Here is a 72089-nt window from a genome sequence, read left to right as displayed (position 1 = left end):
AACTCAGAAAAGACTCTGATCTGTTGATACCCAATGGCTCTCTTGATGTCAGCCCTCAGCCCATTCTCAAACTTGATACACTTGGAGAACTCAGCCGTCTCCGCACTGTAATGAGGGTAGAATGTGGCAAGCTCCACAAACTTAGCAGCATACTCTGTGACAGACATGTCACCCTGTTTCAACTCCAGAAATTCAATCTCTTTCTTACCTCTGACATCCTCTGGAAAGTACCTGCCCAGAAACTCCTTCCTGAACATAGCCCAAGTTACTACATTACCATCCTGTTCCAGCACAGGCAACAGACTAATCCACCAATCATCAGCCTCTTCCGCTAACATGTGCGTCCCAAACCGCACCTTCTGAATCTCCGAACACTGCATGACCCTGAATATCCTTTCAATCTCCTTCAGCCACTTCTGAGCACCGTCAGGATCATACCTACCCTTGAAAGTTGGTGGATGATTCCTCAAGAAAGTCTCTAGCATCCTGGTTCCATCACCACCAGTCTCGACCTTAGGTTGCTGTTGAACAGCTTGAGCTACAGCCTCAAGCGCAGCAACTAAAGCAGCATCACTACTTCCAGTCATCTCGAGATTCTACACGACAAACAACAACTCAGAACAACAACAAAAAGCAACATTAAAGTTGACACTCTATCCTAGGTGGCTCAACAAGACTCTACTACTTGGCCGGACGGACCAACCTGCTTTGATACCAAATTGTAACACCCCGTTACCCAAAAGCAATTAAATAGCATATAAACATCAGAGTAATCCCACAACGGGCATGCTACGCGTCATTACAATTTTTTTTTTAAATAGAAAATAAAACTATTTAAATCAAATCAACTTATTATAACTGAAAACATAGCAGCGGAATAGTTTTCAGAATCCATCTCATCATGAATATCCAACAAAAGTCTATGGCATTAAAGGCCTTAACATAATCCAACATCATAGTTTAAAGACAATAAAAGGCTCCACACCACAAGTTCCAAAATTTGATACATGGAAGGGAAAAGCAACAACAACAAAGATAATCAATATTCCCATCCCACGTATCAGAGCCCTAGACACGACAATGAGCCACCACCTACTACTCAGGATCACCTGCAAGTTACCCATAGGAAGGGCAACATTTTCAAGCAGAAGGGGTGAGATTCACAACAATAAATATAGATATTAAAATCATCAATTGAATCTAACACCCTATAACTTCAAATGTAACATTTTGTAAACATTCATAACTATTCACAAGATACAACCACATCATCATAATCATCTATTTAATAGGTATGTATACAATGTACATAACTTCAACAACATCAACAATACACCAAATCCACAATGAATACATATTTATATGAATGTATATCCAACATCAACATCAACCAGGTAATAACCGAAATAACAACCGAGACTCATGCAAATGACATGACCACTGCTAAGACACCATCTTAGACTTCTTAATGAAATGCAATTATGCATGTGGTACCAATCAGGACCGAAGCCCTCACCGCTTTTGAATGGTTAAAGCATTCATCAGGACCGAAGCCCTCACCGCTGTTGAGCAACTAGTACTCCAGGACCGAAGCCCTCACCGCTGTTTTATGCATATGCAATGGACCTACTTGTGTATATCTACATACAACTGACCATGCAATGCAACTCCATGTGACTCCACTTAAACAACATGTATGATTCAATACTTTGCATACATTTCATTCATCATCAATACTCATCAATTCAGCGATCAAATCAACCACAATAATACATAATTACATGAAACTATGCTCAACACAACAACATTAAGGTACTACCATTCATGCACGAAAATCAACATTCAGGAACTGAGTAGCTCGCCTCGCGAGCACATCTGCTCGCCATGGCGAGTTCACAAAAACACTAGCTCGCCATGGCGAGTTCAAGGCGAACTCGAGGCGAGTGAAAATCAGGTACTCTCGGGAAAAAGTGACATTTTCTCACTCAAACTCCAATTCTAAGCTCCCTATTCATCTTTTTAACCTAAAACTTTCACCATTCATCTTTATTATCATCTAGGTACCTTAAACCATCCCCAAAACATCTTATAGATGCAAAATCCCATTTTTCTTCCAATCACTCCCCAAATCAGTTTACAGATGCAAATTAACTTTCTGTATACACTTAGAACCTATTTCTAACATCAAATTCATGCTTACAACATCAAAACTCACAATTTCAACATAAAACCCAAAATCCCCAATTTTTACCAAAACCTGTTAAACTCAAAATCAGACTTTAAATTCTACACTATTGAAGTAAACCCCACCCTTACCTTAGAAATTGACGAAGAATGCACAGCAAAATCAACTCTTGGTTCTTCCTTGGTTCTCTCTTGCTTTTCTCCCAAAACTGGTTCTACGTGAAACTGGTTTCTCACTTCTCTGTATTAACTTCCCACTAAAATGTAACTCCCTTCTATTTACACTTAACTCCCCATAAATTCTATTAACTACTATTATTTCCCAAACTCCAAAATAATTACCATTTCATACTTATTTTAATTATTATTAAATAAACCGTATAGTAAAATAATGTACCACATAGAACATCCAAAAATCACATATATATAAATACATGCATATACTCCACATAAAACACCAACATCATATATAATAATATATATATATACTCCTCATAGTTTCAAATTAATTAAATAAATAACTAGGGCGTTACATGTTCCACTTTGGGAATGAGATGGAAGATAGTTGTTATACCCTGTTTTTGGACCTAAAAATACTGGGCCCAATTTCATTTCAAACTTTGTCAATTATCAAATTTCAACTGCACAGTTCAAATTGTCTCTGCCTCGCAGTATTTTCAATCACAATTTTACCTATGTTTTTCTTGCATAAAACCTTTTGAAATGTCTTTACTTGTCTTGTAAGTCATTCAAAAGTGTCTCTGAATCATTACATTGCTTTTTCTACAGTTTATTTCAAAATTTGCAAAAAGTCATACAGAAGGGTATTTTGGTCATTTCCTGCAGTGGGACCCATTTTCATCCTTGTGACTGTCTCTGAGTCTTTTCAGATTGATTTTTAACATTTCATCAGTAAACCCTGCTAATTTCATTTCAAACTTGCGTCTGAGTCAGTGTCAAGTCAATTTGAGTCTGTTTAGGTCATTTTTTTAGCCCTAGGGGCATTTTGGTCATTTCACACAAAATTTTGGCATGGGGAGGTTACTTTGAAGTACCTCATTTAGGCCATTGGTTCGTTTTAGTCCGTTTTGTCAATTTTATTTTAGTTTCACTTTACGTTTTGTCAGATTGCCAATTTTATTCCAATTTTATTTTTATTTTACATTTTGGTCCCCAAGAGGTCCAAAATTGCGTGTCAGTCCAGAATTTTCTTTTTTTTACATTTCAGTCCTTTTTGTCAATTGCAGTTTAGTCCCTTTTTTTTTTAAAATTGCAAACAGGTCCCTCAAGTCAAAATTACAGGGCAGCGCCCCTTTCTCAGTCCAATGCCACATGTCAGCTTTCTAATGGTCCAATCACTCACACATGTCAGCTATAAAAACAACACAGTGTCAGATTCTCAGGATCAGATACACAATCATTGAAATCACCACAAACAGATTCTTTTTCTCTTTCCATTCAGTTACAGATCAAAACAGAAAAAGTCTCAAGAACAAAGAAAAACCCTAACTGTTTCCAGAACCAGATTCAGCAACAAATTCACCAATTCTCAGAGATTCACCGATGAATCTTCATCATTGAATTGATTCCCCTGCAATTCAAGGTACGAATTTCTCACCGGAGGCGAGAAACTCCAGCACCGATCACAGAGGAGAGGAAAAACGTGAGGAAACGCGAAGCCAGAACCAAATCGCAAAACACAGAGAAGAAAGAAGAAGAAGAACGCGAAGGACTGTGAAACCAGAACTGTGAAACCAGAGCCGTACAACCAGAAGCGCAAGGCCGGAACCACAAGCCAGAATCACAAGCACAAGCCAGAATCACAAGCACAAGCCAGAATCACAAGCACAAGCCAGAATCACAAGCCAGAACCGCAAAGCACAGTGGAAAGGTAACTTTCCGCGCTTTCCTTTTCCTTTTTCTTTGTTCTAAAAAAAAAAAAAGTTTTCCTCAAAGTTCAAGTTTAGATCTACTCCGATTCAAAGCTCTTTTGAAAAATCTAAGCTCGGATTCGAGTAGTACGTAAAAAAGGATGTTTGAAAACGTAAAATTTTTTTGAATCGGAGCAAGGAAAGTTTTCCGGCGGCGGCGCCGCCACCTTGAGGTGGCCGGCCACCGCGCCGGAGAAGCTAAGCGTGACCGGAGAAGACAACCGGATTCTAGAGAGAGGACAGACTCTCTCTCTCTAGAATCCAAAGTAGAGAGAAGTTTTTTTTGAGGATTTGGTGTTTTTTTTGTTGAAGTTCCTTTTATATACTCTTTTGTTCCCACGCGCGCGCGTACATGCTCTTGCTATGCTCCTTCATATTGTGAACCATCAGATCTGGATTGTTCCAAGATCTGATGGCTGTTGTGTATTTGATTTTGTTTCCTGTGTATGATCTTTTGTGTGGAGTATGTTGCATATTCTGTTTGAACCGTTAGATTGTTGATCTAACGGTCATTGTGCTTCCTGCAATTTTACACTATCTTTTATGCTTTTTTCTGGACCCTTTGATCTTTGATCAAATGGCTGTGATGTGATCTTGAGAGCTTGATCTGGACCTCTGGATTCATCCAACGGTCCAGATTAAATCCTGCTGAGTTTTTTTTTTAACTGCTTTTTAATTGCGTTTAAAATACCTTTTTTACACTTTCTTGGTGTTTTATGCTTCTAAAAAATTTTCTAAAAATATTTCCCTATCATTTTAATTTTTCCTCTAAGTATTAGAATTTATTTGCTTATTTTTTGCATTTATTTCCTTTACTTCGTTCTTTAATTTTTGCTCATTAAAATTCCATATATGTTCTTGATGCATTTTTACATATTGTGATTGATAAATTCTCATGTTTTTACCCCTTTTTATTGCATATTCATTTGGTGCATTTTTCATCATTTCCATTATATTTTTCCTTGTTTCACTAACATTTTGTTCCTTATGTGACTTCACTCATAGCATTTCACTATCTCCTCCACTTTCTTTAGCTTAGCATTTATTTTTGCAAATTTTAATTCATTTGGTGATGTAATTTGTTATCATTGGTTTGTAGCTTGGCAAAGGGGCCATAGAATGTATTTAGGCAATTTTTGTAATATGGACTATGGACACTATGGCGCACCGGCACGCACACACTCACCCTAGATGTATGCCTAGGATTGCATGTGTAGATGTATGGCTAGGATTGCATGGTTAGATGAATGCTTAGGTTTAAACACTTAGAGAAAATCCAATTTTTTCCAAAAAATATGCAAACAAGTTCGCTTCAAATATTTTTCATAAAAATGGAGTCAAAACTCCAACAATTTTTCACCTTTTATTTTCTTAATAAAATTCTCAAATAAATCTAATCATTTAGACTTTTTTGCAAAATCACTAAACAAACCCCCACTTTTTCATACTCTAATGCTCATGAAGCCTCTCAATCCTTTTCTTCAAAATCATTTTCAAAATTTAAAATCAAACAATTAAAACAAAAAAAACAATAAGTCTTTTTTAGCAAGAACTACGCCGGTTTTGATCCCGTAAAACGGTACGTAGGCAAGGGACTTTAACCCCTCCAAGCCGAAATAAAATCAAATTCTACTTCTTCTCACCCCCATTCTTAACTAATCACACCTTCTTTTTACAAATAAGCAATAAAACTAAAGCGTAGAAATCAACTTAGGAAAACGGCTCCTATAGAGGACTATAGTTACTCCGGGTGCCTAACACCTTCCCGTAGTAAAACCGACCCCCGAATTCGGAAACTCAAGGGTTTTTCTCCTTTTACCCTTCCCAAGAAAAAAGAGAGATATCAACGGTCGAAAGGTACAAGTCCAATTAATGGCTTGGCACCCAAAAACCATGATAACAGAAATGGCGACTTCACTGGGGACTCTTTTTAGCGGGTCGCGCCTAGTTTTCCTTAGTTTATATTTATGCTTTATTTTATTGCTTACATATGTGAATATTTGTTTACTTTCATTTGACGTGTGGGGTGAGAATATCAAAAGTCCTATACCCGGGCTGAGTGAACTTATGTTTAGGTAGAGATATAATCGACAATTCGATCCGGGGGTTGCCTCGTGTATTGGATTATGCGATCAATCTCACATAGCTGAGGCATTTTGAAGGTGATATTGTCGGCGTGTGTTGTCATGCTTAGGCACTTCACTTTCAATTGTTCGACGAAGCTATGAACCGTAGTTACCAAACCCATCCTAGCCTTTTTAAGACGTAGTGCGGTGGCTAAATTGAGTGTTGTCTCAAACTTTAGTCGTCACGCGATACTACACTCAAACTAGACCTTCTCACAAATAATCATGGAACGGGTGTCGTCCTGTACTACCATGATATATGTGAGAGAGGTTGCAGTTTGGGAACTGTGTTAGAACCTTGGTTACTACTATCCAAAGCCTTAGTTCACCGGACGCCGTGTCCAGCCGTAGCCTTGTTACTTTGAATCTCAACCCACCTTGTTCTTTAACAACACAATCATGCATACATACATTCATGCATAAACATTTTTCATGCATTCATCGAAGGGTTTAAACAAATGAGAATTTTTGTAAATAATCACAGGTATGAAGAAGACTAAGTGCTACAAGTTCAAGGAAGTGGATCTGGTTGGTTTGAGAGAGTTGGCACTCAAGGTCAAGAGTCAAACAGGGTTCCGACTCCGATATGGGGGATTGCTTACTTTGCTCCGAACCGATGTGGACGAGAAGCTAGTGCACACTCTAGTGCAATTTTATGATCCAAGCTTCCGTTGTTTCACTTTCCCGGACTTCCAGTTGGTTCCTACTCTCGAGGCTTACTCCAATCTAGTGGGTTTACCTATAGCCGAAAAGACGCCTTTCACCGGTCCCGGGACTTCTCTTACTCCTCTGGTTATTGCTAAGGATCTCTACCTCAAGACTTCCGACGTCTCCAACCATCTTATTACCAAGTCTCACATCCGGGGGTTCACTTCAAAGTATCTTCTTGATCAGGCTAATCTCGGTACTACTCGTCAGGATACACTCGAGGCTATCCTTGCTTTGCTTATCTACGGGCTCATCCTCTTTCCGAACCTCGACAACTTCGTGGACATGAATGCTATCGAGATCTTTCATTCCAAGAACCCGGTTCCTACTTTGCTAGCGGATACTTACCACGCCATCCATGACAGGACTCTCAAGGGCCGTGGGTATATTCTTTGCTGCACATCTCTTTTGTATAGGTGGTTTATTTCGCACCTTCCGGGTTCCTTCCATGACAACTCGGAGAACTGGTCCTACTCTCAGCGGATTATGGCCCTCACTCCTAATGAGGTCGTCTGGATCACTCCCGCCTCTCAAGTGAAGGAAATCATTATGGGTTGCGGAGACTTTCTCAATGTACCTCTTCTTGGTACCCGTGGAGGAATCAACTACAACCCCGAGCTTGCTATGAGACAGTTCGGTTTCCCTATGAAATCGAAGCCCATCAATCTTGCCACATCTCCAGAGTTCTTCTTCTACATGAATGCTCCCACCGGACAAAGGAAAGCTTTCATAGACGCTTGGTCCAAGGTTCGAAGGAAGAGTGTGAAGCATCTAGGTGTGAGATCCGGTGTCGCTCATGAGGCCTATACTCAGTGGGTGATAGATCGAGCTGAGGAGATTGGTATGCCTTATCCAGCTATGAGATATGTGTCTTCATCTACCCCATCTATGCCTCTACCTTTGCTCCCCGCGACTCAGGATATGTATCAGGAGCATCTAGCTATGGAGAGTCGTGAGAAGCAAGTGTGGAAAGCTCGGTACAATCAAGCTGAGAATCTAATCATGACTTTGGATGGTAGAGATGAGCAGAAGACTCATGAGAATCTGATGTTGAAGAAAGAACTAGCTAAAGCCCGGAGGGAGTTGGAAGAGAAAGACGAGCTGCTTATGAGGGATTCCAAGAGAGCTCGAGGACGACGAGATTTCTTTGACAGATACTGTGATTCAGATTCCGAGTCCGATGATCTTCCGACTACTTCCTATGCTTGAGAGCTCTATTTGTTTACCTTGTTGAAAATGTTGTGTAATTTTGTTTATTTGCAAGATTTCTAATTTGTTTTAAAATCCTTCGATGAAAAAAATAAGTCTTTTGCATTCGCATTTACATATCATGCATCATATGCATCATGCATTGGTCACAAAGGCTTCCAAGTGCTCACTATCTCCTGGTTCCTCTGCCGCAGTGTGAAAAGTGGCTCGTGCTCAGAGAGTTTACGAACCAGATAGAATTGATCGAACCAGAGAATACAGAAGAAAGAAAAGGGCTATGGAAGAAGAGAACGCTCAGCTTCGCACCGAGTTAGCCTCTCTAAAGGAGGAATTGGCTAAAGCTAATGACGTCATGACTGCTCTACTAGCTGCTCAAGAGCAATCAGCTACAGCTATCCCTACAACCACAGCTGCACCAGTAACTACAAGCGTGCTCCCTACCACTTCTGCAGACAACCGCTTTACTATGCCAGTGGGGTTTCCGTATGGGCTTCCACCGTTCTTCACTCCCGTTGCTACAGCAAGCACCTCGGGCACTGCTAACAATGTTCTGATCCCTGCAACAAATGCCGCCTCCATCATTGCTACTCTGCCACAAACAACAGTAGCTGTCACTGAGCCTCTGGTACATACTCTGCCTCAAGGTATTAACATCAACACACAGCACAGAAGCATCCCCGTAACCAAGACTATGGAAGAAATGATGGAGGAACTTGCTAAAGAACTCCGTCACGAGATCCAGGCCAATCGAGGGAATGCAGACTCTGTCAAAACTCAAGACCTTTGCTTAGTGTCAAAAGTGGATGTTCCTAAAATGTTCAAGATTCCGGACTTCGACCGGTACAACGGGCTAACTTGTCCTCAAAATCACATCATCAAATACGTCCGGAAGATGGGCAATTACAAAGACAATGATTCCCTTATGATCCACTGCTTTCAGGATAGTCTGATGGAGGATGCCGCAGAGTGGTATACTAGTTTGAGTAAGAATGACATCCATACCTTTGATGAGTTAGCCACCGCTTTTAAGAGCCATTATGGGTTTAACACTCGACTGAGGCCAAATAGGGAGTTTCTCAGGTCCCTATCTCAGAAGAAGGAGGAAAGTTTCCGTGAATATGCGCAAAGGTGGAGAGGGGCGGCTGCCCGTATCACTCCTGCTTTAGATGAGGAAGAAATGACCCAGACATTCTTAAAGACCTTGAAGAAAGATTATGTTGAGAGGATGATCATCGCTGCCCCGAACAACTTTTCGGAGATGGTCACTATGGGAACCCGTCTTGAGGAAGCAGTCAGGGATGGAATCATTGTGTTTGAGAAAGCTGAGTCTTCTACGAGTGCATCGAAAAGGTACGGTAATGGACACCACAAGAAGAAAGAAACGGAAGTGGGGATGGTGTCAGCTGGAGCCGGTCAATCAATGGCTACTGTTGCTCCTATCAATGCAGCTCAAATGCCTCCGTCATACCCATATATGCCGTATTCTCAGCATCCGTTCTTCCCACCGTTTTATCATCAGTACCCTTTGCCGCCGGGCCAGCCTCAAGTGCCCGTCAATGCGATTGCCCAACAGATGAAACAGCAGATGCCGGTTCAACAACAACAACAAAATCAGCAAGCTAGGCCTACTTTCCCTCCGATACCGATGTTATATGCTGAGTTGCTTCCAACTTTACTCCAGAGAGGGCATTGTACAACTAGACAGGGTAAGCCCCCACCTGATCCGTTGCCTCCAAGGTTCAGGTCTGATCTCAAATGCGACTTTCATCATGGTGCCCTAGGTCATGATGTCGAGGGGTGTTATGCTTTGAAGTATATCGTGAAGAAGCTCATCGATCAAGGGAAGCTGACTTTTGAGAATAATGTCCCACACGTCCTCGACAATCCTCTTCCAAATCATGCCGCTGTGAATATGATCGAAGTGTGTGAAGAAGCTCCGAGACTTGATGTCCGCAACGTCGCAACTCCTCTGGTACCTCTACACATCAAGCTGTGCAAAGCTTCTCTGTTTAATCATGATCATGCCAAGTGTCTGGGATGTCTCCGTGATCCTTTGGGTTGTTATACTGTTCAAGAAGACATCCAAAGCTTGATGAATGATAATCTTCTGACTGTCAGTGATGTTTGCGTGATTGTGCCGGTTTTTCACGATCCGCCTGTCAAGAGTACACCTTTGAAGAAGAATGCTGAGCCTTTGGTGATAAGGTTGCCAGGACCAATTCCTTATGTTTCGGATAAGGCTGTTCCATACAAATACAATGCTACTATGATAGAAAATGGAGTAGAGGTGCCTCTAGCCTCCTTTGCCACAGTAAGCAATATTGCCGAAGGGACTTCTGCAGCACTAAGAAGCGGGAAGGTTCGTCCGCCATTATTTCAGAAGAAGGTAGCTACGCCAATCACTCCACAAGTTGAAGAAGCGACTCCAACCGTTGTTTCACCCATTGCTACAGATATGAATCAGTCAGGCAAATCTATAGAAGATTCAAACTTAGATGAGATTCTGAGAATAATAAAGAGGAGCGACTACAAGATCGTTGATCAGTTGCTGCAGACTCCTTCGAAGATATCTGTCTTGTCATTACTCTTAAGCTCTGAGGCTCACAGGAATACTTTGTTGAAAGTGCTGGAACAGGCTTATGTTGACCACGAAGTCTCGGTAGATCGTTTCGGTGGCATAGTAGGAAATATTACTGCTTGTAACAACCTCTGGTTTAGTGAAGAAGAGTTGCCGGAAGTGGGAAAGGGTCACAATCTGGCTTTGCACATCTCGGTGAATTGTAAATCAGACATGATATCAAATGTGTTGGTGGATACCGGTTCCTCTCTCAATGTAATGCCCAAGACAACTCTAGATCAGTTGAGCTACCGTGGGACCCCTTTGAGAAGAAGTACTTTCTTGGTCAAAGCTTTTGACGGATCTCGAAAGAATGTGCTGGGAGAGATAGACTTGCCGATAACCATTGGCCCTGAGAATTTCTTGGTTACCTTCCAAGTGATGGACATTAATGCATCCTACAGTTGCCTGCTGGGAAGACCGTGGATACACGATGCAGGGTCTGCTGAAGGGACTGCTTTCCAAGGTTTGACCATTGAAGGTGCAGAGTCTAAGGAAGCTGGGGCTGCTATGGCTTCATTGAAGGATGCTCAGAGAGCCATCCAAGAAGGTCAGACTGCCGGCTGGGGCAAGATGATACAGCTCTGCGAGAACAAGCGTAAAGAAGGTCTCGGGTTCTCCCCGTCATCAAGGGTTTCCTCGGGAGTCTTCCACAGTGCAGGGTTTGTTAATGCTATCTCTGAAGAAGCCACTGGATCTGGTCTCAGGCCTGTATTTGTTACACCAGGAGGCATTGCGAGAGATTGGGATGCCATTGACATTCCTTCAATCATGCATGTTTCTGAGTAATGTGTCTTGTTGCTTTAATGCTTTGTTTTCAAAATAACAATCCTCTCGCTCTGCCCAAAGCGAGAGTGATATTTTCTGTAAGGGCATGTTTGTTTCGGCATTGCCGTTGATTAATAAAATTTTGTCGTTTCTTCCACGACTACTTTTTTTAGTGCTTTTTTTTTTTTTTTTTCTTGGAAACAATGGTAATGCCAGAAAAAAACCAAAACGTCTGTATTTTCTTATTAATTTCAAAAATCTGCATGAAAAAAAAAAAAAAAACTCTTTCTAAAATCATCCAATCATTATATGCAGGTTGAACCATAATAAACCCGTTGAACACAGTAATCCTACGGTTCCTCCAAGTTTTGGTTTCCCTGTGTATGAAGCCGAAGATGAGGAAGGTGATGATATACCATATGAGATTACTCGGTTACTTGAGCAAGAAAAGAAAGCCATTCAGCCTCACCAGGAAGAGATTGAGCTTATCAACATAGGTACCGAGGAAAACAAGCGAGAAATCAAGATTGGTGCTACTCTAGAGGAAGGGGTTAAACAGAAGATCATCCAACTCCTCCGGGAATATCCGGATATTTTTGCATGGTCCTATGAAGATATGCCAGGTCTAGACCCTATGATCGTGGAGCATCGGATCCCTACCAAGCTTGAATGTCCTCCCGTCAGGCAGAAATTGAGAAGGACTCATCCTGATATGGCTCTCAAAATCAAGAATGAAGTTCAAAAGCAGATTGATGCGGGTTTCCTCATGACAGTTGAGTATCCCGAATGGGTTGCCAATATTGTGCCTGTGCCAAAGAAGGATGGTAAAGTTCGGATGTGTGTTGACTTCAGAGACCTGAACAAAGCCAGCCCAAAAGACAACTTTCCATTACCTCATATTGATGTGCTTGTTGATAATACTGCTCAATCTAAGGTGTTCTCCTTCATGGACGGTTTTTCCGGTTATAATCAGATCAAGATGTCTCCTGAAGATAGAGAAAAGACATCTTTTATCACTCCATGGGGTACTTTCTGCTACAAAGTGATGCCATTCGGTCTAATTAATGCTGGTGCTACCTACCAAAGGGGAATGACTACTTTGTTTCATGACATGATTCACAAAGAAGTTGAGGTATATGTGGATGACATGATTGTGAAGTCAGCAGATGAGGAGCAGCATGTTGAATATTTAACAAAGATGTTTGAAAGGTTAAGAAAATACAAGCTGCGATTGAATCCCAATAAATGTACATTCGGTGTCAGGTCCGGAAAGTTATTAGGCTTCATTGTCAGCCAAAAGGGCATTGAAGTCGATCCTGATAAAGTCCGGGCCATCCGAGAAATGCCAGCTCCACAGACAGAGAAGCAAGTCAGAGGTTTCTTGGGACGTTTGAATTACATCTCCCGATTCATATCTCATATGACTGCAACCTGCGGGCCGATCTTCAAGCTACTTAGAAAGAACCAGCCTGTTGTATGGAATGATGAATGCCAAGAAGCTTTTGATAGCATCAAGAATTACCTGCTGGAACCACCTATCCTTGTCCCACCCGTGGAAGGAAGGCCTTTGATTATGTATTTGGCAGTGTTTGATGAATCCATGGGATGCGTGCTTGGTCAACAAGATGAAACTGGAAAGAAAGAGCATGCTATCTACTATCTAAGCAAGAAGTTCACCGATTGTGAAACTCGGTATACAATGCTCGAGAAGACTTGTTGTGCTTTAGCTTGGGCTGCCAAACGCCTGCGTCATTATTTGGTGAATCATACAACTTGGTTGATATCCAGAATGGATCCGATAAAGTATATCTTTGAGAAAGCTGCTGTCACTGGAAAGATTGCACGCTGGCAGATGCTTTTGTCAGAATATGATATTGTGTTCAAAACTCAAAAGGCAATCAAAGGTAGCATTCTTGCCGATCACCTTGCTTACCAACCTCTTGATGATTACCAACCAATTGAATTCGATTTCCCCGATGAAGAGATCATGTATTTGAAATCAAAAGACTGCGAAGAACCGTTGATTAATGAAGGTCCAGATCCCAATAGCAGGTGGGGTTTAGTCTTTGATGGTGCTGTCAATGCTTATGGTAAAGGAATTGGGGCAGTCATTGTATCCCCACAGGGGCATCACATTCCTTTTACCGCCAGAATCCTGTTCGAATGTACCAACAATATGGCTGAGTATGAAGCATGTATCTTTGGGATCGAGGAAGCAATTGACATGAGAATCAAACACCTCGACATCTATGGAGATTCTGCGCTCGTCATCAATCAGATAAAGGGTGAATGGGAGACCCACCATGCTAATTTGATTCCTTATCGTGATTATGCGAGACGTTTGCTGACGTATTTTACAAAGGTTGAGCTGCACCATATTCCTCGTGATGAGAACCAAATGGCTGATGCTCTTGCTACTCTATCCTCCATGTTTCGAGTAAACCATTGGAATGATGTGCCAATAATCAAAATGCAACGCCTTGAAAGACCTTCACATGTGTTTGCTATTGGGGATGTGATCGATCAGGCTGGTGAAAATGTGGTTGACTATAGACCCTGGTACTATGACATCAAGCAGTTCTTGCTAAGCCACGAATATCCGCCGGGTGCTTCCAAACAAGATAAGAAGACCCTGAGAAGATTGGCCAGTAGATTCCTGTTAGATGGAGATATTCTGTACAAGAGAAACTATGACATGGTATTGTTAAGATGTGTTGATGAACACGAAGCAGAGCAGTTAATGCATGATGTACATGACGGTACCTTCGGGACCCATGCTACAGGGCATACTATGTCAAGAAAGTTGCTACGGGCAGGTTACTACTGGATGGCCATGGAGCATGATTGCTACCAATACGCCAGAAAGTGCCACAAATGTCAAATCTATGCTGATAAGATTCATGTGCCTCCGCATGCTCTCAATGTTATTTCATCCCCATGGCCGTTCTCAATGTGGGGCATCGACATGATTGGAAGAATTGAACCGAAGGCTTCAAATGGTCATCGTTTCATCTTAGTGGCAATTGACTACTTCACCAAGTGGGTTGAAGCAGCATCTTATACCAATGTGACCAAGCAAGTGGTAGCTAAGTTCATCAAGAACAACATCATATGTCGATATGGTGTTCCCAGCAAGATTATTACCGACAATGGTACCAACCTGAACAACAATGTGGTGCAAGCTCTTTGTGAAGAATTCAAAATTGAGCACCATAACTCTTCTCCTTATAGACCTCAGATGAATGGTGCAGTTGAGGCCGCCAACAAGAATATCAAGAGAATTGTCCAGAAGATGGTAACCACTTACAAGGACTGGCATGAGATGTTACCCTATGCTCTGCATGGCTACCGTACTACTGTGCGCAGTTCAACAGGGGCAACCCCTTTCTCTCTTGTATATGGTATGGAAGCAGTTCTTCCTTTGGAAGTAGAGATCCCGTCTCTCCGTGTGATCATGGAAGCAAAGTTATCAGAGGCTGAATGGTGTCAAAGCCGATATGATCAGTTGAATTTGATTGAGGAAAAACGTATGGATGCCATGGCTCGCGGACAGTCATATCAAGCAAGAATGAAGACTGCTTTTGACAAGAAAGTCCATCCTCGAGAATTCAAGGTAGGGGAACTTGTATTGAAAAGGAGGGTAAGCCAGCAACCCGACCCAAGGGGCAAGTGGACGCCTAACTATGAAGGTCCTTATGTTGTCAAGAAGGCCTTCTCCGGTGGTGCTTTAATCCTTACACACATGGATGGTGTGGAACTTCCAAATCCAGTGAATGCCGATATAGTCAAGAAATACTTTGCCTAGAAATATGAAAAGAACAGCGTGGTAGGTCGAAAACCCGAAAGGGCGGCCTAGGCAAAAATGCGCTTCCCGGTGGATCGAAAACCCGAAAGGGCGGTCCAGGCAAAAATAAGGGACAAAAAAAAAACAAATATGAAAAGCTCGCTGAGATTGTACACAACTCAGGCAAGAATGAGCGTCTCGATGAGCCGAAAACCCGAAAGGGCGGTTCATGCAAAAATGAGATTGAAACAAAAGGCAAGTAACTATATCTGGCCAACCACCGTCCCCCTTGGGGCATTTGCAGCTGTTAATGACCATTTTCATCAGAAGTTTCTGTGCTTGTGAATTCAAAATTTCCAGGAAATGTAGTGATTACTGTGTTCAATGTACCACCAACCAATAAAATTACCATTTTCCAAGCTTTGTGAATCCGTGGAGTCATGCCTTTGGCTGACCACCACTCTTATACATCAATTTGAGCCTTTGCTTTTGTTTGAAAACTCTATTTTTTTTCTTCTACTTTCAAAGCTATATACAAAACATTTTCTTTCTATTTTGATAATGACAATGCTTGAAACAAACATTTTGAAAATTGAAAACTTTTTGTCTATTTTGAAAAGCAAACCTGAGCAACAGGGTACATTCAAATGAAACATGCATGAGTGAGAGTATGTTGATGTCTATTTCAATAGGTGTTACAAGAAGGTTCTCCTCCAGGATAGTCTGTGGTCAATGGCAAGAATGAAAAAACAGAATGAAAATGCATGAAAATGAAAAGGCTCGCTAAGTCGAAAACCCGAAAGGGCGGCTTAGGCAAAAATGAGCACCCCGCTGGATTGACAACCCGAAAGGGCAGTTCAGGCAAAAATGGGGCATTGAAAAGAACTTATTTCCCCGGTGGATCGAAAACTCGAAAGGGCGATCCAGGCAAAAATGGGATGCAAAAAATGAATGAATGAAATTGAGAATATAGCATGCAAAAAGCATTGACCACAGATGCAATGTCTACAACATACCCAGCACTGAAATGCCCAGCACAACGGCATTTTCCCCAGTCAGGTCTTCCAAGATTCTATCTCCAGCAAGTTGCATATCTACCTGCCCTCAGCTATGGTTCCGATACGTCTCCCAACGACGTCATCTCCATAGAGGATTTCCAAGAATGTGTAATATAGCACGAGCCACTACGTGCCCAATACTCTGATGTCTTGTCTTCCCCGTGAAGTCGTGCCTACAAACTGCCAACAATCATGCATTACAAGCATTCATACATGCATAATCATGCATATTGCGTACCAATGCATTTAATGAAACTGTTATATCATCCATGCATATCGCATTTCCAATGTCAACATCAGTCTCAATTTCTACCTCTCAAATCAAATCGACGTCAAGTCAATCTCAATCTATATTTTGTCAAACAAACTAATCCCCAGTGAATATGTTCCTGTTTGGTCAAGTGGCTAGTTCAAGTCCAAGAACAGCTTGTACCTATCAATTTGCTTATGTTATCGGTCGAGTGCCCAGCTCAATCCAAGAGCAGCTTGTACCTGTCAATATGTTTCCGTTTGGTCAAGTAGCTAGCTCAATCCAAGAGCAGCTTGTACCTGTCTATCTGTTTCTGTCCGGTGGAGTAACTAGTTCGCATCCAAGAACAAGCTCGCACCTGTTTATTTGCCTTGCTTTCAGTCGAGTAACCAGTTCGAATCCGTAAGAACAACTCGTACCTGCCAATTTTACATGTTTTCAGTCGAGTCACCAGTTCGAATCCGTAAGAACAACTCGTATTTGTCAATTTTCTCTTTTTTCCAGTCGGGTCACCAGTTCGAATCCATAAGAACAACTCGCACTTTCCAATATCCCCAAGTGAGTTACTAGTTCGAATCCATAAGAACAACTCATGTTTGTCCAGTAACCTCTATCCCCTGTGAAGTGACCAGTTCGAATCCATAAGAACAACTCGCAGTTGTCTGTTTGTTTCATCCCCGGTCAAGTGGCTAGTTTGAATCCAAGAACAGCTTGTACCTGTCCAACTTGTTTCTAGTTTCCCGTTACTCTGCTATTCACTATCTTTGTCAATGTCTACCAATCCCGCAATGGATACGACATATTTTGTTAATTCTAATCCCCATGGGGTCTTGCATCCATAATCCAAATGATGCATGGCATGCATATTATTTGAAAATGGGTAGGCGTATTTTTACGTCCAAACACAGTGCAAATGCTAATATTTAAGTATCTTCGTCCTGTCAAGCCAAAGACTCCGTCTCTTGACTCTCCAGACAAAGAAACTTAAATAGGGGCAGCTGTTATACCCTGTTTTTGGACCTAAAAATACTGGGCCCAATTTCATTTCAAACTTTGTCAATTATCAAATTTCAACTGCACAGTTCAAATTGTCTCTGCCTCGCAGTATTTTCAATCACAATTTTACCTATGTTTTTCTTGCATAAAACCTTTTGAAATGTCTTTACTTGTCTTGTAAGTCATTCAAAAGTGTCTCTGAATCATTACATTGCTTTTTCTACAGTTTATTTCAAAATTTGCAAAAAGTCATACAGAAGGGTATTTTGGTCATTTCCTGCAGTGGGACCCATTTTCATCCTTGTGACTGTCTCTGAGTCTTTTCAGATTGATTTTTAACATTTCATCAGTAAACCCTGCTAATTTCATTTCAAACTTGCGTCTGAGTCAGTGTCAAGTCAATTTGAGTCTGTTTAGGTCATTTTTTTAGCCCTAGGGGCATTTTGGTCATTTCACACAAAATTTTGGCATGGGGAGGTTACTTTGAAGTACCTCATTTAGGCCATTGGTTCGTTTTAGTCCGTTTTGTCAATTTTATTTTAGTTTCACTTTACGTTTTGTCAGATTGCCAATTTTATTCCAATTTTATTTTATTTTACATTTTGGTCCCCAAGAGGTCCAAAATTGCGTGTCAGTCCAGAATTTTCTTTTTTTACATTTCAGTCCTTTTTGTCAATTGCAGTTTAGTCCCTTTTTTTTTAAAAATTGCAAACAGGTCCCTCAAGTCAAAATTACAGGGCAGCGCCCCTTTCTCAGTCCAATGCCACATGTCAGCTTTCTAATGGTCCAATCACTCACACATGTCAGCTATAAAAACAACACAGTGTCAGATTCTCAGGATCAGATACACAATCATTGAAATCACCACAAACAGATTCTTTTTCTCTTTCCATTCAGTTACAGATCAAAACAGAAAAAGTCTCAAGAACAAAGAAAAACCTTAACTGTTTCCAGAACCAGATTCAGCAACAAATTCACCAATTCTCAGAGATTCACCGATGAATCTTCATCATTGAATTGATTCCCCTGCAATTCAAGGTACGAATTTCTCACCGGAGGCGAGAAACTCCAGCACCGATCACAGAGGAGAGGAAAAACGTGAGGAAACGCGAAGCCAGAACCAAATCGCAAAACACAGAGAAGAAAGAAGAAGAAGAACGCGAAGGACTGTGAAACCAGAACTGTGAAACCAGAGCCGTACAACCAGAAGCGCAAGGCCGGAACCACAAGCCAGAATCACAAGCACAAGCCAGAATCACAAGCACAAGCCAGAATCACAAGCACAAGCCAGAATCACAAGCCAGAACCGCAAAGCACAGTGGAAAGGTAACTTTCCGCGCTTTCCTTTTCCTTTTTCTTTGTTCTAAAAAAAAAAAAAGTTTTCCTCAAAGTTCAAGTTTAGATCTACTCCGATTCAAAGCTCTTTTGAAAAATCTAAGCTCGGATTCGAGTAGTACGTAAAAAAGGATGTTTGAAAACGTAAAAATTTTTTGAATCGGAGCAAGGAAAGTTTTCCGGCGGCGGCGCCGCCACCTTGAGGTGGCCGGCCACCGCGCCGGAGAAGCTAAGCGTGACCGGAGAAGACAACCGGATTCTAGAGAGAGGACAGACTCTCTCTCTCTAGAATCCAAAGTAGAGAGAAGTTTTTTTTGAGGATTTGGTGTTTTTTTTGTTGAAGTTCCTTTTATATACTCTTTTGTTCCCACGCGCGCGCGTACATGCTCTTGCTATGCTCCTTCATATTGTGAACCATCAGATCTGGATTGTTCCAAGATCTGATGGCTGTTGTGTATTTGATTTTGTTTCCTGTGTATGATCTTTTGTGTGGAGTATGTTGCATATTCTGTTTGAACCGTTAGATTGTTGATCTAACGGTCATTGTGCTTCCTGCAATTTTACACTATCTTTTATGCTTTTTTCTGGACCCTTTGATCTTTGATCAAATGGCTGTGATGTGATCTTGAGAGCTTGATCTGGACCTCTGGATTCATCCAACGGTCCAGATTAAATCCTGCTGAGTTTTTTTTTTAACTGCTTTTTAATTGCGTTTAAAATACCTTTTTTACACTTTCTTGGTGTTTTATGCTTCTAAAAAATTTTCTAAAAATATTTCCCTATCATTTTAATTTTTCCTCTAAGTATTAGAATTTATTTGCTTATTTTTTGCATTTATTTCCTTTACTTCGTTCTTTAATTTTTGCTCATTAAAATTCCATATATGTTCTTGATGCATTTTTACATATTGTGATTGATAAATTCTCATGTTTTTACCCCTTTTTATTGCATATTCATTTGGTGCATTTTTCATCATTTCCATTATATTTTTCCTTGTTTCACTAACATTTTGTTCCTTATGTGACTTCACTCATAGCATTTCACTATCTCCTCCACTTTCTTTAGCTTAGCATTTATTTTTGCAAATTTTAATTCATTTGGTGATGTAATTTGTTATCATTGGTTTGTAGCTTGGCAAAGGGGCCATAGAATGTATTTAGGCAATTTTTGTAATATGGACTATGGACACTATGGCGCACCGGCACGCACACACTCACCCTAGATGTATGCCTAGGATTGCATGTGTAGATGTATGGCTAGGATTGCATGGTTAGATGAATGCTTAGGTTTAAACACTTAGAGAAAATCCAATTTTTTCCAAAAAATATGCAAACAAGTTCGCTTCAAATATTTTTCATAAAAATGGAGTCAAAACTCCAACAATTTTTCACCTTTTATTTTCTTAATAAAATTCTCAAATAAATCTAATCATTTAGACTTTTTTGCAAAATCACTAAACAAACCCCCACTTTTTCATACTCTAATGCTCATGAAGCCTCTCAATCCTTTTCTTCAAAATCATTTTCAAAATTTAAAATCAAACAATTAAAACAAAAAAAACAATAAGTCTTTTTTAGCAAGAACTACGCCGGTTTTGATCCCGTAAAACGGTACGTAGGCAAGGGACTTTAACCCCTCCAAGCCGAAATAAAATCAAATTCTACTTCTTCTCACCCCCATTCTTAACTAATCACACCTTCTTTTTACAAATAAGCAATAAAACTAAAGCGTAGAAATCAACTTAGGAAAACGGCTCCTATAGAGGACTATAGTTACTCCGGGTGCCTAACACCTTCCCGTAGTAAAACCGACCCCCGAATTCGGAAACTCAAGGGTTTTTCTCCTTTTACCCTTCCCAAGAAAAAAGAGAGATATCAACGGTCGAAAGGTACAAGTCCAATTAATGGCTTGGCACCCAAAAACCATGATAACAATAGTTAGGGGTGGTTTGGCCATGAGAATGAGATGATGCAGGTGCATTATGTAAATATTGACATATGGTCTGTGTATGCCTTGTTTGGGAATGAAAATGAGATGGGAAAGAGATAGAGGTGTTTTGCAAAGGTTGAGATATTGTAGGTGCATGCCTAGTACGGGGAAGAGCGGATGGGGCAAATTGATTTGTTTTTTGTAATGATGGAGATATAAGTGGCGTAGTTTGGGGATGAGTAGATGTGATTGGTGTAGGTGTTTTTTTTAATGGTGGAGAAACGAGAGGTGTTAGGTTAGTTTGGGGATGAGCAGATGGGGTATGTGTTGGGTTAGTTTGGTGATGAGTAAATGTGGTTGATGTAGGGGTTTTTTCTAATTGTGGTGAAATGAGTGGTGTTGGGTTAGGTTCAAGATGAGCAGACGAGGTTGGTGTAGATGTCGGGTTAGTTTCGGAAGATGAGATATGTTGACGAGTTGCAATTAATCCATTACCTCTTCCCCTGCCTCTGCTTGTACCTGACATCTATAAACAATACATAGAAATTTGAGTTGATTAGTCCTAGTAGAGTATATGGGCAGCACTCAAATTCAAACTCAATTTTAGAAAACTAAAGAGTTTGTGTGAGAGATTATCACTGACCAATGAAGGTTTTGATTTTGGAGAAGTGCATTCGTGAAGATCCTGAGAGAGACGATGCATATTGAGAGCCTTTATCACTCTATGATTCTCTGCAACTCTTTTGAGTCGATTCTTCTCATATGGTGGTGTCGTCATCGCTTCAAGTCCTTCACAAAAAGTCAACGTGGTTATATCATATAAAGATAAAGACAAATGAGAGTATCTAAGAAGCTAAAATGACACAATACACATGAAACAGGGAGAAGCCTTGGTCCCATAACATCATTACACTGTAAAGCACCGACACGACACAACACTAACACGTTGACAACTGATAATAATTTGAGAAAACAGGTTGACATCCATAATAATTTGAGATAATGACACAATTGAATGTAATCGTTCTGATATTTTGGACATGCAGTATAATTTTGTACAGACAACTACTAAATATAAATATGAAATTGGTAAAGAAAATGTTGAAGAATCTCACCGTATCTATTGAACTCAACGCACTAACCTTTTCTAATGTAGACAAATTCAACGCACCAATACGACACTAATACATGTCATTAAGTTCAAATAATTCATTTTTAGTGTGGGTGCCATGTCCGTTTTCAATGTTTGTGTCAGTGCTTCAAAGCTTATATTGAGTAACCTGAGACACATTAAAACAGGCAAGCACATACCTTTACTAATGTAAACAGCCTCAACAGACATAAGCTACAATTTTTTATTCACCTACCATAACAATGACAAATATAGGCTACACTGATTTGTTCTACCTTGCATAATAGTCTCAAATGATACTTAAACACTAACTATTTTTGTTTTTGACCAGCAAAAATATATTAAAACCCTTGATCCAAAACACAACGTGTGTTTAGAAAACAAGCTCGGTGAGAAAAAGTTATATTTTTTTTTTCAAATACCCATTATTAGAAACACAAAAACCCTATCACAAATCAACAAAAAGAAGTCACTACATAAACTCAATGAAGACCCAAACAATCAAAACAAAAAAAAAACGTAATCTATGTTTAAAGTTATCTTCAAAGAATACCCAAAAAAAAGAATCAAAAGGGAATTCCTAAAAAATTGTATATGAAACTAATGAAGTTCATTCAAAGGTGAAACAACAACAAAAGATAAAAATCCTCAAAAGATAAAATTCAGAGAAGAAATTTACCCCAGTTATCAGTTTCAATCGACAAAACCCTAACTTCCAAGTGAGAAAATCCTCAATTTGTGAGCTGTTAAACTTTGACAGGGATTTGTGAGCTAAAATATTAGCGATTCGAGAGAGGGGTTTGCGATAATTTTGAAAGAATTCTGAGAGAGAGAGGGGGGTTAGCAAAGATACGACGGTGACTGAATGGGTTAGGTGAAGAAGCTTAAAGTTGGAAAATGGAGTGAGTGGGAAAATGAAAATGAAAATGAAAATCAAAAGAGGGAAATGAAAAGATCTCTTCACGGTATGGATTTCATTTTAGCTGAATGGTTTTTTGTCAATTTTAGTCTAATTTTTTTTTTCCTTTTTCTTTTTTCCTTTATTTACCAAAAAATGGTTGTTGTCTTTTTTGTCTTTCTAACTAAAAATTTTGTTCCTCAAAAAAGAAAATTAAATAATTTTTTCTTAAATATACTAGGTTTAAATGTGTGTTTAGTCCCTTCACTTTTACTCAATTTTGGCTTTGGTCCCTGCACTTTTTTTGTTTGACATTGGTCTCTGCCTGTGAAGCCCTGATACTTCAAAATGGATGATGTACCGTATCCCCTGTGTATCCTGCCATATACCTGCCCGATACTTCCCGATACGTATCGGGAGAGTATCCAAATATTAAATTTATTTTTGAAAAAAATAATTTTTCAATACATTTCGATACGTCCCGATACGCACGGATACTTGTGTTTTTTATATTATTTTGATTTCTGTGCTTTTTTTTTTTTTGTAAAAAATAAGAAAAAAAAACATAAGAATAAAAATATTATATATATATATATATATATATATATATATATATATATATTTCATTTATCTTTCTTTGGTGCCGGTACGACCCACATCATACCACAGAAACAATTTCATCTTCCCCTTTTTAAAAAATTAGGGTTTCAACCTTTTCTTCCAAAATGGTCGCCTTCCACTTTGGATATAGTGCTTCTTTTTTGGATCGATATAGTATAGCATTAACAATATTCCTTTTGGATATAGTATAGCATTGATATAACACTGGTGGTGCTCTTTTTGGTATATTTTACGTATGTAATTGACTAATCACCACTCTATTAATCGTCAATATTATTTATATTTATGTTAATCTGCTACAAGTCTAGTTTCTTGTGTTTGTTAATATATTTGCATATTAAAAAAAGGTTATATATAATTATATTATACATTTAATTATATAATTTTTTTTATTAACGTATCCCCGCCGTATCGTATCTTGATTTTTGAAATTTTCCCGTATCAACGTATCGGTGCAGTACGTATCCGTATCGTATCAAGGCACGCCACGTGGCACACTAAAAGTAAAAAAAAAAAAATCAACTTTTTAACTTAAAAATATCATTAATCCCTACACTTTCAACATTTTTTTATATTAGTCCCTGCATTTTGGTGTTGGTCCCTGATATTTTATTTTTTTTAGTTGGCCAGCAATTAAACTTCATTTTTGGTATAAAAATAAATCATTAGAATGATCTACATTGCAATTACTACACATTTTACCCTAACAAAAGTTTATTTATTATATAAAAAGTAGTAGCGATAAAACTTTTTTTTTTTTTTTTATAAAGTTTATTATTTATTATATTTCTAAAGGGATAATTTGTCGGGTTAAGTTATTCTGAAGATTGTGATCGTCAAAATTCGAGTTCTGATTCGTTCTTAATCTTATTAGGTTTTATCCAACGGTAAGATTGATTTTATTTGATAATGTTATTAGTCGGTTTAGTCTGTTTTAGTCCACAGAGAAGCATATTTTCATATTGTCTAGGTTTTTGAAAGGATAGATTGACTATATTTCTAAAAATGATTTATTTTTTTTTTTTATTATAAATTCTGCCTCAATATTTCAAATGTTTAGTGGTAAAATAATGTTTAAGATATTCATTATGTTTATCTAACTATCAAAAATGTCACAATTATATTTTGAGAAACATCAAATTTGCAAAAGTGACATGAAAGTACACTCGTACAACAAAACATCACCACATAATATTAAAATACAAAGTTTATCATCAATTCATCCTGTTAAACAAAAGTAACCAAACTAAAGTTCATCCATCTCGTTGTTACCATTATCACCCTCTCTTTTCTGTTGAATTGAAGAGTTTATAATAGGCATGAAATTCCCCAACATTCGCTCCAAGCGCTCCATAATAGCCTACAAGCAAAAAAATATCATGAAGTTGTGTATTTTGAAAAGGACAATCAACTTTCATCCTAAGTAACAATGAAGCTTCATGTTTCATATCATATGAAGAAAATAGTATATCCCCTAAATAACTATATCTCCCTATTTATGTAACTGCCACTATTTGTAACAATTGTTTCAACCATTTGCCATTTCAACTTTTCAACTTAAGTAACAACAATATTGAAGGTTCATATTTCATATCATATAAAGAAAATAGGTTCAGAGAGAAACAATTGCAACTGGACCATATTTTACATGTAAATAACTATATTTTGCCATAGAAGGTAGGCGGCCAAAAACAACATATTGGCCACAACACAACAAACAGCCATTAAACAAAGTCAAAAAGACAGCTCATAGAGATAAAACTGTCTAGCAACACAACTAAAACTGTCAATAAATTACCTAGTCAGAATATGTTTCATCATCGTCGTCATCATCGTCATCATCTTCTTTGGCACTGTCTTCTACTTCAATATCTTTATCCCATTCAAAGGTAACCTCATCTAAGAAAGGACCATATGCTTCCTCAACTTCTCCAACTAAATCAACAAGACTTCCTTCAAGATTGTCATTTTCAATTGTCACGTGTGATTGTGTGATTGATTCATCTTGGTATGGAACTTCTTTCTCCGGCTTACTATCTTCTAAAGTTTGAATTGTGCTTCTCACCTTGGTCTTAATCACAGCCAACCAATCTTTTTTTCCTTCAGGATACTGTGTGAAGTATACTTGTTTTGCTTGTTGTGCAAATATAAATGGGTCATAATGTTTATATTTCCTAGATGCTCTAACTTCAACATTTCCATAACTATCTACCTTTTTACCTTGATTCAAAGTGGGATCAAACCAATCACATTTGAACAGAACCAACGTCTTTATTGGCCATCCAGTATAGTAAACTTCAACAATGTCAGTTAAGACACCATAGTAATCATTGTCAATTTCCCCATCTTCACCACCTTGAACAGATACGCCACAATTTGTTGTACTCATCCCATTACCATGATCTATGGTATTAAACTTGTATCCATTTACATAATACACTGACCATTTGTTGACTTTTCTCTTGGGCCCCCATGCCAAACTCCTCAAAAAGTTATCTTCAACATGGTTCTTTGAGACCTATTTTGAAAAGTTAGATTAGTTTCAATTAACAAGCAAAGTAAGTAGCATTAATGACACTAGGGAGATTCAATTCACCATACATATTCGCTGAACCAATTAGGAAATGATGTGGAGATTACTTTGTCAACTTCTGAGTCGGCTACACCAAGATCTTGAAGCATATCCGTATACATGCTACATTAAAATCACATGTTTAGAGATATTATATTTTTTCAAAGATATTGGTAAATGAAAGAAGTGTACACTTACGACAAAAATGGCTCAACTTCTGGACAATTTAGAAGAACATAGAGATGTGCAGCTTTCATTTCTTTGTCTTGTAGGAAGTAGGTTGTACATTTCCCAGAAGGACGCCCAAGATAATTAAAGATAGACAAAGGTTGTCTGATTGAACAACTTTCGCCTCCATCATCATTCCGTGGCACTCTTGTCCTTCTACAAGTAACATCAGGTGGATAATAGTAAGACGCAAACGTAGAGGCCTCCTCCACTAAGTACGCTTCACAAATAGAGCCCTCGACAGAAGATGAGTTTGTGACCTTATCTTTTAAGGTACGAATAAACCTAATAAAATAACTTGAAGACATTAATACAATTATGAGTGCATAGTGATTACTAAAATAGGACAAGTTTAAGTGACTAACATGAATAGTAACCATATAATTGGTTGAATCACATTTAATCAAAACTAAACAGACAAGTTTAAGTGACTACCATGAATAGTAAGCATAATGATCAAATTGGTTGAATCAACACATTAATCGAAACTAAACAGACAAGTTTAAGTGACTACCATGAAGAGTAAGCATAATGATCAAATTGAGAATGCTTTGTCCATTTCGTGGGAAAACGGAAAAAAAAACCAAATAACACCCTGTTCACAATTATTAGTGCATAGTGATTACTTAAAAAAAAAGAAAAAGAAGATAGATGGCCAACCTTTCAAAAGGATACATCCATCGATATTGCACGGGACCACCAACCCTAGCTTCATACGGTAAATGTATTGGAAGATGCTCCATAGAGTCGAAGAAACTAGGGGGAAATATTTGTTCTAACTTACACAAAATGATTGGGATATTTTTCTCCATTACATGTAAATTCTCCTTTTTTAGTATAGGCGAAGTAAGCTCTCGGAAGAATTGACTAAACTCTGTTAGGGTGTTCCAAATAGGGTCGGGTAGAGATCTGAATGCAATAGGAAGCAAGCGTTGCATGAACACGTGGCAGTCATGACTTTTCATTCCAAATAACTTTGCTTCCCGCAAGTCAACACATCTACATAAGGTAGATGCATACCCATCTGGTAGCTTTAGTTTTCTGACCCATTCACACACAGATAATCTTTGTTGTTTTGTTAATGTGTACTTTGCTTTTGGCTTCTTAAGCTTTCCCCCTCCAACATCTTGTAGCTCCAAATCTTTCCTTCTACAAATATCTGCCAAGTCCAATCTAGCATTAAAAGTGTCCTTTGTTTTTCCCTTGGTGTCCATAACAGTATACAAGATATTAAGAAATACATTTCTTTCAATATGCATGACATCTAGATTATGTGGGAGAAGATTTGTCTTCCAATATGGCAACTGCCAAAAGATGGTTTGTTTGGTCCAATTGTGGAGAAGTCCATACCCTGGAAAATCATCATATGGAGGTCCAATTATGCTCGGTAAATCCTTGACCCTTTCCCACATTTCTTCACCGGTCAACCTTTTTGGGGGCGATGATGTCTCATCTTTACTCTTCCTAAAAGCAGTCTTATTCCTCCTATAGCAATGATCAGGTGATAAGAATTGGCGATGACAGTCAAAAAAAGTTGTCTTGTGACTATGTTGAAGGGTAAATGCTTTCGTAGACTCCATACAAATAGGACATGCAAGCCTTCCCATTGTCATCCAACCCGACAACATCCCATATGCAGGAAAGTCATTAATTGTCCACAATAAACAAGCTTTCATGACAAAATTCTGTTGTAATGAGACATCATATGTCATCACACCAGAATTCCACAAAAGTTTAAGGTCGTCTATTAGTGGCTGCATATACACATCAATTCTCCCTTTTGGATTAGAAGGGCCCGGAATTAAAACAGTTAAGAATAAGAACTCTCTTTTCATGCACATCCAAGGTGGAAGATTGTAAGGAGTAATAACCACTGGCCAACATGAATATGTTCTACCTGTTTTATCAAATGGTGCAAATCCATCAGCACACAACCCCAACCTCACATTTCGAGGGTCCTTTGCAAATTCAGGATAGCTTTCATCAAAATGCTTCCAAGCTTCTCCATCAGCTGGATGAGATAAATATCCATCGTCTCTTGTAACATCATGATGCCACCTCATTTGGCTTGCAGTTTGCATTGAGGAATATAGTCTTTGAAGCCTTGGGATAATAGGGAAATACCACATCTTTTTTAAAGGAACATCTCTAATCATGCCATTTCTAGTGACACTTTTGTAACGGTTTTCGCCGCATATTTTACAATTACGGAGATTCTTATCTTCTGGATAGTAGTAAATCATACAACCATTTGGGCAGCAATGAATCTTTATGCAACCCAATCCAAGCTTTTCCACCGATTTCTTTGCACGATAGTAGTTTTTAGGCATTCGATTGTCATTTGGCAATGCTTTCCCCATAAACTCTACCCATTTATTAAAGCAATTCTGTGAGTTATTGAAGTCAGACTTTATACTTAATGCTTGTATTGCAGCTGACAGTTCTGAATAACTTTCACAACCGTGATACAAGGGAGCTTGTGCAGCTTTCAACATCTTAAAAAAACTTTCTGCTTGTGGGTCAGGATCCTCCCTTATTTGTTCTGGACAAGCAAACTCTTCTTGCTCAAGATAATAACCAAGAGATGGTCCAGCTGCATCCATTACCATTTGCTCAAAGTTATTGAAGTCTTCCCGTATCCCAATGCTTCCATAATAGGAGTTGTTTGAAACCACTGGCATAACCGAAGGCCTTTGTTCACCGTGGCTACTCCAGTAATAGTAATCCTCCTTAAACCCCTTCATACAAAGATGTTTCATGACATCGTCAACTGACTGAGGCTTTCTACACTTGCATATTTTACATGGGCATCTCAACTTTCCTACTTTTTTGAAATCATCTTGTGCACAAGCAAACTCAACAAACTCACAAACCCCGGCCAAAAACTCATCTGTAACTCTACTATTATCAGGACGCATCCTATTATCCATCCACTTGCGATGTTCAGGAATCTCCATTCTATATTGAAAAATTGGTAGCATGTTAGTTATAATAGTTAATAGATTTATGTGTTTTTATTTCTCATATTGATAATAGCTAGGGGATACAATAAAATAAAATAGAAAAGCATTCACATTCAAAAGTTCAATACGAACTGAACAAAATATTTAGTGCTAATTAATAACAAAAATCAAAAACATAAAACTGTAAAAAAAAAAAAAAAAAAAAAAAAAAGGTAGTAAATAGGATCATAATACTTAGTAGATAATTTCCAGCTTTCATAAAACAATAGTTCTGTCTAAGATTATTAGCATTTGGTTTCATCTTAATTTTAAGGTGAAAATCAGGTAATCCACATCCAGTAAAACATGGAAGTTGCAATCTAATAACAAATAAAATCTCATTTAAGGTTCATTACCTGTCTGAAAAGAACGACAGGCTCCGATGGCTCAGATCTGACAAGCTCCTCTATAGATTTTGTGTAATTGGAAATCAAATCTCTGAAATAGAAGAAAACAACATGTATTTAGAATCTATGAACATAACCAAACAGAAATATCTAATACAATTTTTACAGACCTTCGTTGATTTTTACAGAATCTATGAAAACATGAAGTTGTAAAATTACCACAAAGTAAAGGAATTATGAATAAACTGAAATTCATATAGGAAAAACATTACAATTCTTTTTTTGAACAGAGTATCTAAGAAACTAAAATGACATAAAACACATGAAACGGGGAGAAGCCTTGATCCCATAACACCATTACCCTGTACAACACAGACACGATACAACACTAACACGTTGACGCCGATAATAATTTAAGAAAATACGTTGACATCAATAATAATTTGAGAAAATGAAACAATTGAATGCAATCATTCTGAGATTTTGTACATACAGTATACTTTCGTTCAAACAACTTTAAAGAAAATGTTGAAGAATCTTAAGGTATCATCTAATGAACTCAACAATATAAATCCAATTAATAAACCTTAAAAATAATCAAAATACACATGAAAAAAAATTAAGATTTTAGAAACTTTCTCACCAATTTTTTACTCACGTGTAAACCCAATTTTTTTTTAACCAAAAAAAAACCTCAATTATTTTCACAACACTAATTTAGCAATTGGGTTTCACAACTCCAATTTAGATACAGTATTTTCTAATTCACATAAGAAATTTAGCAACAAAAAACATGAAGAAAAAAAAATTTGAAATTGATAAACATTAAATTACCTAATATTTTTTACAAAGAATCTCCAATTAGTATTTGGTTTGTCTTTGTAACCCAAAATTGGAATTAGGGTTTGAAATTGGGAATAAGAGAAATTGATGGAAGTGAACTGTTGGTAATTGAGGAGAAGGATGAATTGGGGTTGTTGATAACAGGGTTTGAAATTAAGAATAAGAAGAATTGATGGAGGGTGAGCTGTTGGAAGGAAGAAACATGGAGGTGAGAACAATCAAAGAGAAAAGGGGAGAAGAGAGAAGAACGTGAAAGTGAAAGTAGGAAGTGAAGTTTTTTTTTTTGTGAATTATTATTATCTTATATTATTATTATATTATATTATTAAATATTAAATAAAAAATAAAAAAAAGCATACCAGAGTTATGCTGGGCGGGCTCCTTAAAAAAAGTGGGCGGCTATCGAAATAAATTGGTTGGAAAAATGAAAAATTCGTCAGAGACGGAAAATTTCCGTCTCTATTAAAAGTTCGACTATTTCAATGACTAGTTGACCATTTGGAGACTGACACAGAGACGGATTTAAAGACGGAAAACCGTTGAGACGGAAATTTCCGTCTCTAAAACCGTAACAAAAAAATAAATTATAATTTTCGTCTCCTGCTCCTTTTTACCGTCTCTAATTCCGTCTCTGATAGAGACAAATCTAATTCCGTCTCTAAATTCCGTCGGTATTTCAACTTTTTCTAGTAGAAAGACATCACTAAGCGTTAAGGGAATTTGCGACGATATATGTGACGGAATCATTAGAGATGGTATAAAACCGTCTCTATCTCCCTCACTAAACATGGTCCACTCGAATTTCTGAGACAATTTGTGACGGATACATAGCGACGACCGCAACCCTCAAAATATCCGTCGCTGTAGACTAACCCTCACAAAATCCATCACAATTTGCGACGAAATTTATGCCCTCTCAAATTTCCGCCGCAAAAAGCAAATTTTCTAGTTGTGAAAAGTATCAGCATATTAATAGTACTTGATCATATCAGTAAGATCAAACTTGTTTTTGTCAACTTTTTTTTTTTTGGGGGAATTGTTTTTGTCAACTGTCAACCAATAACTTCAATCATTAAATTGCCAATACTACATAATCTTATTTACATGCAACCCTAAGACACCTCCTCAACCCTAAGATACTACATATCTTTGCATTAGAGAACACCTAGCAATGAAGGCAGGACAAAGTTCCAAGAAAAGCATTATAGAGCCCTCAAGCCTTGGAACATCAAGCAGATATAAATATTGTGTCAGTTTTGTCGAGCTGTAGGATATTAACACAGGGTTTGAGAATATTCTTGACAAAAAAATTACAGAAGATCATCAACAAGACAACTCCTCAAGTCCCTCATGTGAGTGTATATTTGAATATAAAATATTTATTGTATAAATTATTACTTTCTCCGTCCTATTTTAATCGAGTCATTTGCAAACAAATATTGTCTAAAAAAAAATTGATTCATTTCACTTTTCAATACAATAATTTTTTTTTTCAATTATAAATCTAATTAATATTACTTTCATTAATTACTCTCAATTCAATATATTCTACTTTGCATTTATGATAAGAAGAAATGCATCAATACTTGACAAGACACTCAAAACTATTTTTCTCCCTCTTCCACTTAAACATTTTTTCTTAATATGTGTGAAATCAACGAACGACTCAATTAAAATGGGATGGAGGAAGTAGTATATTATATATTAGTTACAGATAATTGAGGCTCAAGTTAGACATAGTTGATGTCCACGATACTTGGTGCCCAAAACAACATCATTGTACAAATACACATTACAACATAATGAAAGAATTGTTTTCCCCCAACTGTATCATTATGTTCCAAGTCCAAATTTCTATATTTAATCACCAATTCAAGCAGAACTTTCTTCACTTCGGAAAATCACGTAATAAAGAATTTTGTAAAATCCTTTATGAAACATTATATTCTCTCAAAGAGAATATTGGCACCAAGTTTTTCACCACCAAGAAGAATAAATCGAAACTTTTTAAATTGGGCATCTCTAATAGAGAATTTGTTGGTTGGGATTACGGGAAAAAAAGTGAGAGTGTAGTACTTGACACTTATAGAGAGCTTTTGTTGCGAGGAACAACAAAGGTTTTGGTTTGGGATGTGTCTATATCTTCTCTAAACTTGTGTCACGTGGCCAACAAGCCATATTTGCATGAAAGCTTTAGGTTCAAAGATCTTTAATTGTCCAATTTCTAGGGTTCTTGAAGATTGGCTTTTGTATGATTTCTTAGTATTGAAGAAATCTTTGCAATCATACATTGTAATCTTTATCAACATAGTGGAAGTCCGTGATAGACGTTTTCTATCATAAAGAGTGGATGTATCCTTAGCGATGATGAAAAAGGGAAATCACTATAAATCACGGTGTCTCTGTCCCTTATCTCTTTTACATTCTTTAGGAATTTTGATATACGAATGAATTAATTGAGTAATTACCAAGTTATGTTGAGAGTGGATGTTGAAATATGTTGATGAAGTCATGTGAAAAACATAACTCAGCATGTTTTATCTTGTCTAAATGGCTAAAAAATTTAGCTTCATCATGTCTTAAAAAAATGTGAATGCTTTTAAAGAAATGGTAAGTTGCACATTTAAGTGTTAAAATGAAGATTTAAAAGACTATGTTTTCTACGGACGTCGCTACACAACTTTAGCTTGCCTAGAGGAATTTGGGAAAAACAAATTAAAGTTTCCCCTCTGAGTTATATTTGCAAAATCTTACAACCACCACATTTACTCACATTGGAACACACACACCACTTTTCTTCCATTGTCATAAACTTACTTTTCATACTAGTCTTTGATGTAAACCATTTACTCACATCCAAATACTAGTCTTTGATCAGCCTTTTGAGCCCAAATTGCAGAATCTGTATCACTTATGCACTGTCACATTTTTTAAGCATACATTATGTGCTTACCGAAATTTCCCTGATGTCCAAATACAATTACAAAACTGAACAATCAACCAGATTTTGATTTTTCTTGAAAATAAAACCCCGAACCATCGTGATATTGTGTCCATTGTCTTACGATAGAGGAGCAATCAATTAAGATATAGTTTTATTCAAGATGGGGAGAAATAAGGAGCATACTTTCATCTCAAGTAACAAGGTGAAATTTCAAATACTATCTTGACAACATTTGAAAATGAAAAGAAAAAGGAAAGAGAAAAATTGAAAAACAAATGAAAAATAAAATATATAATAAGTTGTCAAGAATAGTTTTTATTACATAATTCTCATAATTATGTAATCTCATGCATAAAATAATTATGTAATACTATTTAGACACACGATTTTAGCAAATGTCTCACATTCTTTATGACCCAATGATTAAATTAAAAAAAAAACAAATTGATCCTAGGTAAAAGTTTTTCTTTTCCCTTTATTATCACGAAAGGTTAAAACACTGATGAAATTTATTTTAAAGGAAAGAGTACACGGGAAAGGACACATTTTATGGATATACTCAAGAGACATTTATTAAGTATTCTATTTTCTTGAGAACGCAAGTTTTATACACTATAAATATATCAATTCATATCCTATTTTTTAGATGCAAATAGCAAAAAATATGGCTGAAACTATGAAGTTTGTTTATGTTTTGATTCTATTTATTTCCATATTTCTTGTCATAATATTGTGTGATTCAGCTTATTTCCCAAATTCTCGTCCTTGTAAAACAGATAAAAATTGTGCACAAGTGAAAAATTATATTTCTAAGTGTCTTAAAGGCCTCTGCGTACAGGAAGAGTAAGATGAATGAGTTCTAGTTCTAGCAAAATAATTGTAGATTATACTTTATGCTAGAATATTCGAGAAGCTGTCATTTCGTTTTTGTGCATGCACCAAATAACTGTATTTTCTTTTTTCTTTTCCAAATTTTATGAACCATGATGTTATGATTTTGAACTATTAGATGTTGGCATCAAAATGAAATAAGGCGGAAAATTGTTTTATTTAGAGTGTATCCGTATCTTGTAAATTTGACGGTATCACCATGGCCTGGATTTCAGCTATATATTGATAGCAGGGAATAAATAAGCAAGAAAGATAAGAAATCAATGTATATATTGCATAAAAGATTCTAAGAATACATAATTAATACAAGTAAAAAAATTGTCGATTAATATCACATAAAGGAACATGTGCCAAGCTAAATTGTGATAAAAAGTAAAAAATCCCAAGAGTTTCCTTTTCTCATCAGATCCAAGATGGCATTCAGATTCTGACCCATCTCTTCTTACTTAGTAGCTTGAGCATCCATCTTCTGCTTCATAGCAGTCCTCTGAGCAGATAATTCTGTTTTAATTTATGTTATGATCTCTTATTTCAAAGCTTATAGCTCGAAGCATGCACACCAGAAGATGAGGATGGTTGAAGAACGACTTTAATGATTATCAGATGCTCTGGGAAAGCAGGACACACTCAGTCTTCTTTAGTAAAAGGAGGTGGATAATACACTACTCGTATTGCATCAACAATAGTAGAAGTCTACCAGATCCATCTTCGTCAGATAGTTGATAGGATCTTCATGATCCATTCCAATGAACGGATTTGCATGTAGAAATTGGATAACTCATGTCTTGATCTCAATCTGCCTCTGGTTATTTCCAGGTCCAGCAGATCGGGCATATTGTCTTGGACTGTTGTTGTTCATTACTGCAACTGACTATTCTTCAATTTTGGCCATGGTTGTTGTTTATTGTAATGACTTTCGTTAATTTCTGGATTTGCGTCAGTTTTTCCTTTCGGTCTGTTCGATCTTAGGATCGTAAAACAGTTGAATTTTCGATACTTTGCCTTGCATCAACAAATCCCAAAACAATTATACTAACAATTAGTAGCCAAGTGCATTATGAATATAAAATCTAAAATTAAGAAAAGAAAATAAAACAAAATATTCACAAACTTTGAAGGGTTCGCTAAGCACACTATTTATGCGTAGCGAATCGATCAGAAAAAGAAACTATATATATATATATATATATATATATATATATATATATATATATATATATAGGTTCTGTCTAATTCGCTAAGCAAAAAACTCATGATTAGTAAAAATTACATAACATAACCAAAACTCTGTTTTTACAAACTCAAAGTAAAAGTAGAAGTTGCCTTTGAGGATTACGCGTGACGTCTACCAGATCCATATCTTCGTCAGGTGGTTGATAGGATCTTCATGATCCATTACGATGAACAGATTTGCGTGGAGAAGTTGCATAACTCATGTCATGATATATATATATATATATATATATATATATATATATATATATATATATATATATATAGAGAGATTCTTTCTAATTGAATCATTTTCCCAATAAACCAAATTAACGTTCATATATATACAACTCATCTTCCTCCCTAAAGGGGAGTGGAGGTGGTTAAATAATGTTTATTTTCTTATTTTTTTTCTACTAAGGCAAAGGAAATTATATTAAGGGGATGATATTTAAACACCCTTACTTTTTTTTTAACACTTATTCAACATTTTATTTTCTCTTTATCTATCTTCATTTTTACAGAAAAAGAGAGTAAAAATATAATATAAATATGAGAGATATAATTATCCCAAAAACCAACACTGAATGGTACTACAAATATCATTTTTTAATCAATGGTTATGTTGTCTAATATGTATCATTTTAGAAACCAGGCTTCTTAAAGTCCATTTATTTAATCAGGAGGAAATCTAATATGAATATTCTCAAAAATTGTTTTGACATATATGCTCAAGCACCATGACAAATTATTAATCTAAGCAAGTCCATTATTTACATAGGCTATATTTCTGTATGGTGGATGATTTGATTGCAAATTTGTTGGGTTTCTCTCTAGGTTCTATAGAAGCTTCTTAGCATATCATATTCCTTCTGTAATTAAGTCTCTTAATTATGTAATCCTACGTATAAAATAACTTATGTCATACATGCTATCCAGATACATGATTTTAGCAAATGTCTCACATTCTTTATTCTTTACGATCCAATGATTAAATAAAAAATAATTCGATCCTACATACATTTTACTTGTGCATAAATATGGTATCATACCAACGGTACATTATATCTGAAGATAATTTTATGGTTGTCAAAAATATTTTTTTCCCTTTAGTGGTTTAGGATTTAGGAAAAAGTAATAAAAATTATTTTAAAGGAAAAAGTATACTGAAAAGTTAGTTAAATAAAATACAATTCTTATATTATCAAGTTTATTATTTGAACTTTTTCTAAGAGAGAAAAGGACAAACACGTTGATATATTCAAGAGACATTTATTAAGTATTTTAATTTTATGAAGGTTGTCAAAATTTTAAAAATGCTTTAACTATTAATTGCTTTTATGAGAGCATAAAATTTATACACTATAAATATATCAAATCTTAACTTACTTTTTAGATTCAAAGAGCGAAAATATGGTTGAAACTATATGAAGTTTTATTTATGTTTTTATTCTATTTATTTTTATATTTCATGTTATAATAGTATGTGACACATTTCAAACATATGACACATTTTACAAACTCCACCACATAAGAGAATCATTTTAACAGTTAAGTTAAAAATTAATTTTTATCTTACTCTTTTATCAATGGATTTTGTTAGAAGCCACCTACGAAAGAGTCTTTTAGCCATACACACCTCAAGGTGTGATTTCTACTTTTTAGTTATAACTTTGCTAAAAGACACCTTCATAAAAATTAATTGGTGTCTTTTAGCAAATGCTCATAGAATAACTTGGTAAAAGACACCTTCATATACAGTGAGATTCGATGGTTTCAATTGACGAACAAGAAACAAAATATGGGAGTAGTTAGTTTTGGATGGTTTCAATTGACAGACAAGAAACAAAATATGGGAGTAGTTGGTTCAAAATTGTTTTGAAAACCGAACCGACCGCTTTAACCGTGATCCGGAGGTGTAACCGGTTCGGTTGACATATTAGATCGGTCATGTAATCAAACCTGTGAGAACCGGCATGAACCGGAAAAACTCGCTTATATCCGACGAACTAGAGGTTTACTGAGCCGACCGTGTTTCTAGAAAATCAACTATTTTACATATTAAAAAAACTAAATTTGCACCTGGCAAGGATTGAGCACAGGTTTGGCAGCCTAACATACATTTTAACGCTAGAAGCCACCACACCAGGGTACTTGTTTGTGTAATTCTTTTTTTTTGGTCAGATTGTTTGTGTAATTCTATTAGTTGTTAATGATTATACATATCTTTAAAATTATTAAATGAAAAACATTATTCACTTAAGTTCACATTTTATCGTGTATTTTTTTTTCTAGAAAAAAGAAACTTGTAAGTGTCTGTATTTTTTTTGTTAAAGTGTTTCTAATTTATTATTATACTCATAATGAATATATATAAGAATTAATTTATTTGTTTGACAGGATAATATTGTCATAGTAGGTAGACTTAAATTTGAAGATCATATTCGAGAAATCATCTTAATTTATTTGAAAATATTTTTTCTTATCATTTATTAGTGTTATATTTTTTTTATAGCCCGAGTCATCCTATTTAATACAAAGATAAAAACTTTATGAAGACCGGGTATATGTCCGAGTCATCCGATTCTTACATGTGGTTTGACCAATGACCCTATCATTCAACCAATGACCCACTGACCCATTACTTTTACCGGTTCGATGACCGGTCTAGTTTTTAAATCTACGAGTTCAATACAAATTTGCAATTTCAATTTTTAATTGATAGGGAATTTCAATTTCATAAAATACAAACGAATCAAAATTTAGGGTCCGAAAACAATAACTTTAATGGAGGGATTTTATCAAATCCGTCTTGAATTTGCCCTTAATTTAATTTAATAAAGATCTAGATCAAAAGAATAAACAGAGTGCAAGTTTGAGATAGGATGCGAGTAACATCATAGTAGGGGCATTCTTGAGATTCTTTTATTAGATGTTGTAGAGGTTCCTTAGTCCCATCTCATGCGATGTATGCATATGTTTTAATGATTTTCTTTAAAGTTACTCTTGCTAATATGAATATTCTCAAGAATTGTTTTGACATATATGCTCAAGCACTAAGACAAATTATTAATCTAAGCAAGTCTACTATTTACACAGGCTCTATTTCTAAAAGATGGGAGCATTTGATTACAAAATTGTTGGGTTTCTCTCTAGGGTTTATAGAATAGAAGCTTCTTGGCATATCATATGCCTTTTTTAATTAATTCTCTAATTTATGTTGTCCCATGTATAAAAGAACTTTTGTGGTACTATTGCGACACATGATTTTAGCAAATGTCTCATATTATTTATGATCCAATGATTATTATTTATAATACAATGATTAAATAAAATAAATAAATTGGTCCTAAGTGCATTTTACTAGTGCATAAATATGGTCTGAATCCAATGATGAATTATATCCGTAGATCATTTTATGATATTCAAAAATATATTTTTTTTCCCTTTATTATCATGAAAGGATAAAAAAATTATGAACTTTATTATTTATGATCCAATGATTAAATAAAAATAAATAAATTGATCCTAAATGCATTCTACTTGTGCATAAATATGGTCTCAATCCCAATTGTACATTATATCCGTAGATAATTTTATGATATTCAAAAATATATATTTTTTTCTTTATTATCACGAAAGGATAAAAAAGTTATGAACTTTTTTTGAAGGATTCCAAAAAGTTAGTTAAATAATATTGAATTCTTATGATTATCAAGTTTAATATTTGAACTTCTTTCTAGATGTGGAAAGGACAAACACAACACACTTATATACTCAAAAGACATTTATCATTATAATTTTATGAAGGGTTTTAAAATTTAAAAATGCCTAATCTATTTAATTATTTTTATGGGAGCATAATTTTTATACACTATAAGTATATCAAAAGTTATCGTATTTTTTAGATGCAAAGAACGTAAAATATGGCTGAAACTGTGAAGTTTGTTTATGTTCTGATTCTATTTATTTCAATATTTCTTATCATAATAGTATGTGATTCTTCTTTTTTACCAAATTCTCGAACTTGTATAACAGATAAAGATTGTCCAAATGGGAGAAATTATATTGGTAGGTGTCGTAAAGGTCAATGCCAACAGAGCCCACTGAGATGAATGAGTTCCTGCTCTAGCAAAATAATTGAAGATTATACTTTATGCTGCAATATTTGAGGAGCTGTCATTTGGTTTTTTGTGCATGAACCAAATAATTAAATTTTCTTTTTTCTTTTTCAAATTTTATGGACTTTGAAATTATGATTTTGTACGTTTAAATGTTGACAACGAAATGAAATAATATAGTATATCCTTATCTCATATATTTGACTGTATCAACATGGCATGAATTTCATATACACACATTTTAAGTAAGATATGTAAAAGATTGAGATTTTATCATTCTCTAATAAATTTATTATCACATAAATACATTTTTGCAATGAAAAACAAACAAGAAACTTAATAAGAGAAAAGTATGTCATTGTATAAAAGTTTCCATTATATGTTTCTATGAGTATTGATTTAGGTGACATAAATTTAGTTAATGTTTTTCTTATGTTGCTGTTTGGTTTGATTTGGTTCGGTTGGTAAAATAAAAACCGCAAACCCAACCAAACCATGCGGTTCAGTAATAAAATGATTTGAATACATCCCAACCAAATAAGGTTTTTGCATTTTCAGTTTGGATTGGTTCTGTTTTCGGTTTTTCAATTGGATTGCTTCTGTTTTGAACACCCCAAGAAGTAACTGATCCCCGTCATCAAACACAAATTGAACAAAAAAAAAGAGGCTAAAATATGGTTTTCGTCCATGCAAATATGTCTCGTTTTGGTTTTAGTCCCTATAAAAAAAAATTGTAGAAAAAAGTTCCTGCAAAATGGGACTATATTTTAAAAAACAATATTTTGCATAGACTTTTTTCTACAAAATAGGTACAATCGTCATGTGTCACGCACGTAAAAGTGTCATATACTGAAAGAAACAAAGGGAGTATAAATTCGATAATAATGGGGGAGTATATACTTGGTTGCATTATTGTCCTTGGATTCCTAAGAACACACACAACCTTCAAGTTGCAGACATCAATGCTTAGCTATTTTTAGGATACATGGAAATAAGTACTCACTAATGACCTCATTTTAAAATCCAAATCCATGCTAAATTATACTCCATTCTGATTAAAAATATAAGAAAAAAATGTTAAACAAAATAGATATATTTGATTAAATTTTTTAATGGAATACATTAACTTTGTTCAACTTTTATTTATTTATTTTATATTTGGGACCATAATAATATGTACATTGAATTTGCTTTATTGACCGTTTGTTACACGTTTGTCATGCGTTCATCCACCACTTGTTAGAAATTAATGAAGCTGCCTTTGTTTCTTCTTTAACTTGTGTTTGATTCCTTTGTTTTATCTTTATCTTTCTCCTCTGAGGGTATTTAAGTTCCTTCGGATGCCAACCATTATATCTAAAGACTTTATAATTCTCTATGCATATTCAACATCTTATTTTCTCTTTATCTTTCTCTTCCTGCCACATAACTTATCTATAAAATTGGAACGATATAGAGAAGATTATCATGGCCCCTGCGCAAGGATGACACGCACAAGGGTTATATCATATCATTCTCTCTTATCTTTTAATCTTAACTTAATTGCACTTTTGGATCCCTATCTTTCCAACAGTTGCGGTTATGGACCCCTAACTAATTTAAATACAAAACAGCCCCCTATGTTTTGATTCTTTGGCAGTTTTGAACCCCCAGTCCAATGTTGACTCGGTCAACGCTGACGTGGCACCCTAAGCGAGGTGCCGCGTGTCAATTTTTTATTTTTTTTTGCCTTGGGGGGCCAAAACTACCAAAAATCAAAACATAGGGGGCTGTTTTGTATTTAAATTAGTTAGGGGTTCATAACCACAACTTTTGGAAAGATAGGGGTCCAAAAGTGCAATTAAGCCTTTAATCTTTTTAGGTGTATATACACTCATATAGGGGTATATCAAACATCTTACTGTAATTATGATGCAGGAGGTAGCCGTATGAGAGGTCCCTTGTGAGCTGTATGATTTTGAAAGAGCAAATTTGCAAAGAAACAAAGATAAAGTGTTATGAGCTAGTTATATTCTAGAAATGGAAAACATAGAGATTCTTTCCACTTTTTAAAGTTGTCCCTTTGTGTTGAAACTTCTTTTTTAATCATTCAAGATCAAGTACTTCTTCTTTTTCAAACCTTTGTTTTTAATTATTGAATAGTTGTAGGCTCCATGCTCTGTGTTTTTCAAGTGTATTGTGTTGTTTATATTTTGTGGTCATGTCTGTCTTGATTCAATAACCTGCCGAACTCAATTTAATATGCCGAACTCAATTATGTAACACTTTTGATTCTTTCCTTCAATGATGGTCCACAATCGCATAAAAGGATGGTCTTTTTTAATTTGTGCCTACTTTGTCAATGTTATGCTTTATTGAAAATAAAAAAGAAGATAAAGTTTGTATACTAGTAGTAGTAGTAACCATAGGAGAAAGGACGACTTATATTCTTTCCTTCTTGATTGATTTATTTTAGTATAACTATCATTGCTATTTTATAGTTGTTATAGATCATAAGCATTTGCATTGCCTCATGTTGTTTTGTGATTTCAGTGAGATTGTGGCCGTTGGATCGGTATGATTGAGTGTGGAGATTTTACGCGGATATAATTTGTAAACATGGAATGTGGTCTACTGCAAATGTCATGTACTTTGAAGTTATAGTGTTGTTTGATTTTTGCAGGGGCATGTGTTGTCACGTTTGCTGCATAAAGTACTGCATTTTTTTTTTGTTGCACATAATATTGGTAGGAAGTTTCTGTTTCATTTAACAATGACTAATCTCCGTTAAAAAACATGTGGAAGACATAAAATATGTCATCATTTTTCATCAATTATTTTCATACGTGAATTGAACCCTAATCACATATTTAAAAGGTCCAGGTCCCTTGCAACTTGGACCAAGAATATGTTGGTAATTATTGCATCCTTTTACTCTTCTTAATTTTATGCTTTCAATGTTGTTTTGTTTGGTGGTGACATTCAATGTTATTTAAACACAACCCCATCCACTTCACTTATTCATTCCACTTCTTTCATCTCAAACTTGTAACCTTCCACTAACTTCCGGTTTTCTTTCACTCATTCCCTTACTCACAAACAAAAATCTTAAATTGTTTTTTCTTCATTTCTTTTTCTCAATTATTTCTCATCCATCTCTTTCAACTCTATCATATTCATCTTCATCTATCATTTATCTCCCTCTCACCAATCTTACAAATATATTCCCATGTGATATATGCCACAATGTGAGAGACTCACATGGTCAAGTTATTTTGCTTCAACTTTTTTTCTCAAGTATGGAGGAGCCTCACGACAAGGAGAACACAACATCGTTGGAGGCAAGGTGTGCATTGACCGTCAAGGCTGTAACCTTGGGCATGGGTGGAATCGGTAAACAGGTAGTGAATATATCTCTGCATTTTGTTCATCACTTGCTCCTGCTTCCTCTTCTTAACTTGCTACATGTTTTTCTCTTCTCTTTATTGCATACATTTCTTTCCCTATCTTTTCCTTGATAAATTCCAGTTTTCACCTCCTCCTTAATTAATACTTTAGGTTAAATGTTGTTTCAGCATTTTTCCGACTAACACTAAACTAAAACTTAATGGAGAGAATTAATATGAAGATTGGACCCTAGGCTCCGATATTAATCCGCTATTTGTGTACTTTAGTGCAGAAGCACCACTAGATGGCTATGCTGATAATATAGGATTTATGAATGAAAACTCAGCCGCCTTTAAAGCCCTTCTTGTATACATAGAGGTATTTATTTCTGTTAATATTTTGTTTGTTTGTTCTTGTCCTGGCGTGTTGTGGTTTTGTGTTTAATTATATAGTTTGTGTGTGAATTTATATGCTTGAGTTTGGTGCTTTAATATCAAGAAAGATCTACCAAAAATTGTTTTACTATTAAAAACATACTAATTTTTTACTGTTAATGAGCTGCAAGAATCTGAGAGGTGTGAGAGGCTTGGTAAGTAATTTTTTGCTATGTTCAATTGTATCTCTGATAATTTTTTGTCCTAATTTTGATTTTGTATAGGAAATATCACTTTGGGATAAATAATCATAAATTTAAGGCTAAAAATCTGAGTTGGGACAAAATTTGTAACAAATATAATATTTAAAGGATTAAAAAGTTCGATTTTGACAAAATAGGGGGCCTGTTTTTTTTAGCATGATAAATAGAGGAATAAAAGAAAATATATTTAACATTTTTACAATCTAAACATCTGTTATTTTTTTACTATGGATTTTATTTATTTATATCATCAATTTCTCATTCGAATGTTGTATTTAATTTTAACATTTGCTATATTCTTAATAATTTCTCATCAGCATCGATACTATGGGAAATCAGTACCATTTGAATCAAGGGAGGAAACATTCAAGAATGCAAGCTCTATTGGGTATTTCAGCTCGGCACAGACACTTGAAGATTATGCGGAAGTGCTCATACATATTAAGAAAACACTAGACCTCTACCCGGGCAATAGTTGTAGAGTTATTTCTAATAATAGTTATACTTTTAAAAAATAGAGTTTGTTCATATATTCGTAAGAATGTCTATCCTATTTGCTGTGAGTTCAATATAAAAAGTGTGTGATGAACATATACGTTGTTTTTTGTATTATTCTTGGTAACTATAATTTTTTGAGGGGATAGTTGGTAATTTATAGAAGTGAATTAGAAAAGATGGAGAAAGAAAAGAAGAACCATCGATTAATAGATTTTATCGGATTGTGGTTATGTTTTTTTTTACAAATGGATTGTGATTATGTTTTGCTCAAATAAATTTCAATTTTTTTTTTATTTAAAATGAGCATATATATAAAGATGGTTAAAATGATGAAGAATGTGGGAGAAGGAGGTTATGTGGTTAAGTGGGAAGATTGTAGGTTATGGTGCTCAATTTTTTTTTTAATTTAATTAATAGAATCTATAGTATTGTGTTTAACTGGGATGAAGCAATTTTCATTTTCATTTATTTTTAATTTAATCAATAGAATTTACAGGATTATTTATTATATAAAATATAATATAATCATGATTACATTTCATTTTATCAATGTTAATTTGTTTTCTCTAATTTAATGGTTTCAGAAAAAATAAGTTACATGTAATATTTGTCATACTTTCAATTGATAAATATGTGAAGCAGAAGAGAGGTAGAATAGTTTAATTAAGGATAAAAGAAAAACAACGCAAAAGTTTTGAGGGAGAACCTGTAAGATTGATTATAGGTATAAATGATGATAATGAATTTGTGCACAAATTGCACCGTGTGATTTTGTGGTATATGAGGAAACCACTACTTATATTATGAAACTGAGAAACAAAGATTATTTTTCATTAAATTTAACAGTAGAGTACAAGAGTGTATATATACAATTTGAAATGTACTATCAATCTACTAAGATTGTACTGCATTACAGTTACTTGTACTGCAAGTATTAGGGAATTGTACTATACTATGATTACTTCTACTGTAAGTAACAGGTGTCTCTCCCTCATTAGTTGGAGTAAGCTCATGGTGTAATAATTTTTAGGGTTAAATATGTTTTTGGTCCCTATAAATATGTCAACTTTTTGTTTTAGTCCCTCTAAAATTTTCCTTCAACTTTTAGTCCCTATAAAATTTTCAATCACTACTTTTGGTCCCTATTTTTAATTTAATTTTTGTATTTTTTAATGAAATTGTGCAGAAATGTGTCAATTATTCTAAAAAAAAATTCTAAAAAATTTTAGAATTTTTTAACAAAACACAAATTAAATATGAATTTTTAACCGTAAAAAATATAAAAATTCATATTAAATTCATGTTTTGTTAAAAAATTCTAATTTTTTTTGGAAGTCATTCTTATAATATTTTGAATTTTTCTGAAAAATTTTATTAAAAAATATAAATTTTAAATATGATTTTACTTTAAAAGAGGGACCAAAAATGAAGATTGAAAATTTTATAGGGACTATAAGTTGCAGGAAAATTTTAGAGGGACTAAAACGAAAAGTTGGCATATTTATAGGGATCAAAAACATATTTAACCCTAATTTTTAATTCAATAATTTTTGGAACTACAAGTAATGAAACATTATTCAATACAAAAAAAAGAAAAAGGACACACATAGATATATTTGAGATATCTTAACAACATTTTTTTTTTTAACTTTTCTAACAACTTCTACAAATGAATTTCGATAATGTCTTTATTGAATTAGAAGACAGACAACTTAATTTGGTACCTTGTGTTGATATTGATTTAAGTGAGGATAATATATCTCCAGGGTGCTTTCCCATTAAAGTTTCAAGTGCCACTAAACCAAAGCTATATACATCACACTTTTCATTCACAACCATAGTACAGGCAAGCTCTACATTGATTAATTAATTCACCATGAGATATTAAAGGATCCAAATAAAATTATTTAAAACAATTGCTTTGTCTTTTTTTTTATTTTCACATAGATTTTGAAAAGGATGTGTATTTAATGTTTTTATTTTGTAATGAGTATTGGGTTAATGATGCTTTACCCCTGTAATATAGGTCATTTTTTATTTTCGCCTCTGTAAATTTTTTTTTTTTTGAATACCCCCCTAATAGGTCATAAAAAAACGAAAAAATTCTGAAAAAAAAATAAATAAAGTCGTTTTTTTATGACCTATTAGAGGGGTATTCCAAAAAAAAAATTTTTTACAGGGAGGTAAATAAAAAAAAAATTACAGGGGAGAAAACAAAAAATGACCTATATTACAGGGGTGTAAAACACCATTAACCCATGAGCATTCATCGGGTACTCTTTTTTGTATGAATTTGTCCAATTTTGACCTTTCATTTTAATAAAATATATAAATCTTTATAATCAACTCTAAAAATACTAGAATAAATAGTAGTTTAATTAGGAGTTTAGTTTTGAAAGCTAACTAATACGTTTAATAATTTAAAATAAAAGTTATATTTAAGGATGAGTTTTATTTCAAAGAGAGTAGGCATGACAATAAGATGGGATGAGGACGGGTTTTACCATTTCCATCCCCGATTCCCATATACTTATCCATTACCATACACATACCCAACATAGATTATCATATCCCCATCTCTGATGGGTTTGGGTATCCCCGCCCCACCCCTGTAGCAGTAGTGAATAATTTTTTTCATAATTTATTTTTTCTTGCCTCGGTAGCAATATTGTAATACATTATGCTGCAATATTCTCACTTTAAGATTTTCTTGATCGAATGATTTGGTTACTCCTTCAAATATCAGTGAAATTTTTTATAACATAGCACTTATCAATCATTTGGGGACGGATTTGGGTTTGAGTTAAGTGTGGGTATCTATATCCCTGTTACTCATCTCATACAAGTGGTTTGAAATCGGAAAAAATACAAACATATACCCAAACCCAGTTAAAGCGTGAAAAACCCATCAAATTCGAGTGGGTTCGGACGCATACTTGCGGGTATGGATTTTACTGTCACGTCAAAAAGAGAGCTTATATAGAGGCATATAGTTAGTCCTATATTGAAGGAGTCGAGTTGCTCCGAAGTCAGAAACAATAGCCTGCCACTCAGAGTTTAGCAAGATATTGCTACTAGATATATCTCTATGCACTATTGGAGGGGTGCAATCATGATGAAGATATGAGAGACCAAATGCAACCCCTTTAACAACATTAAGCCTTTTTCTCCAATTGAATTCCACGGCTTCTACTTCATCATACAAGACAGAGAACAAGCTACTTTCTCCATGTACTGATAAATCAAAAATATGATTCTTTTGTGCAAGCAGAATCCATAAAGCTTCACAATATGTCGGTGCTTTATTTCTGATAATATTCTCACTTCATTTTTAAAACTCTCATTAAAAGATGGAACCTCTACTTCATAGCCGTGAAGTTTCTTTAAGGCAACAACCTTGCCACATGGTAATTGTGCCTTGTAAACACTTCCATATGCACATGTTCCAATACAATATCTCATGTCAAAATCTTCTTTTGCTCTAATGATGTCATCATGTGCTACCTTTCCATTGTATTTCCATAGCTGTTCTTGATAGAATTATGACGAAACTTCAAGCATACTAGAAGTGATAAAGCTAGTATTAGAATATTAAGGATCGAAAGAACAATGAAAACACTTTGCCTGAATTTATTATTGTTTTTGCGAGGTGACAAAGGTTCGAATTGGTAAAATGAAATGTTTAAACATACATCCTTGTTGCACGTATTCATATTAGTACAATATGAAATGAGACTGTTCAAACAATTGTAGGAAATATCCACATAAGAGACATTACAGAGAGATTGGGGAACCATTCCAGTTAAATTATTATTGTTTAAAAGAAGTTGTTGAAAATGTCCAAGCTGAGAAAGGATTTTACCACTAAAAAAGTTGTGACTGAGGTCAATTGAAGTTTTGTAATATGTTAGTGGAAACATTTTGGAAGGAAGGGTACCAAGGAGTAAGTTATGGGAAATGTCAAGGTTTTCTAATTGAGAGAAATTTGTTAATGAAATTGAAAATGTTCCGTCGATGGAGTTGTTATTTAACAACAACACTTGTAATTTGGTTAATTGATCGAAGTTAGATGGGAGGGAAACGGTGAGAAAATTGTCAGAGATGTCAAGGTATACTAAATGAGTGAGATTTGTAAGGGAAATAGGCAAGATTCTATTGAGTTTGTTGTGAGATAAATCTAATGTAGTGAGATTTTTCAAGAACCCTAACTCAAAAGGAATGGAACCTCCAATGTTGTTGTTAGAAATGTCTAAATATTCTAATTGTTTAAGATTTCCTAGTGAAGAAGGTAGTTCACCATCAAGAGAATTCCATGACAAATGAAGAAGAGTTAGTTCAATTCCTGTGATGGAAATAGGAAAACTCTCATTAAAGAAGTTGTGAGATAGATCTAAGGTAGTAAGATTTTTAATGAATCCCAGCTGATGAGGAATAGAACCTTGAAGGTTGTTGTAAGAGATGTTTAAGTACTTTAATTGATTAAGGTTGCCTATAGAAAGAGGCAACTCACCTACAAGAGAATTATAGCATCAAACTTGTACTCTCACAAAATGGAATCTTCAAGTAACTGGACCTTCTCCATGTATGGATTCTTCAACAAACAGTGAAACCATCAAAGAGACAGTTGAAGCTTCAAACTGATATGTATATCAAATAAACTTATTAAATATGTATTTTATATGATATGCAATATTACATATTAATAATTTATTTCTATATGTAATAGACAGTTACTATATTTTAAGCTGTTAATAAAGGGTTGAGAAACCGACCCATAGATTATCGTATGTTATAGAAAGGTAGTTATAGGAAGTTACCAGTTTGTTCTATTTAAATGTTATAAAGCATTAATGAAGAAAATAAGAAACACTTCAGAAATGAATTCTATTCATTCTTAAATTGGAATAATTGTTACTACCACAATCACTATCCTATCATAAATCAAGGTAGAAGAAAGGAAAATCAATGAGGAAAGGAGCAGATACTATCACAAACAAGTTATAAAACGAGGAATGACGGAGACTATGTGTTGTTGGATTTTGGATTTTCAAACTGTTATATTTGTATTTCTAAAGTCTATTTTAACTTGGAATTTTTAGTCACATGTTGGTTTTGTAATTCTAAAATCCCTTGATGATAATAATAATAATAATAATTGAAATACCACCAAAGAAATTATCAGTTGAGTCATGATCACGTCCCTCCGTTGAAGACGTTTGGCAGCACTACCTGAAATTATGCATGGAAAATTATCAACCGCGTCTTCTCCAACATAAAACAACATAATTCACATGCAATTAACTACTTGTTTGCCGATGTTTTTTTGGTAAACAAATAAGACTAGTTTTAAATAATTACTTGCAGGATCAAACTAAAAATCCTAGGACATGTTGTGCAATGATTTTCTAGAAAATGTATAAATCTTCATCATATTCACAGTTTGCATTATGAACAAAATGAAGAAAAAGCGTTTTTTGAATAAAGATAACTGTAATATCGACAGAAATCAGAAGCATAAAACAAGTAAAAAACATATAGTTTGAATGCCGAAACTTAAAGAAATATAAATTGCATTGTATTGAATTAAAAGGTGGTTCACCAAATCATGTTACACAAATTCTGTGAATCTTTTCTCTAAACGTTGATACTTTGAGTTTTAAGAACTTTTGCATAAATGATTTGTGATCCAGTTTTTCTATGAAAAACTATTATATATACATAAAGAAAATAACTGCAAAACCAACGACTATAAATTAAATGACTTTGACAGAAATTGCTTGCTTCCCATGTGTATGAACAATTAATCCTGCCTCTTCAGAGATAAATCAGAACTTCAAAAGCTTCTTTAGTCGAAAACCAACCTTGTCGAAATCCTTTAGCTATCGAAAAACCGTTCCTTTTGAAATTAAACCACTTTTTTCTTTAGTCTTGAAAAAGTCTTGTAATCTTGCTCTCAAATCCCTGTTGAAACAAACACTTTGAAAATATAGGCTAACAAATTACTCCCCAAAAATGTTAATTTTGACGGAGAAAAATAAAGGAGAAAATAAACATTTTTTAATACATTACACTTTCAAGTAAAGATGACATCACTTTCTAATCATGTCTTATAATAGTGAGAGTGAGGTGTTTGTTGAAATGATGGTCAAGGTCTTATAATTATTGTCATATATTCATTTTTATCTGACTTTCTTCTTCTTGATTGGATGTATTAATAAGTATTTAGTTTCATTAACTAAAGAGTTGTACTTTTCTTGAATTCGAGCAATCTTGATAAATGAAGTATTATATAGTTCAAATTTTCAATAGAAGATGCAAATAATAGGAAGACGAAACATGGTGACTGATAAAGGCCTAGAAGCGATGGGATGGAAATGTGATTAACATTACTGCAACACATTGAAAGTGCTGATTAATCACAATATGAGCTTTCCAATGATAATTATTTTGTTGGCAAGCACAATTATTTTTAGTGTTAACTAATCAAAATTCAGTAGTGAATTATTCCAATGTATTGAAAATGGTAATGTATCATTTTACTTTTTGATCAAGTTCAATTATTTTATATCAAGTACTTGCGCGATCTTCCTTTTAATTCTAATAATTTTGTCGAAGACATATCAAGAAAAAGTAAAGCAATATTAAACAGAAACAGAGGAGTTTACTCTAGCTGAGCTTATAGCAGCTACCAACAATTTCTCACTACAGAACAACATGTAGTTCTGGAAGCTTTAGTGTTGTGTTTATAGTGGAAAATTAACCGACAGAATGTCACACGGTAGCAATCAAGAGAAACAGACTGCATTTGAATCACAGCTAGCTTTGCTGTTGTGTTTAGTTGAACTGTGTTTGTAGTTACTTGCATAAAAGAAAAAATTAAGGAGGGAAATTAGTGACAGATAAAATAAAATCCCTCACAAATTCCTTGGTCGCATAATTCAGTGACAGAATTAGAGAGGGATTTCATGTTTTCCCTCTCTAACTTTCCCTCACCAATTTTTGGTTTTTTAGCAGTGTTCAATGAAAAACAAAGAGAAAAGGGGGAAATGAAAAGATCAAACATTAATGAAATCCCAAAGATTCTCAAGTCGCAGAAAACTAAAAATCTTGTGCAAAAAACCAAAAACTAAAGCTTATAGGCTATAGCTGATATCATGAGACAATTACTAAATAAAAAGCATATAAGCTTATTTTGTCTATTGCCGGTTAAAATATGCATAGCGGTAAGACTACTTATTACTAGTTATTGCTAAAGTGCAAGGTTTGTAGTACAGGCTTGCCCTTGACATTAAGAAAAATGTAGAGCAAATAACATCAAATATCAAAAAAAAGTGAAAGCAAGACCTGCATGGCTGCATATTTTAATTTTAAGTATAAGAAATGATATTTGGACATCCATTTTGTGACAATTTTTGCTACAACTTTCTCTCTCATACTCACATGATTTTTTACTTTATCTCTCTAGTGCTTTGATTTTTGTGCAAATACTTATTCTTTCTTTACAAATTATATATGGTTGTCCCCATAAGTTGTCAATTAAAGGTTGTTCAAATAACACTCCTCATTAAGTATTAAGCAAGGTTTTTGTGACCAGTTTTCTAAACATACCATCAAGTATCACAATGAGATGAATCAACTCTTCCAACTTAGTTTTCAATCAAAACACTAAAAAAAATTTCGATAACTTGCATGACAAGTTCTTTTTATTTTGACAATAAAGTTGATTTGCTTCCCTAATTTATGGGGTTTTTGTGCTAACCAAATTATTTATCCTATAGTCTTTAGTAATTCTATTCAACACATTTCATTTATTCCTTAAAAAAAACACACATTTCATTTACTTGAAACCTTATGCATCCACCAACTACGTTACTAGAAAAATATTATGAACTTTTATCCACAATAAATAAGAACTATATTATTCCTTTATGTTTCGTGGGAGATATCAACACCAGTTTAGGAGTTTGTGAATATAGAGGGCATTATAGCCCTTCAAGATTTACTATGGAGGACTTTCATAGTTGAATTTATTACAACTCTGTCATTGATTTATCTACTGGGGGTGCACAATTTACATGGAGTAATGGCAAGGGTGGTTTAGCACACACCGAAAAGATATGATTTGATATGGTGATTTGTAACAGTAATTAGCTTAACTCAATAGATAATCAAAGAGAGAAACTAAGAGAGAATACACTATCTATGATATATATATTAAACAACTTTAGATGAGTTGAAACCCATTTGAGTTGGCCTGGTGGTAATGACGTGGGACCTAGGAGTGTGCTCCTCATTGTATCTTCTTGTATCGATACTGCAAATCCTTAATCTATTCCATAAAACAACAACAACGAGCATTACTAGTTCAGAATGACTAAACAACTATAAACACTAATTAAACTCCTAATTTCGTAAATAGTCACGGATTATATGTTATTGGTCAAGCAATCACTCTATTTTTAATGGATTATGGGGGCATAAATGCAATGTAATAACCTACAATTATGTCGGTTATCAATTGTCATCATATTATATATGTTGGGGTCGCTGTTCGAATCAAATTTTCCTAAAAAAAAAATCTTCGATAAATTAGAATATTTCCTAAACACCTCATAATATATATCAAATTGTTGTGTTGTCCCTTACACAATTGGAAAGGAGCTCAAATCATAAAATTTTAGTATTATTCTAATTTTATGAAGAGTTTTTAAAATTTTATAAATGTTTAAACAATTTAATGATTATGAGAGCCTACATTAGATTCAAAGAGTGAAAAATATGACTGAAACTCTGAAGTTTGTTTATATTTTGATTCTATTTATTTTCATATTTCTTGTCTTAATAGTATGTGATTCCGCTTTTATACAATTATCTAAGCCTTGTATAACAGATAAAGATTGTTCACCTATGAAAAATTATAAAGCTAGATGTCGGAAAGGCTATTGTGTAAGTCGCAGGATAAGATGAACTAGTTCTTTCTCTAACAAAAGAACTGTACAATATATTGTATGCTAGAATATTCGAGAAGTTGTCATTTAGTATTTGCATTGCACCAAATAATTGTATTTTTAAAGTTGTGATTTTATACTCTAAGATGATTGCAATGATATGAAATAAGACAGCAAATAATTTTATTTATAGATGTCTTTTTATCTCGTAAATTTGAAGGTATCCTCATGTAGAGCTGTCAAAAAGGGCAGCCCGGCCCTAAACGGGCCGGCCCTAGCGGGCTTCGGGCTTTAGAGGGCCGGGCCAAAAAGCCCGGTTGACAAAACGGGCTTGAAATATACTACCCGAGCCCGGCCCTACACGGGCCGTGGGCTAAACGGGCCGGCCCGTATTAAAAATTATATATTTTTTATTTTAAAAAAATACTATAAAACACTACTATAATTTTTTTATAAATAATATTTTTAATATTTTTAAATAATGTCTAGCACAAAAGTAAATTGTAAACATTTTCGTACAAACGTCGTAAACTAAAACGACGAGAAAAATGATTTTAAATAAATTAGATATGTTATGGTTATAGATATTTATATATTCGATCTTTAAAACTATAAATAACGAAATGAATAAATATGATTTTATATTACATTTATATTTGTGTTAATTCATTGAATTTTCACTTTTGTTTTTTACTTTGATAATCAACTAAGTAAATAATTATTCGAAAAATATATATAATTTATAGAATTTTTTTTTGTTATGCGGGCTAACGGGCTACCCGCGGCCCATTCGGGCTAGCCCTAACGGGTACCGGGCTTTTAAGGGCCGGGCTAAAAAGCCCTATTAAAATTCAGGCTCAATATTTTAGGCCCAAGCCCTATATTTATTCGGGATAAACGGCCCGGCCCATTTTGACAGCTCTGTCCTCATGATTTGCATTCCAGACATATCACTCCTTTTTTTCAACCCAACCACATCTTAATTTTAATTTTTATATATATATATATTTATTCATTCAACTTTGTAGATGATGACGAATTCAGCAAGTACATCAAATCGTTTCAATTAATAAATCACTAAGTTAACTTTTTCACATGAATAGTTGTTTTCGACACGACTATTAAACTAAAGGCTTAAAGGCACTTTTGATCCCTTATTTAAAAAAAAAAAAAAAAAAAACAAGAAATTTTGGTCATCTCATTTAAAATCCAACTTTTTTTTGTCCATATGAGCTTAGCTTAGTTAGTAAGAACAATGTATATTATATACAAGGTTCGGGGTTCAAACCCAAACAAAAAAAAAATAAAAAAAATCCAACTTTATGGTCCCCCACCAATTATGATGATGTGTTGTGCTCATTATCATGTGCGCCGACATAGCATAGCATGTATGAGTTGGAATTAACTTATTTCCATATCATTATTTTGGTTATCAATTGTTTTCTTCATTTTATAATACACTTAAATTTGTTTTCTGCTCATTTTGAAGCAAATGGAATAAGATTATGGAGCAGTTGGTGAACAAGAAAATCTCCAAAATACTACAAACGCTCTTGCCCTAGCTTCACCTATAGGGTTTTTTTTTGTTTTTTTTATCAAAGCTAGAAAAATTAAAATGCAAAGCAGGAGTAAGCCTAAACCTTATTACAACAAATAAGCAGGTCAACTATGACCATCTCACAATCTTAATTATTTAATCCTATGTATAAAAGAACTTACGTCATACTTACTATCCAGGCACACGATTTTAGCAAATGTCTCACAATCTTAATGATCCAACGATTAAATAAGAAAATAAATCGATCCTACATACATTTTACTTGTGCATAAATATGGTCTCATACCAACGGTACGATATATCCGTAGATAATTTGACGATGGTCAAAAATATATTTGTTGCGCTTTACTGTCACGAAAGGTTGAAAAAGTTATGAATTTTTTTATTTTTTTTTTGAAGAAAAAAGTACACCAACAAATTCAGTTAAATAAAATTAAATTCTTATATTATCAAGTTGAGTATTTGAACATCTTTCCGGGTGTGAAAAGGACAAAAACAGACTGATATACTCTAAGAGACATTTATTGTTATAATTCTACGAAGGGTTTTTAAAATTTAAAAAATGCCTAAACTATTTAATAATTTTTATGAGAGCATAAATTTTTTAATACACTATAAATATATCATAACTTATACTATTTTTTAGATGCAAAGAGTGAAAAATATGACTGAAACTCTGAAGTTTGTTTATATTTTGATTCTATTTATTTTCATATTTCTTGTCTTAATGGTATGTGATTCCGCTTTTATACAATTATCTAAGCCTTGTATATCAGATAAAGAATGTTCAATTGTGAAAAATTATAGAGCTAGATGTCGGAAAGGCTATTGTGTAAGACGCAGGATAAGATGAACTAGTTCTTTCTCTAACAAAAGAACTATACAATATATTGTATGCTAGAATATTCGAGAAGTTGTCATTTAGTATTTGCGTATGTACCAAATAATTGTATTTTGGAAAAAATATGTTTTTCATCCCTGTAATTATAGGCCGTTTGATTTTTCATCCCTGAACTTATTAATCCTTCCATTTTGCCCCTGTAATTACTAATTATTTGAAAGTTCGTCCCTCTTCCCGGATAATCACTGCCACGTCATCAAATTAGCAAAATGGCATGGGAATTGACAAAAATACCCCTGTCTTATTTTTAAAATTCTGAAAATTGTTTTTATAAATTAAAAAAATCTGAAAATAATTTTAAAACATAAAAAAGTTCTAAAAATATTTTGAAAATAACTTTTTCGAAAAAAAATGAAATAATTTTTCACATAATTTTAAAAAATATATAATCAGATTTTTTCGAAATTAATATTCTGATTTTAAAAAAAAATCAGATTTTTTAATAATTTTCGAAATTATATATTCTGATTTTAAAAAAAATATATAATTTTCCATTTTTTTTTTCATATTTCAAAAAATATATTTTTTAAAATTATATAATCGTAAATTTTTTCGAAATTATTATTATGATTTTTAAAAAAATCAGATTTTTTAATAATTTTCGAAATTATATATTCAGATTTTAAAAAATTATATAATTTTAATTTTTTTTCATATTTCAAAAAATTATATTTTTAAAATTTTTTTTATTTTTTAAAATTATTTTCAGATTTTTAAATTTTTAAAAATAAGCCAGAGGTATTTTTGTCAATTCCCATGCCATTTTGCTAATTTGATGACGTGGCAGTGATTATCCGAGAAGAGGGACGAACTTTCAAATGATTAGTAATTACAGGGGCAAAATGGAAGGATTAGTAAGTCCAGGGATGAAAAATCAAACGACCTATAATTACAGGGATGAAAAACATATTTAAGCCTTGTATTTTTAAAGTTGTGATTTTATACTCTAAGATGATTGCAATGATATGAAATAAGACAACAAATAATTTTATTTATAGATGTCTTTTTATCTCGTAAATTTGAAGGTATCCTCATGATTTGCATTCCAGACATATCACTCCTTTTTTTCAACCCAACCATCTAAAAAAATCAATATAATAGTTTAGTTGAAAATTAATTTTTATCTTACTTTTTATAAAAAAAATATATATATATTTATTCATTCAACTTTGTAGATGATGACGAATTCAGCAAGTACATCAAATCGTTTCAAGTAATAAATAACTAAGTTAACTTCTTCACATGAATAGTGTTTTCGACACGACTATTAAACTAAAGGCTTAAAGGCACTTTTGATCCCCTTATTTAAAAAAAAAAACAAAAAAAGAAATTTTGGTCCTCTCATTTAAAATCCAACTTTTTTTTGTCCATGTGAGCTTAGCTTAGTTAGTAAGAACAATGCATAATATATGCAAGGTTCGGGATTCAAACTCAGACAATTAAAAATAAAAAATCCAACTTTATGATCCCCTTATTACACAATTATTGAGTTTTCTTTGGTCCCCACCAATTATGATGATGTGTTGTGCTCATTATCATCTGGCGCCGACATAGCATGTATGAGTTGGAATTAACTTATTTCCATATCATTATTTTGGTTATCAATTTTTTTCTTTATTTTATAATACACTTAAATTTGTTTTCTGCTCATTTTGAAGCAAATGGAATAAGATTATGGAGCAGTTGGTGAACAAGAAAATCTCCAAATACTACAAACGCTCTTGCCCTAGCTTCACCTATAGGGTTTTTTTTTGTTTTTTTTTTTATCAAAGTTAGAAAAATTAAAATGCAAAGCAGGAGTAAGCCTGAACCTTATTACAACAAATAAGCAGGTCAACTATGACCATCTCACAAAAGGCCAATGCCTACATATAGCCTAGTGAGATGAATGAGTTTCTACTCTAGCAAAAGAATCGTAGATTATACTTTATGATTGAATATTCGAGGAGTTGTCATTGATTTTTATGCATGCACCAAATATTGTATTTTCTTTTTTCTTTTTCCAATTTTATGTACCTTGAAGTTATAATTTTGTACTCTAAGATGTTGGCAACAAAAGGCAATAAGGCGGAAAATTGTTTTATTTATAATGTATCCTTATCTAGTATATACATGGCCTCAATTTCAGATATATCACAGTATTTTCCCAACTCCACCACGAGAATCATTTCAATAATTAAGTTAAAAATTAATTTTTATCTTACTCTTTTAACTACAAAAGTAATAATCTTCTTACTAATCATTCACACAATATTAATTATGATTATGATTTCCTTCTTTTACCTAAAAAAATATTATTAATCATGTGAGGAGATTTTTAGTCCAACTTCCTCATTTTTCAACGCCTAACCTTACAATAGTCTACTGTTACCACCAATTGACAAATAAAATCATGTCTAAAAACATCTTCAACAAAACAAAAAAAAACATGTCTAACAAAATTAAATCTATGCCTTTTCAACTTCACGATTGAACTATACAAAAGATACTTCTAACTTTTCTTTGGTCAAGTAAATTTTTGTTTTCCAAACAATGTTTGTTAATTTTTGTAGTTTATTAAACTGCATAATTCTTTACAGCTTTACTCTCTTCTGGGGGTGCATGACTCAGTACTAAAATTAAACCAAGAAAAACATCAACAGGAACAAAACTTGAAGAGGGTGCCATTTAAGTGAATTGAACCTATTGAATTTGAGTATATTAATTCTAAGGCTCTATTTGTTTTTGTAGATATGAGTAGATAGTCCTCAATGTCTTTATATATAACATTTTCTATGCCATAACATGTTGATATAAATGTAATACAAATATTATGTTTGTTTGGGTGGAATTGAGCCTGAATCTTTTAAGTATAGTCTCAAATACGAGTATTTTAGATTAACAAACGTGGTTCCAAGGAATGAAGGAATTCATTAAAGGTGGTTAGCCTAATTTTCTGGCAGATAATAATTATTGGCAAAATGAATGGATACTTCAAACCAATAATATAATTTAACGAAGTTAGTATTTTCATTAGGCCACTCTTGGGTGCTTATTGAAGGTTTCAAGTCTTAGATCTAAAAATGTTGCAAAATCTTGTGAGGTTAAATGTTCCGTAACCAAGTTGCTTGGGCTCCAGTGGCAAGTAGCTTCTTCCAAGGACGTATCCGGGAAATACCGGGTTCGATTTCCAAGGAGAACAATGCTTGACCAGTGTACATGCCTCTACGCACGAGCCCCGGTCACATTATTGCATCAGTTATGGATGCGCATCGGTGCGTGCACCTTTACTTAGCTTTGAGTGACTTCAAGTAACACAAAGTGAACTCTAAATTTAGAACCTTGCTCTGATGCCGAAATGGCTAGGAAACCAATAGAAAATTCAATCTCTATTTCTTAAATGAGAAACTCACAATTTTATATATTTCAATGATAAGAATACATGTAGGAAGTGACCTTATTTGTAGTTATCCTACATGCCAGATTAAAGTTGAGTATCAATAATTAATGCATCAATGAATACATAATCTTCTTGTAGATATTGTACATGTCATACACAATGTGTTTAGAGTCAATAATAGGGTGGTGCAAGGGAAACACTAGCATACTAGGGTGGTGACAATAGATCTTAACCTTTATGCTATGTTACGTTGTCTAATATGTATCAATTCAGGAACAAAATTTTGTAGAGTCCATTTGTTTAGTTAGGAGGAAAGAAATACTAAATTCTTTCACAAAATAGCCAAGATTAAATGCACAAATAAATCTATCACTATTCATGAAGATGATCTAGTATATGATCCAGATGACTACATTCCTTACATTGTTGAGAACATTATGAATGCAATGCTTACTAATCTCCCTAGTAGTGAAGGTAAATCATGCAATTTTTTGATAAAATATATGGGGACATTGTGAGAACTAATGTCTTCAATGCAGTTTCTCACTTCTTTAAAATTAATAGGTTACTTCCTAACTACAATTCTAACAATGTGATTTTGATTCCTAAAAGTCTTGAAGCCACTAATATGGATAATTGAAGACCTATAACCTTGGCAAAATTCAAATTCAATATTTTCACACAATTGTTAGCCTATAGAGTTGCTTCTATCATGCCTAAAAGTATATATACTCACCAGAAGGGATTTAATCAAAGCAGAAACATTCGGAAGGCCTTTGACACATCAGATTGGAAATTTCTACTTGCTGAATTGCTTCAGTTTTGCTGATAAATTTTGCAACTAGATTAGTACTATTTTGCATGCCTCTAGGTTGTTAAACGTTAATACTGTTTTTTGTAAGAAGGTAAATTAGCTCATCCAAATTAACATCGAAGATAATCGAATCTGAGAGTTTAAGGAGGAGCACACTCCCAGATCCCAATCCAATACCACCACCAACCTAAGTGGATGGTTATTAATACCGGTTAAAGGTAAATTTGCTAGTTTTTTTCCCTGTTAAAGAGGGGTTAAGAAGCCAAGGAGGTCCTTAGTCCCCTCTCATGTGATTAGTGTATATGCATATGATTTAATGATTAGTTTTCTGTAAAGGTACTCTTGCTAATATGAATATTCTCAAGAATTGTTTTGACACATATGCTCAAGCACCATGACAAATTGTTTGATAAATGTTTAAATAAATTAATGATTATGAGAGGATGAACTTTATACACTATAAATAGATCAAATCTTATCCTACATTAGATTCAAAGAGTGAAAAATATGGCTGAAACTCTGGAGTTTGTTTATGTTTTAATTATATTTATTTTCATATTTCTTGTCTTAATACTATGTGATTGCACTTTTGTACCTTCTTCTCGTTCTTGTATAACAGAGATAAAGATTGTCCAAACGTGCAAAATTATAAAGGTAGATGTCGGAAAGGCTACTGTGTAAGTGAAAAGATAAGATGAACTAGTTCTTGCTCTAATAAAAGAATTGTACAATATATTATATGCTAGAATATTCGAGAGGTTGTCATTTAGTATTTGCGTATGCATCAAATAATTGTATTTTTAAAGTTGTGATTTTATACTCTAAGATGATTGCAATGATATGAAATAAGACAACAAATAATTTTATTTACAAATGTCTTCTTATCTTGTAAATTTGAAGGTTATCCTCATGATTTGCAATCCAGACATATCACTCCTTTTTTTCAACCCAACCATCTAAAAAAATCAATATAATAGTTTTGTTGAAAATTAATTTTTATCTTACATTTTATAAAAAATTAATATATTTATTTATTCATTCAAATTTGTAGATGATGTCGAATTCAACAAATATATCAAATCGTTTCAATTAATACATCATTTAGTTATCTTCTTCACATGAATAGTTCTTTTCGACACGACTATTAAACTAAAGGCTTAAAGGCACTTTTGATCCCCTTATTTAAAAAAAAAAAATGAATTTTTGATCCTCTCATTTAAAATCCTTGGAAAGGAGCTCAATAAATTAGAATATTTCCTAAACACCTCATAAATATATCAAATTGTTGTGTTGTCCCTTACACACTTGGAAAGGAGCTCAAATCATAAAATTGATTATGATTAAAATTGAATATTATTTAACTTATAACTTTTATTTACTTTTTTCTTCAATTTTATGGTTTGAACTCCTTTCTAAGAGTGAAAAGGACCAATACAAACACATAGATATATTTAAGAGGCATTTAGTATTATTCTAATTTTATGAAGAGTTTTTAAAATTTTATAAATGTTTAAACAATTTAATGATTATGAGAGCATGAACTTTATACACTATAAATAGATCAAATCTTATCCTACATTAGATTCAAAGAGTGAAAAATATAGCTGAAACTCTGAAGTTTATTTATATTTTGATTATATTTATTTTCATATTTCTTGTCTTAATAGTATGTGATTCCACTTTTATACATTTTTCTATTCCTTGTATAACAGATAAAGATTGTTCAATCCTGCAAAATTATAAAGCTAGATGTCGGAAAGGCTATTGTTTAAGACGCAGGATAAGATGAACTAGTTCTTTCTCTACCAAAAGAACTGTACAATATATTGTATGCTAGAATATTCGAGAAGTTGTCATTTAGTATTTGCGTATGCACCAAATAATTGTATTTTTAAAGTTGTGATTTTATACTCTAAGATGATTGCAATGATATGAAATAAGACAGCAGATATTTTTTTTATAGATGTCTTTTTATCTCGTAAATTTGAAGGTATCCTGATGATTTGCATTCTAGACATATCACTCCTTTTTTTTCAACCCAACCATCTAAAAAAATCAATATAATAGTTTGGTTGAAAATTAATTTTTATCTTACTTTTTGTAAAAAAAAAATATATATATATTTATTCATTCAACTTTGTAGATGATGACGAATTCAGCAAGTACATCAAATCGTTTCAATTAATAAATCACTAAGTTAACTTCTTCACATGAATAGTTGTTTTCGACACGACTATTAAACTAAAGGCTTAAACGCACTTTTGATCCCCTTATTTAAAAAAAAAAAAAACAAAAGAAATTTTGGTCCTCTCATTTAAAATCCAACTTTTTTTTGTCCATGTGAGCTTAGCTTAGTTAGTAAGAACAATGCATAATATATGTAAGGTTCGGGGTTCAAACTCAGACAATAAAAAAAATCCAACTTTATGGTCCCCTTGTTACACAATTATTGAGTTTTCTTTGGTCCCCCACCAATTATCAGGGCCGGCCCATAGCCCGTCGAGGCTGGGCGACGACACCGGGCCTCCAATTTTTTGGGGCCCAATTTTTTTTTTTATATGTAAGACATGAAAATAATGGTTATATATCTATTAAAAGTGGATTTTTTCAATTTGTATAGCTTGCTTTAGTGGCGTGGCCACTTTTTGTTGAGTGTGAGGTCATGTGTTCAAGACCCACCAAAGTGTGATTTCTAATATTTTTTTTTTAAATAACTTATTTAATTTTTTGGGGCCCTGAATTTATTTTTTTTGCATCCCTTATAAAATTAAAACCGGGCCTATGAATTTGTAAAGACGGCCCTGCCAATTATGATGATGTCTTGTGCTCATTATCATGTGGCGCCGATATAGCATGTATGAGTTGGAATTAACTTATTTCCATATCATTATTTTGGTTATAAATTTTTTTCTTCATTTTATAATACACTTAAATTTGTTTTCTGCTCATTTTGAAGCAAATGGAATAAGATTATGGAGCAGTTGGTGAACAAGAAAATCTCCAAATACTACAAACGCTCTTGCCCTAGCTTCACCTATAGGGTTAATAACACTTAGTACTAAAATTAAACCAAGAAAAACATCAACAGGGAACAAAACTTGAAGAGGGTGCCATTTAAGTGAATTGAACCTATTGAATTTGAGTATATTAATTCTAAGGCTCTATTTGTTTTTGTAGATATGAGTAGATAGTCCTCAATGTCTTTATATATAACATTTTCTATGCCATAACATGTTGATATAAATGTAATACAAATATTATGTTTGTTTGGGTGAAATTGAGCCTGAATCTTTTAAGTATAGTCTCAAATACGAGTATTTTAGATTAAAAAACGTGGTTCCGAGGAAAGAAGGAATCCATTAAAGGTGGTTAGCCTAATTTTCTGGCAGATAATAGTTATTGGCAAAATGAATGGATACTTCAAACCAATAATATAATTTAACGAAGTTAATATTTTCATTAGGCCACTCTTGGGGTGCTTATTGAAGGTTTCAAGTCTTAGATCCAAAAATGTTGCAAAATCTTGTGAGGTTAAATGTTCCGTTAACCAAGTTGTTTCGGCTCCAGTGGCAAGTAGCTAATTTCAAGGACGTATCCAGGGAATACTGGGTTCGATTCCCAGGGGGAAGAACGCTTGACTAGTGTGCATGCCTTTGCGCACGAGCCGGATTAGTCGCCCATCTTTAGTGGATCAGAAACTGGTGCGAAAGTAAAAAAAAAAAAAATGTTCCATTGATAGCATGGAATAAGCAACTAGCTAGAAATAGAACAAAATAAATGTCTCTTTCTTTCTAATCGGATGTTTTTGACCGTTGAAAATTCAGGGTGACATGGATGAATGCTTTTTATGTCAACCAATCTAATTGTTTGCATTCAGGAAGAATTGAATATTTGAGTTAGGACCCCGTTGCTATGATATATTGTTAATGTACCACATTATAAGTTGTTTGTACCTCCCTATTTCATTATTATTATTTGGGTACATTTATTTAAGAATTCACCCTGTCCTTTTTATTTATACTAATTAGTAATAAAACAATAATAATAAACACAAAGTGGACAATTAACTCGGTTGACCTAGCTGAAAGTAAGTTATAGAGTATAGACACAGACATTGTGGGAAACAGAAACACAAAAACCGAAGGATGCAAACAAATTCACAAAACCAAAAAATTCGATGTTAAAAAGTTGAATGCACATCTAATCTTAGTCAATCTATGATGTCAACGTTTGTTGAGGGGTGAGTTTTGAAGAAAAAGCCCACTATTGGAGCAGTTATGGATGCGCATCGGTGCGTGCACCTTTACTTAGCTTTGAGTGACTTCAAGTCACACAAACTGAACTCTAAATTTAGAACCTTGCTCTGATGCCGAAATGGCTAGGAAACTAATAGAAAATTCAATCTCTAATTCTTAAATGAGAAACTCACAATTTTATATATTTCAATGAATGATTATGTATTTTGAACTAAATACACCACAAAGATTCAGATTGATATTACCCAGTGATCCGATTTAGTACAAAGACAAATTATTTATAAAAATCGATAATACAATAGTTTATGTTAAACTTATCATATGTATCATGACTTTTATTATTCAATAAAATAAAGGATTTTTAATTATACTTGTTGTAAGATTAATAAAGTCTCTAGAATGGATAGTTCATATGATTGAACAATAAGTGTAACTTAATCATGAAATTACATTAACATAAAGAACACTATATTTAAAAGTACATGTAGTCAAGCTTTAGTCTAAATTCGTGTAATAGTAAAGCGTATAGACTATTATGTATGTAGACTGATGACTACCTTTCATGGGTTATGAATATGAAATATTAAGTCTATACACAGGTAGAAATATTATGAGCAATATTTATATTGGATTAACCCACCGTGAGAATACTACATAATATATATGTTATGAAAATGTCATAAGATATTCTCATAATGATAACGGTGTATACCACTCTTAGTCCTGAAACCACTATGATCCCTAGATGTGGAATCAAAAGTTTTATTGTCATTCGAATGTTGTCTGTAACAGGATAACCATAACGTTGGTTAATGGACATTTGATAAATCACGCTGAGGGACATGAGTGTCCTAGATGAGTTTATCCCTCCTTCGTAACATGAGATATATCTTTAGTCCTCTTAATGAAATATGATGGTAAAATTGCATGGTCATGCCGAATGAAGTTAATATGAGATATTTGACTTATTCGTTACTCAGTATATTTCGGGATCAAGAAATATAAATACCGAGCTATAGAAGGGTGACACAATATTTGCCTTGTGTTCGATATAGATATGAGGACAAAGGAGTATTTGTACACATGAACATTATCATGAAAAAGGTTTCGTCAGATCACTTGACATTCTTGTCATTTGAGTAGGCGTGATGTGTTGTTAGATACCGCTCACTATTTATAATATTAAATATAAGATTTAATAGTATTGCCAACGTTACATTAACATATAGGAACACACCCAATTGAACGGTAAAAAGGAGATATATAAGTAAAACTTATAAGATGGGGTGCTAAAAAATGACGCTAATTAGTTAGCGTAGGCTGATTGGTTAATGGGCTTATAAAAGCCCAAAGCCTAGTAGTGATTAATTGACTTGCAGAGCACACAAAGTTCTTTAAAGAAAATTTATCTTCTCCTCATAAACAACACTCCCTCTCATACAAACTGACCATAATACCTCCGGCGTGAGTTAACTCACACTTAGTTAGCTGAAGTATAACCTGTGTGAGTTAACTCACGCTGAGTTATAACCTATATGAGTTAACTCACGCTGGGGTTATAACCTACACGAGTTAACTCACAGTGGGGTTATAACCTACATCAGTTAACTAACCCTGGGTTATAACCTACGTGAGTTAACTCACACTAACTTAAGTCAGGTGGCAAGTGTGAGTTAAGTCACGTTGGGTGTAACACATGTGTGAGTTAACTCACGCGGGGGTATTTGGGGTAGTTCGGTTGCAAATGAGACAAACTTAATGGGAGAAGAACAATTTTCTTATATAAATAGAACCGTTGTGTTGAAGTCAGAGGTTACACGTTTTTGTAGAAACGCTAAAACCAAAAAACAAATTAACCCTAGTTCTCTCTGAACCTCTGATCACTTGGCTAGCACCAAGAACCAGAGGAGAACTATTCGTGTGGATGGGTGGAGGCACTGGTACGTTGCTTTGTTGTGATCGAAATCTTTTTATGCACTTCAAGGTAACAATTCCACCAATGATAATGTCAAATTTGTAATGATCAAAAGATAGGAAATCATTTTTTTTTTAAATTTCTACTGCCTTTAATGATCTCGATTTCCCTCCAAAAAGAACTTATGTGGTACTATTCAGACACACGGTTTTAGCAAATGTCTCATATTCTTTATGATCCAATGATTTAATATAAAATATAAATTGATCATATGTCCATTCTACTTGCGCATAAATATGGTCTCAACCCAAGGATGCATTATATCCGTAGATAATTTTACGATGGTAAAAAATATGTTTTTTTTCCTTTACTATCACGAAAGGATTAAAAAGTAATGATATTGTTTTTTAATGGTAAAGTACACTGAAAAGTTGGTTAAATAATATTCAATTCTATTGATTATCAAGTTTATTATTATTTGAAATGCTTTCTAGGTGTGTAAAGGACAAACAGAACACAGTGATATACAAAGAGACATTTATTATTGTAACTTTATGAAGGGTTTTTAAAATTTTAATAAATGCCAATTAACTATTTAATTATTTTTATGAGAGCATAAATTTAATACACTATAAAATATCAAATCTTATCATATTTTTTAGATACAAAGAGCGAAAAATATGACTGAAACTCTGAAGTTTGTTTATGTTTTAATTTTATTTATTTCAATATTTCTTGTCATAATAGTATGTGAATCTTCTTTTTTTCCAAGTTCTCCAGTTTGTAAAACAGATAAAGATTGTCCACAATTGAGAGGTTATACTGCTAGGTGTCGTAAAACCCAATGCCTACTAATCCCACGAGGATGAATGTGTTCCAGCTGATCTAGCAAAAGAATTGTAGATTCTACTTTATGCTGGAATATTCGAGGAACTGTCATTTGGTTTTCGTGCACGCACCAAATAATTGTATTTTCTTTTCTAAATTTTATGAACCTTGAAGTTATGATTTTGTACTCTAAGATGTTGGCAACGAAATGAAATAAGGTGGAAAATTGTTTTATATATATATATATATATAGGATCCTTATCTCGTAATATTTACGGTATCAACTCTGACATAAAATGTTGATTATGTTGTATGTATGTTGAATATTACAACTCTGACATGCAAATGTCGAGTAGAAAACGTACCAACATGCAGATACGTCTTAGGAATGAGTTGCATTTCCCCACATATATGTTGATGTATTAATGTTGATGTATTGTGAATGTTACGTGTGTTTCTTTAATTTTTTGAACCTGAGGAGTTATGATAATGATGATGTGTGAATGATGATGTATAATTTGATGAAGAATTTGAATATATTGTAAATGTTGACTAAAGATGCTATGTCTATTTATATATTATTCATGTGTCACAACTAAATGTTATGACATATATTCTCACCCCTTTGTTGTTGTTGCATTTATGGTGTATGTACTATTCGGGTACAGATACTCCAGACAGAGAGCTCTAGTTGCGGGACGCTTAGGAGGTGACGAAGGGGATTTACTTCCGTTGTTATTATTTAGTGATTTTTTGTAGTCGAAAAACTCGTGCTCTGATTTGTAACACTAGGGTTAGGGGCAAACATTGAATGTTTAATTCTATCAAGTTTAAGTCTTGTGAAATTTTATGTTATTTTCCACAAATAATGTTGAGGATCATATTCTTTTATTTATGAAATATTTTGAAGTATCCACCAATGCTGAAATATGATGCATTATTTATTTATTTATTGATAGACTAACGAGTATTGTGTAAAATCCTTTCATTTAAAGATATTATTGTTTTATGTAACCCAAAAAAAAAAAAGATATTGTTGTTTATTAAATCAACATCGAGAATTAGGGTGTTATAGATAACCTTAAACTTTTGGGAATTAGGATCACGACATCCAACCTTACAATTTTGATATTTGTCAGTTGAGTTAGGACTGTTAGACACACACATTTTTTATAGAACTATTTTTCCTTTAATTTAATCATTCATTTATTAGATAAAATATGACATGCATTGTTAGTGTAAACTAATTTTACATTAAGGTCCAATAAAAATATAATAGCTTGTGGCAGTTATATTTTAAAAAAAAAAAAAATGGTTGCAAAATAGACTTACATGGTAAGATGTTGTGTTGGTAAAAAAAAAGGAAATGGCAAGATAATGTGTTCACATAGGATGACAGTGTAAATATTGCATATCCATTAAACTTGTATTGTTATTATTAGGAAAATGAATTTGACAAATTATAAATTCTACACTATTTAACATTTGAAAGATTAATAAAATAAACCATATGTAATTAGATATATACTATATTGGCGTGTAATTAAATCACCATAGTTTACTGGTTAGGCTTTGTAAGCGTAACTCTGGGCGACACAAAAAGAAGGAAGCTATACTCTAGGCTGCATACTGTGCATTCTCGAAAAGACAATAAACACAATATAAAATCAGAAGCAAGTTACACTTAAAAAAGTGAGGAAGTCTCTTGATCGGGTACAAACTTAAAAACTCAGGGCGTGCAAATAGAAATAACATAAGATTATTGGTGTAAATTTCATAACTTCAGGGTGTGCAGGTGCACCCTCAGTCCTTACTAGACAAAGAGGTAAATGCGGCCACAAAGAAGAATGAGCTGCAAATTTTAGTCTAACATTAATAACAAGATTGAAGGATGATGAAGTTACTGCAAATTTTAGTCTATTTATTTCCAATCTTAGAGGATAGGAAAAAATAAATCTCTGTGAGCTTAGCTCAGCTGGTAGGGATATCGCATATTATATACCTAGGCCGAAGTTCGAACTCCGGTCACCCCACTTCGCCACAATTAAATTGTGTGAGCTCTAACCACTAATCTACTTGAAAGAAAAAAAAAAAAAAAAAAAAACAATGGCAACAATGTTGGGAATCCTATTACCTGTAATGAGGTTGGTGGGGTATTGCCAATTTCTGGTCATAATTTGATTCCAAAAGGTTACGTTTCAATCAAAAAACTATTATTTTTTTCAATAACTTGCATGACAAGTTCTTTTTATTTTGACAATAAAGGTGATTTGCTTCCTAATTTATGGGGTTTTTGTGCTAACCATATTATTTATCCTATTGTCATTAGTAATTCTATTCAACACATTTCATTTATTCCTTGAAAAAAAAACACATTTCATTTACTTGAAACCTTATGCATCCACCAATAACTACATTACTAGAAAAATATTATGGACTTTTATCCACAATAAATAAGAACTATATTATTCCTTCATGGGAGATATCAACACCAGTTTGAACTAATCACAACTGTCATAGATTCATTTATCTATTGTGGATGCACAATTTACTTGGAGTAATGGCAAGGGTGGTTTAGCACACACCGAAAAGAGATTTGATATGGTGATTTGTAACAGTAATTAGTTTAACTCAAGAAATAATCAAAAAGAGAAACTAAGAGAGAATCCACTATCTATGATATATATTAGACAACTTTAGATGAGTTGAAACTCACATGAGTTGGTCTGATGGTAATGGCTTGAGACCTGAAAATGTGCTCCTCCTCAAGGTCTCAAGTTTGATTACCTCCCGTACCAATTTGGATAGATTAATTTAACTTCTTCAAAACAACAACATTGTATCTTCTTGTATCAATACGCAAATCCTTAATCTAATCCATAAAACAACAACAACGAGCATTACTAGTTCATGCAATGTAATAACCTATGATTATGTTGGTTATCATTTGTCCTCATGAGCATAACTTTTTTTTAGTTGGTAAAGATATCACATTATATATGTCGGGGTCGGGGTTCGAACCTGATTCCCCACTTATTCATTTTATGTGTTAAATTTCTAACCACTAGACTACTTGACAAAAAAAAAAAAACACTTAAATAAATTAGAATATTTCCTAAACACCTCTTAAATATATCAAATTGTTGTCTTGTCCCTTGCACACTTGGAAAGGAGTTCAAATCATAAAATTTATTATGATTAGAATTTAATATTATTTAACTTATAACTTTTATTTACTTTTTTCTTCACATTCACAATTTAATAAAATTGATGATGTAATTCTTATTATTATCAATTTTATGATTTGAACTCCTTTCTAAGAGTGAAAAGGACCAATACAACACAGATATACTTAATGGGCATTTAGTATTATTCTAAGTTTCTGAAGAGATTTTTAAACAGTTTAATGATTATGAGAGCATGAACTTTATACACTATAAATAGAGCAAATCTTATCCTACATTAGATTCAAAGAGTGAAAAATATGGCTGAAACTCCGAAGTTTGTTTATGTTTTGATTATATTTATTTCCATATTTCTTGTCTTAATAGTATGTGATTCCACGTATTTACCTTCTACTCGTTCTTGTATAACAGATAAAGATTGTCCAAACGTGCAAAATTATATAGGTAGATGTCGGAAAGGCTTTTGTATAAGTAGCTGGGTGAGATGAACGAGTTTTTGCTCTAGCAAAAGAAATGTACAATATATTGTATGCTAGAATATCCGTGAAGCTGTCATTTAGTATTTGCGTATGTACCAAATAATTGTATTTTTAAAGTTATGATTTTATACTCTAAGATGATTGCAATGATATGAAATAAGACATCAAATAATTTTATTTATAGATGTCTTCTTATCTCATAAATTTGAAAGTATATATCGCCATGATTTGCATTCTAGACATATCACACTTTTTTTGAACCAAACCATCTAAAATAATCAATTTAATAGTTTAGTTGAAAATTAATTTTTATCTTACTTTTTATTAAAAATAAAAAATAAAAAAAAAAGCTATTTATTCATTCAAATTTGTAGATGATGACAAATTCAGCAAGTACATCAAATCGTTTCAATTAATAAATCACTAAGTTAAGACAAAAAAATCATAAAAGTAATTACATCAATGATGCTTACTGCAGTATGACAAGAAAATAGAGTTCGATTACAACTGCAGTTTTTTATTCTTGAGGTATTTGCAAGAAAACTCTCGCGCTATATAGCATTACTCTAATGAGAATCATAAGCTGGTAATAAACAACAATACAAAAATATATTGGTAAATCTTGAGTCCAAAGCAACACTTGATCTTCACTCAATACACATTTAACCGAATAGAATTATAAGTCTTGCACATTCAAACCCGGAGGAAGTGATTGCTTCAACTTATCAGTTTTCTCAGTATCAAACACGTAAAGTGTGCACAGATACTTGGAGCATCGAACCTTGAACATGACCACATCTTTGCTTCTCTTGATTTTCACTGAGTATGCATCCTTCCTCCTAGCAGTGAGTAGGAAGTCCTTAATCCCATTAATTTGCTTAGGCATTTTTTGTCTTCGCTGCTATTTCCTCTTCCTCCCAAAAAATCACAATCGGAACGCTCCTAATGCTTCTAATAGTTTATGTGAGCAAAGAAAGGTGTAGCATTTAGATGTAGCAACTGCAATAGCAGAGGAAGCAGCTAAGGATGCTATAATCAAACTTATCCTTGGAGCTTCATCTTCTAGTATATTTAAAAGTAAAAACATAAGCCTATGTCTGCGAAAATCTCAGTATGCACTCCAAGATATTGTACAGTTTAAAAATTGTCTATATGACTGTCAAACATGTATATTTAGGGAATCATTATTTGATATTGATTGATAAAACTAAATCGAAGTAACATAGTAATGAAACTAAATCCACCAAAAAAGTCATTAACAAAGTCAAAGTATCAAACAATAGCAAGATCTCATAATCTTCATTAACAAACACACTAACATTTCAATTCTAAAACCTAACATTACAAGTATTTAATTCAAAATTCAGAAAAATTCATCAAAATCACATAATTCGATTTAGTTTTATCAATCAATATCAAATAATTAATGTGCTCGCGATTTTCGGATATCAAACCATTAATTGATTTGAATCGTCAATCTTTGAACTCTCAATTTTTATTCTTGGGAAGGGAAAAAATGAGTAAAAACCCTTATCGAGACTTTGGATTCGGGGGTTGGTTTCGAATAGGGAAGGTGTTAAGCACCCTAAACGACTTCGGTACTCCGAAGGAACCGCTTA

The 72089-nt window shown here is 33.8% G+C and overlaps 5 protein-coding genes, 3 long non-coding RNA genes and 1 pseudogene across 9 annotated transcripts in view; 4 read left to right on the top strand and 5 right to left on the bottom strand.

Moving 5' to 3' along the window:
• The window catches only part of LOC120576895 (uncharacterized), a 10418-nt gene extending 7673 nt beyond the window's left edge, over positions 1-2745 (bottom strand). The window contains exon 1 of the mRNA XM_039827516.1: positions 2720-2745. The gene's annotated coding sequence lies outside the window, so the exon portion shown is untranslated. The remainder of the gene's footprint in view (positions 1-2719) is intronic.
• A 15935-nt stretch (positions 2746-18680) lies between these two features.
• LOC120576907 (putative uncharacterized protein DDB_G0290521) lies at positions 18681-22954 on the bottom strand. Its single transcript, XM_039827557.1, has 4 exons — positions 22707-22954; positions 21539-22175; positions 20882-21421; positions 18681-18812 (listed from the first exon to the last, which is right to left on the bottom strand). Exons 2-4 carry the CDS (start codon positions 21671-21673, stop codon positions 18681-18683), a joined length of 807 nt encoding a protein of 268 aa, XP_039683491.1. The 5' UTR covers positions 21674-22175; positions 22707-22954.
• A 1689-nt stretch (positions 22955-24643) lies between these two features.
• Positions 24644-30813, bottom strand: LOC120576894 (uncharacterized). The gene is made up of 7 exons (XM_039827515.1): positions 30530-30813; positions 29705-29786; positions 27007-29304; positions 26317-26631; positions 26148-26241; positions 25345-26064; positions 24644-24906 (listed from the first exon to the last, which is right to left on the bottom strand). The coding sequence occupies exons 3-6, from the start codon at positions 29301-29303 to the stop codon at positions 25345-25347; spliced, it is 3426 nt and encodes a 1141-aa protein (XP_039683449.1). The 5' UTR covers position 29304; positions 29705-29786; positions 30530-30813; the 3' UTR covers positions 24644-24906.
• An 8399-nt stretch (positions 30814-39212) lies between these two features.
• Positions 39213-39903, top strand: LOC120577150 (uncharacterized). Its single transcript, XR_005643204.1, has 2 exons — positions 39213-39528; positions 39624-39903. It is a non-coding gene; the product is annotated as an uncharacterized lncRNA (long non-coding RNA).
• Positions 39904-40833: 930 nt separating this feature from the next.
• Positions 40834-45046, bottom strand: LOC120576810 (uncharacterized). Its single transcript, XR_005642878.1, has 3 exons — positions 44914-45046; positions 41608-41653; positions 40834-41180 (listed from the first exon to the last, which is right to left on the bottom strand). It is a non-coding gene; the product is annotated as an uncharacterized lncRNA (long non-coding RNA).
• Positions 41110-41225, top strand: LOC120577271 (uncharacterized; annotated as a pseudogene).
• Positions 42579-44300, top strand: LOC120576809 (uncharacterized). 2 transcript variants are annotated; one of them, XR_005642877.1, is made up of 3 exons: positions 42579-43086; positions 43360-43450; positions 44027-44300. XR_005642877.1 is itself a non-coding variant. In XM_039827311.1 (2 exons), exons 1-2 carry the CDS (start codon positions 42985-42987, stop codon positions 44225-44227), a joined length of 303 nt encoding a protein of 100 aa, XP_039683245.1. In that variant the 5' UTR covers positions 42579-42984; the 3' UTR covers positions 44228-44300. The 2 variants fall into 2 exon arrangements, 1 of the variants encoding a protein (XP_039683245.1); XM_039827311.1 differs by lacking the exon at positions 43360-43450.
• A 21577-nt stretch (positions 45047-66623) lies between the features above and the next one.
• Positions 66624-67722, top strand: LOC120577155 (uncharacterized). The gene is made up of 2 exons (XR_005643213.1): positions 66624-67024; positions 67475-67722. It is a non-coding gene; the product is annotated as an uncharacterized lncRNA (long non-coding RNA).
• Positions 67723-71059: 3337 nt separating this feature from the next.
• On the bottom strand, positions 71060-71549 carry LOC120577197 (60S ribosomal protein L38). Its single transcript, XM_039828341.1, has one exon. It carries the CDS (start codon positions 71354-71356, stop codon positions 71147-71149), a length of 210 nt encoding a protein of 69 aa, XP_039684275.1. The 5' UTR covers positions 71357-71549; the 3' UTR covers positions 71060-71146.
• Positions 71550-72089: the final 540 nt, after the last annotated feature.

The sequence above is a fragment of the Medicago truncatula genome, chromosome 7 (assembly GCF_003473485.1).
Source record: "Medicago truncatula cultivar Jemalong A17 chromosome 7, MtrunA17r5.0-ANR, whole genome shotgun sequence".
Lineage (NCBI taxonomy): Eukaryota > Viridiplantae > Streptophyta > Magnoliopsida > Fabales > Fabaceae > Medicago > Medicago truncatula.
The sequence above is the reverse complement of the archived record's forward strand: the minus strand, read 5'-3'. Positions and strand labels throughout refer to the sequence as shown.

Excerpts from the sequence above, each read along its gene's own strand:
- LOC120576809 (XM_039827311.1), top strand. The coding sequence starts at position 42,985 with ATGGAGGAGCCTCACGACAAGGAGAACACAACATCGTTGGAGGCAAGG. Across the intron at positions 43,087-44,026 it reads TGGGTGGAATCGGTAAACAG|CATCGATACTATGGGAAATC; the intron begins GTAGTGAATATA and ends ATTTCTCATCAG.
- LOC120576894 (XM_039827515.1), bottom strand. The coding sequence starts at position 29,303 with ATGGAGATTCCTGAACATCGCAAGTGGATGGATAATAGGATGCGTCCT. Across the intron at positions 26,242-26,316 it reads GAAGTTGAGCCATTTTTGTC|CATGTATACGGATATGCTTC; the intron begins GTAAGTGTACAC and ends ATTTTAATGTAG. Across the intron at positions 26,065-26,147 it reads CTAATTGGTTCAGCGAATAT|GTCTCAAAGAACCATGTTGA; the intron begins GTATGGTGAATT and ends TTTTCAAAATAG.
- LOC120576907 (XM_039827557.1), bottom strand. The coding sequence starts at position 21,673 with ATGACGACACCACCATATGAGAAGAATCGACTCAAAAGAGTTGCAGAG. Across the intron at positions 21,422-21,538 it reads CAAAATCAAAACCTTCATTG|ATGTCAGGTACAAGCAGAGG; the intron begins GTCAGTGATAAT and ends TATTGTTTATAG. Across the intron at positions 18,813-20,881 it reads ATTGTTATCATGGTTTTTGG|TTCTGGTTTCACAGTCCTTC; the intron begins GTGCCAAGCCAT and ends CTGGTTTCACAG.
- LOC120577197 (XM_039828341.1), bottom strand. The coding sequence starts at position 71,356 with ATGCCTAAGCAAATTAATGGGATTAAGGACTTCCTACTCACTGCTAGG.